The 71745-nt window shown below is 47.3% G+C and overlaps 2 protein-coding genes across 4 annotated transcripts in view; one reads left to right on the top strand and one right to left on the bottom strand.

Annotated features, from left to right (window-relative positions):
* Nucleotides 1-13028, top strand: part of LOC127525816 (uncharacterized) — a 13498-nt gene extending 470 nt beyond the window's left edge. Inside the window, exons 2-14 of the mRNA XM_051920542.1 lie at nt 1660-1764; nt 2049-2243; nt 2318-2464; nt 2873-3001; nt 4886-5010; nt 7160-7382; nt 7602-7749; nt 7829-7995; nt 8430-8610; nt 8688-8796; nt 9659-9779; nt 12314-12410; nt 12507-13028. Of these exons, the coding sequence (XP_051776502.1) occupies nt 1660-1764; nt 2049-2243; nt 2318-2464; nt 2873-3001; nt 4886-5010; nt 7160-7382; nt 7602-7749; nt 7829-7995; nt 8430-8610; nt 8688-8796; nt 9659-9779; nt 12314-12410; nt 12507-12904 (2145 nt within the window). The 3' untranslated portion in view covers nt 12905-13028. The remainder of the gene's footprint in view (nt 1-1659; nt 1765-2048; nt 2244-2317; nt 2465-2872; nt 3002-4885; nt 5011-7159; nt 7383-7601; nt 7750-7828; nt 7996-8429; nt 8611-8687; nt 8797-9658; nt 9780-12313; nt 12411-12506) is intronic.
* A 2360-nt stretch (nt 13029-15388) lies between these two features.
* Nucleotides 15389-63135, bottom strand: LOC114667807 (ral guanine nucleotide dissociation stimulator-like 1). 3 transcript variants are annotated; one of them, XM_051920543.1, is made up of 18 exons: nt 55179-55353; nt 54954-55142; nt 50101-50384; nt 45976-46041; nt 45696-45865; nt 41773-41906; nt 41301-41519; nt 37596-37699; nt 35131-35215; nt 32320-32391; nt 30853-30939; nt 30005-30037; nt 27396-27517; nt 25774-25869; nt 21835-21967; nt 19714-19935; nt 18544-18658; nt 15389-16578 (listed from the first exon to the last, which is right to left on the bottom strand). In XM_051920543.1, exons 2-18 carry the CDS (start codon nt 55014-55016, stop codon nt 16409-16411), a joined length of 2175 nt encoding a protein of 724 aa, XP_051776503.1. In that variant the 5' UTR covers nt 55017-55142; nt 55179-55353; the 3' UTR covers nt 15389-16408. The 3 variants fall into 3 exon arrangements, with proteins under 3 accessions (XP_051776503.1, XP_028679113.1, XP_028679114.1); XM_028823280.2 differs by lacking the exons at nt 54954-55142; nt 55179-55353 and adding an exon at nt 62886-63135; XM_028823281.2 differs by having other exon boundaries at nt 54954-55353.
* Between the last annotated feature and the right edge of the window lie 8610 nt (nt 63136-71745).

Here is a 71745-nt window from a genome sequence, read left to right as displayed (position 1 = left end):
TTGCTGTCTGTTTTTCACACCCGCTTCTCCTTCGTCTTTCTTTATTCTCCAAAGTGCTAAGGTTCTTCAAACTGTCCTTCCTCCTCAGTGTTTACTCCATTTCTTCTTCTTCATCTTTATTTTCTCGCCCTGCTCATTTACCTGTATGCCATCCTTCATCTCTTTGGCCCCCATTTCCTGTCAGCCCCTCAAACTCCTCCTCCTCCTCCTCCTCAGTGACGTCCTTCATATTCTCCATGGTTTTCATTATTATGGTGCAGTCCTCCTTCACTTCAGACCAGCGCCCCAGGCCTTCATTTCATCTCGATGTCATCACATTGATCAGGCCATTGGCGATGAGTCTTCTTGTTGTCTTCACTCATGACACGTCTCATGTCATCGGTTCTTCTTGCTTTTTCCTCTTCAGATTGTCCTTTTCTCCATTCTTCTTCATCACCATAGACCTTAATAATTTCTTCCAAATGCTCCTCGTCTTCATGTTGTCCTCAATCTCTGTCCATATTAATTCTCTGGACCCACAGAGCCTTTGCTTCTATTGCAACCTTTTGGTTTTCCCAGATTCGTCTTTGACTGTTTCACTCTGTCTCTAGTGTTCTTCATCATATACTGCATCTCTGAAGGTAGGGCTGTCCCTAAGATGTCCTCTCTACAATTTGGGGTCTTCTTGCTGTCCTCCATTCACTGTCCCATTACCGCAGTCTACTCTGTGCCTTCTGTACCCATGGGAGTTCTCATTGTCACCTCTCTGAACTGGTCCTTGTATTGTCCTCCTGTGACAATGGCCCTTGTCGTTGTCTTCTGTCACCTCGGGTCTTCTCTCTCTTCGTCTCTATTTGTCCTCTCACTGTGTTCTGTCACTTCACCCTCTCTCTCTCTCTCTGCCCTCTAGGAGTCCTCTGCCTCAATGGTCCTTCTCATGGTCTTTTGTAACAGTGGGTCCTCCCACTGCCCTGTGTGTCTAGGGGTCCTCGCACCGTCCTCTGTATTTTAGTTTTGAGCTCACTCACTGTCACTGTGTTGATGGCGTCTCACACTTTAGGGGTCCTCTCTTTGACTGGTGGCCGTCAGGTCAGGTTGGGGAGCCTGCACTGGTACAGCACACTGCTGCACCCACCACATGACGAAACCACTCAGGATGCCGGTTGGCAGCCCTCCAGGAAGACACGCGGTCCTGTCTCTCCTTTCGGAATTGACCCTCTGTCTGCCGCAGGCAGGTGTTATGTGGGGGTCCCCTTGGCCTGGTCCAGCTGATCCTTCAAATGGATCACCCTCGGGTAATCGTGCCACATGGCCGTAGTGCCGTAACTAGCGCCCCCTCACAATGCAGTTCATGTGCCTCATGCGGGACTCCCGTCAGCAACCCAAAGTCAACCCGGCGGTACCCATGGACCCTCTGAAGAGAGAACAGATATCAATGTGGCTGTCGGTTTATCGTTATCCCACCCTTCCTCATTTACCGTAGGCTTTGGTCATCTTTCTGTTTCACTTGACCTCCTCTCCAATGCTGTGGATCCTCACCTACTTCCTCACCCCATCCCATCATCTAGAAGATGCCAAATCATCTTCTTTTTCATCTTCTTTATCGTCATCATCATGGCCAGATTTTTTCTTTTTCTTCATCTTCTTCATCATGATCATGATGTTTGTTGTTCTCCTCAGCCCCTGAGACAGATCAATGCCTTTGTTCATGGTGCCGCCTGTCAGCTTTGGACAATCCGCAGCCTCTGTAGGACCATCTGCCATCTTCTCTCTCGTCAGACTAAGGTGAGTTGCTCTAAGATGCCCACCTTGGCTCTTCTCTAATTTAATTATTGATAAGGAGGCATATTTGCTGGAAAGCCCCACAATGACCTGAGCCAAGGGTTTCACCAGCCTTGGTGCCACTCTGCCATAGCTCAGGGGCTTCATGTGGTGCCTGAGTTTGTGCCGTCCCAGGTGGGTTTGGTGGTCACTTCAGAGACCGGACTCTGGCTCCATTGGGTCAAGAGCTTCCTTACGCACTCCAGTTCTTACCCCATCAGTTCCACGTGTGCCTCTCTGATCCACAGGGTGGCAGTAAAGAGGCCTGTCTGGTGCTGGCAGCGAGGCTAAAGACCCTGATGCAGGCCTTCCTCAGCCAGGCCCATGAGGGGGTCTCCAGCGACTTCCACGTTATGACCCGAGTCCTGAATTGCTCTCTGGACGCTCTGTTGGCTGACTTGAATTCCAGTTCCTCCTTGAGCTCTGTGGACAAATGGACACAGGTGAGCCCCTGGTTGCCCTTTTCATCACGTCGATGCCCCCAGGTCACTGAAATGCTCTCTTCTTCTCCCCACAGTGGTGGGCTTACAGTGAAGCACTGGGTTCTCAGCTCATGGCTGACACCTTCCCGTGGGTCCCCATCCTCACTGACCTGAAAAGGATTGCTGACCAGAGGATGAAGAAGCCCAGACGTGATCGGACCACGGTGAGCAGACCACTGCTGGTGAGCGACTTCCATTTCCAGCCGTCCTGAGCTCCTCAGACTTGACGGCATCCACACAGGCGAGGACCGATTGGCAACTGCAGAACATTCGTTTTTAATCAGCTCTTCCACTAATGGCGGCTCTCTATTTGCCAGCATGCCATGTTAATAATTGCCTTCTGATGATGATGATGATGATGATGCTGGTGATGATGAAGCATTCCCAGTCGGCAGGACCCCTGAGGCTCAAGTGCCACAACTTTGGGAAAACTTAGAAGTGTTTCTGTTTCAGCTGAGCCAGGGTGCACTGCAAACATACAGGTCCCCGTGATGCCAACATGGCATGGCAAGAAATGAACAGCTCAATGCCCACCTGCCTGGCTCTGCACCACTAAATCTGTTTTTTTTTCTTGTTTCTCTAACAAGCAGGCCCTCCCAGACCAGCGGCTCGTATCCGAGGACCTCCTTTACGGACAGATGCCTGTTTATAACTTGGGGGAGACGGCGGGCGAAAGGCAAAGCGGAGGAGAAGTTGGTCTCGATGCCAAGTTCACTCAGGTGGGCACCTCGCTTTCTTCCCTGGAGGAGTCACCCCGCTCCCCCCACCCCACTCCCCCTTACCCGGGGTTTTCTCTTCTCTTGTCTTCTCATAAACTTTCAATGCACTGTAATGAGGGTCTCGGACACATCGGGGCCACTGGCCAGAAGGTGGCGCTCTGCCATAGACGTGCAGGCTGTGCTTTTACACTCTCGAGATCACAAGTGGACTGAGGGACCCCCACACTGACATGTGACCACCCATGTGACACACACCTGTGCACCGTGACGACGACAACAACGATGGCGTTTATTTGTAAGAACAGGAGCATAACCCCAAAGCCGAGGCTGGCATTGCATGGGCTGCTGCTTCTTAGCTGGCACTGGCATGATGGCACCCTGATTGGTTTTAATTTTTTAAATGAGTCCCGGGGCTTGAAAAAGAATTTTTCGGATTCCAATGGTCACTTTCTTTTAGTTTCTGTCTCAATGCGTTTACTTATGTTACTACATTTTCTGTTTGTTAGGAACTGAAAGAAATTCCTGCGTTTGTCCCGAAGTCCATGAGATGAAATGCATTTGACGCCTCGATGGCGAAGCACAAGTCAAAGTCGATCGGAAAACGCGAATGCGCCCTTAGTTTGGTGTTTATAATGCGAAGCGTCGTGGATTCGGAGTAAATCTCTGTCCCACATTTAAAGGGTCACACTGAAGACACAAAGCGTGGTGACGTCACAAACGGCGGTCCATGGCAAGCGGGACGGGAATAACAACACAGTGGCACCCCATTGCAAAAACCAGATAATGTCGCAGCACCGTGAATTAATGAATCGTTCTAATTCAAGGAAACCACACAGAAACGTTCGAGAGAACAAGCAACTCGTATTCCCTCGTAAAAAGTTTTATCTGAAGAAGGGAAAAAAATTCTGGACGTTAACAATTAAAAAGTCATAAAAGTCTCACAATATCCCCAAAATGGCTACTAGAGGGGGAAGTACCATCAAACCCTGGCCAGTCACAAAGATGGCAATGAAGGACCTTTAGAGGTAAAAGCTTTACTTCTCTGCAGCACAGAAATGGGGGCACAAGGCGCGGAAGGCAAGGCCACCCCAAAAATAAACACAGTCCAGATCCGCAACATCTAAAGAAAGGCGGACGGAGAGAAAGGTCACCAAAATCCAGTAAATCCCAAAAGTATCAAAAGAGTGCATCCACAATGAACCGCAAGGGACTCTGGGTTGTCCCCACCTTTCTAGGCCCTGACAGTGGGGTGGGAAGGGGGGGGGGGGGGGGGGGTATTTGGAAAAACAGAATCCAGATAATCAACAAAGTTAACAGAAAAGAAAAGGAACATAAATGAGAGTAGGGGATGCCAGCCAGGTGGGTAACCCATCCTGAAATGGGACAGTCCAGCGCCAGCTTGTCTTGCTTGCATTTTGGGCCTTTTTTTTTTGTTGTTGATGGTTGCTATGCAGTTGCTAGGTAAGCTCGACCAGAAGCACTCGGCGCGTGACGTCGGCAGACCCGCGGTTTGAAGGGTCGCGTCCCGCACCTCAAGGTGGTCCAAGGTCGGGGATTCAGCCTGAAGCTCGAGTGTTTAGTTCTGATGCTTTGGATTTCTGCCTGCGCTTTTCACTCTTCACCTCGGCTCTGGTTACATGAAGTTTGGATTTGCGATCCTCTCGCTCCGTTTCCTGACTCCCCTTCTGGGTTTTGTTCAGTAGACCCTTGGACCTCCGCTGACCACCCTTTGCTTGTATGCCTCAGATTTATTCTGTTTTCCCGATTGCAGTCCTTTAAGTCGCCTGCCATCTCACGCACTTCAGAGTTTGTGTGTGTGTGCCTTTGAGATTGCGCCCCTGCCCCCCCATCTTATTATCTTTTGTTTCCCCCCCCACACTCCAGTATCTGGTGGACTGCCAACTGGACCAGCACTGGCTCAGCTGCTTACAAGACATCCTGGGTGCCAACCCTCTGCCCGCCAACCCCTACCCACGAGTGGTCAATGAGTTCAGAAGGGCAGCAGTCAGGTGAGTCCTGGGAGGTGAGGGACGCGCTAATGGTGGGCCAGACCAGTCATCCCAGTTTTCCTTTTTTTGCACCTTCTGATGATGTTTATGGGCTGTTCTTGCACCCCTGGATTTCTTTTGCTGCTCTAATGATGATGATGATGATGATGATGGAGTCATCTTGTTTGTCTCCCTTGAGGATGCTGCTGTTTTACTCCGTTCTCCACAGGCTGTTTATGTCAATGCACTCCCACACCCAAGGGGGCGGACATGGAAATTAGAAGCTGGTGGCATCTGAGGTCCCCTACCACACTGGAACTCAAGACCAAGAGTACAGAGTAGAGGAGAAAGGGGGCACCGGTGGAGACCCTCCAGGGTTGGTCCTTGGCCCCTCACCTCTTCTGGTTTACATTAATGCCACTGAGTCTGCTGTAGTTAGGAAATTTGTGAAAGTCGCAGATGACACTGAAATTGGAGGGACGGCAGACACCGAGGAGGACGTTGGACCAGGGTGGGCTTCAGAAGGGGACGAGCATCTTAGAAAAGTGGAAAGTGCTACACGAGGGGGGAAAAGGAGCGTCATTTATAAGTGCAGGGTGGGAGACACCAAGCCACTGGAAGGACTTAGGGGTCTATGCTGACAAAATATTCTCATCATCTGAGCTAAAAATGAAATGCCAGCCAATAGTCTAAAAACTGTCAACCAGAAATCGACCGTAGGGGGCACTAGAGAGACCACAACTGAAGGATTGCGCGCAGGTCTGGTCACCGTGACATAAGACAGACGTAGCTGTGCAGTGGGGGGCAACAAGGGGCACCCCGGGACTGGAGGCCATGTCCTACTGTGACAGCCTGGGAGAATGAAACCTGATTGGTCTTGAGCAGAGGACACGTGGGGGGGAGCCTCATCCAGGTCTTCAAAATAACAAGACCTGCGTGTCCAAAAAACACTTCCAAACATGGCCACTAGAGGTCTTTGTAAATTAAAAGATTTATTCTTCACAAAACTGCTTGTGTCGGCGTGAAGCTCTGCAGGAACAGAAAAGGAAATCCAAAGCAAAAATACAGAAATCGAGAAATCCGTCAAACCAACACAGCAAACGCATTCAAAATGAAGCACCAGGAACTGCAGGAGACCCTCCAGATTTATAGGGTGGAGGGCAACTCCTGGCGGTGGTTGGCAGGTGGCCCCGCCTCTAAGGGAACCCCCCTCCAAAAAATACATGAAACAGAACCCTGGCAGCTGACCTACATAAAGAAAATCAAAAACAAAGAATAAGGCGCATAATAAACGAAAGTAACATCAATAAAAGACTTAAAAACGAATTGGAACCCCAGCCAGGGAGGAACTCTTGACACAAAGACAAAGGCCTCCTCCATCGAGAAGATCCAGCAGAATTCTTTCAATCTTAAAGGTGAATTGTGTACTTACTGACACCTAGTGGAGATCAAGGGGAAGTGCATGTAGGACTGAAGCCAGGAAGCACTTCTTGACACAAAGCATTGTGGGAAAACAAGTAAACAGCTGAGTCAGGGAGATGAAGAAGAAACCTTAAGAACCTTTAAGAAGAGTCTGGGTGAGATATTAGGACAGCTTAGCTATTCGCTAATGAAACAAGGTGGATGATTGAATGGTCTCCTCTTGTTTGTCAAATTATGTTCTTTGTAAGCCATTGCACACACACACACACTTCTCGTGTCCTTCTGCGAATCCCATGACTCCCAACACAAACTTCTTACAACAACATCTCAAGGGAAGCCTGCTGTGGGAGAAGTGCAGTTCAGGCCTCAGTCACCAGAGGGCGCCCTTCTCCACTATACAGTACAGAGAACTTTATTTGTCCCCAGAGGGAAATTTAGCACAATAAATAGAAAAATCAGAAACCAGAAGAAAAACCTTAAAAAATGCAGAGCTTGTGGCCCTCACATCTTATTGTTCAGAGCCCACCTGATTTGTAAGCCCCCTGCCCAAAAATGCACATCCTGGTGCCCCCTAATGGACAGACTTGTTTTTTCACAACCATAGGACCTGCCAATATACACACATGACACAGCCTGCCCAGGGGTACCACATGTCCATCACTAATGTGACTTTGGTTCATCTCTAATCTTTATTTATTTATTCTTTTGGATTCCTGGTCTCTTTCTTCTGTATCCCTGGACCCCCCAGAATGGACTTGTGGGGTGAGCCCAACAGCCATCTCTTGCATCGCATCTTGCCAAGCCAGCCCACCCTGTGTGAGCGGGGTCATTGCATTTACCGATGTCCTGGAGGTGAGGGCTTTGGCTTGGAGAGTGCCACCAGAGCCACCCACCCTGAGCTGCTTGCCAAGGTGCTCCGCAGACTGCAGCTTCTGGAAAGCCCTCCACCGCAGGCGGCCGGTGGTCTACAGGTACGTCCAGCAGGAGTCTAGACGCACGTTAAATAATGTGAATGTGCCATACTGTGTGCCGCCACCACCTGAAGGACAGAAAGTATCACACATTCTCTGAAGCCACCCAAATATAAAAATGACAATGTCCCAGTTGACTGGGCATGAAAGTGCCAGGAGGTAGAAAGTGTTTGACTCGATGCTTTGGTGGTCTTTGTCTTCTTGCTGCTCTCGACTCAGGTCACCACGAGTTTGGCTCTGCACGCCCCGGCGTCCTGGCTTGGCACTCTCACTCCGTTCCTCTGCTCCCTGGAAGTGACCGAATTCTGCTACATCACAGCACCTCCTGGCTGTCTTCCTGAGGTACTGCAGGCCTATGCCAAGACTGGTAAGCAGTTCCCCCTCAATCGAGGCCGAGCGCGGGTTCACCGGGTGATGGGAGTGTGACGTTATATGCTTCTCTGCAGTGCACCACCAACTGTGTGAGCTCGGGCGCAGGTCCAGCTTTGCCCCATGTGGAGTCTTCTTTGGCAGCAACGAAAGGTGGACGCTGGATAAGGTCATCAGCTTCCCCTTTGCCTTTGGTGAGGACTTCATTCAGGCCATGCAGGCCGGGCAGGAGGTCTACCTCAAGGTAATTCTACTGGGGGGGTGCTCTGCTTTGTAAGACCCGTCATGTCCTGTCCCCTGTGGTCATCTCAGTTGATGGCCGGTTTGAGGCTGTTGTGAAGTTTGGCTCTGTAAGTGAAGGTTGCCCCTCAAAGACAATGCAGGCCACCATTTTTGGGGTCATGAGAAAGCTCATTGGATAGTCAGGGGCCTTGTGAAGACCTGAGTTTGAGATGATCCATGAATACAGAACCCTGTAGAGGCAAACAAATACCCTGGGAAGACCTGAGACCCCCAAAATCTGTGAGTCACAGACCACCGAGACATTCACTTTTGAACCCATTTTGACACAAAAGCAACCTGAGAAGACTTGGCCCCTCCAAAGCCTGAGCATTGGGACAGGTGGGCTTTAGGTCTGAGAGCTCTAGATCTCCTCCCTTTGCTGTTTTTCCCCCCCAGGTACTCCTGGTCCCCTCTCAGCCAGACTGGAGGTTTGTCCCCCTGGTGAAGCATTTTGTCTTGTACTATATGAACCCCGGGACACATGACTGGCTCTGTTTTCCTCGGCATGAGCCCACCACGGTCTACCAAGTTTTGTTCCAAACCCTTGAAGAGGCGGTCTTCCACATCAGGACGGCGGGTACGTAACCCAGACATAAGAAAGTCACCCTGCACTTCTGCTTCCAGGAAGTTCACTGCGCTTGTTTTGTCCTCCAGGGCCACCAGGTGACCCTTTCAGCTGCGCCAACCTGCAGGTGCTGACCACCCACCTCGATCCACAGATACAGCAAAACCTGAAGAGAGGAGACCTCCTGCCGGCATACAGGTAACTGGGCGGGAGGTGTGGAAATAGCCAGGGGCTTCACGGGACAACATTTCCAGATGGGTAGAGGGGTGTAGGATGCCAGTTCACCAAAGGAGCCGATTAATGATAAACAGCAAAGGTTGAGCGAGTGAACATCAAGGAGTTGATGAGGCGGATGAATCACACATCCAGAAGCTCCTCTGGTCACGGGTGTTTGGTCCTACGTTGGCCCCCATTCCACCTGTCCCGTCCACAACTGCTGTTAAGCCCACAGACATATGACACTCGCCCACCCCTGCCCGATGGACACTGCCAAGACAAAAGGCTTCAGTCTGCTGCTGAAGGTTCTCTGTCTGTCCAACGGGTGGCATCTTTTTGCGTTTCTTCATCATAGTTTGGCTGTTCTACTGATGCACCCCCCACCCCGCCACCCCCCCAGTTTAAACTTCCATTGGCCTTCCAATTGATACCAAGATGGTCTCTCCAACGAGGACCACCTCACACATGCCAAACATAGCTAGCACAATCCATTTAAACGTCACGTCAAACAAGACCTTCCCATTGGCTCGATGTAACCGCACAGCCTGATGGGATTTGTAGTTCTTTACCTGGAAGAACTGCCACAAGGGGATGTCTGTGGGGCCTGTTCAGGGGTGTGCATCCTGACCAACCAGTAGGACATCCCCAGGTCCTCCTAATGTAGGGTTGGCATGGCCCGCAGAAGTATATCAGATGTGCATTTTTTACAAAAATAATAATATAGTGCCTTTCAGATCTACCGCTTCCAGCAAAAAAAAAAAAATGTATTTTTATATTCTTTTATGGTGTAGATGATGATGGAGGCAGGTCACAAAGCTTGACCTCTCTCTGTCCTCCCTAACAGACTCCTGGCCCTCCGAGGTCTGACCACCCAGGAGGACGGCTGCCTGCCCACCTGCTGGAGGATGCTGCACAGCATGTCGGCTCAGCTGGAATACCTGAGGGGCCTCAGTTCCACTCTGCAGGTCAGTGACGGCCATGTTAGGTGATGAGGACTTCAGACCACCGTTGAGCTGTGCAGATGTGACAGGCTTGTGAGCCTCCGTTGGATAAATGGGCTTAAGAAGGGGTGGGTGCAAGATGTTTTTTTGGGGGGGGGGGTTTGGGGGGAGTGGGAGAGAAGGGAACGAGGATCAGAGGACATTTGGTGGGTCCTTCTCTCAACTTATAATAGATAATAAAGGCCCGTTTGATAGAAAGTGTATGAAATCCAAGGACATGTAGTGGGCCCTTCTGAGAATCCCATAATAGATGATGAAAGATAAGCTAGAGTATGTCTATACAATAGAGGCTCTGTGGAATATGAGGATGTTTCCTGGGCTCTTAGGACAATCCCATACAAGACGATGAGTTACAGAGGGTATGTATGATAGAAGGTCTTCAGAATTTGAGGACACGTGTTGGGTCCTTATGACAATCCTGTAATAGATAATGAAGGATGAGCTGGAGAAGGCCTGTTTGATAGGATGTGTATGAAACCCTAGGACGTGTAGTGGGCCCTTCTGAGTATCCCATAATAAGCTTGAGTACGTCTATACAGTGGAAGCTCTGTGGAATATGAGGACATTTGTTGGGCTCTTCAGACAATCCCATAATAGACGATGAAAGATAAGCTAGAGTATGTCTATACAATAGAGACTCTGTGGAATATAAGGACGTTTCCTGGGCTCTTAGGACAATCCCATACAAGATGATGAGTGATGAGTTACAGAGGGTCTGTATGATAGAAGGTCTACAGAATCAGAAGACACCTGGTGGGTCCTTATGACAATCCTATAATAGATAATGAAGGATGAGTTAGAGGAGGTCTGTTTGATGGAACATCTATGGAATCTGAGGACATGTGGTGGGTCCTTCTCACAGCTTATAATAATAATGAAGGATGAGCTGGAGAAAGGCCTGCTTGATAGATAGTGTATGAAATCCAAGGATGTGTAATGGGCCCTTTTGAAAATCCCATAATAGATGATGAAAGATAAGCTAGAGAAGGTCTCTGTTAGAGGTTCTGGGGATTCTGATGACATTTGCTGGGCTTTTGCAACAATCCCATAATAGATAAAAATGGATGAGCAGAAGAAGGCCTAACTGATAGAAGTTGTATTTACTTGTAGTGGGCCCTTATGAGCTCTCCATGCTAGGTGATGAAAGATGAGCCACAGAAAGTTTACAGGATGGACATTCCATGGAATCGCAGGACAATCCCATAATAGACAATGAAGGATGAGCTGGACAAAGTCTACATAACAGAGGATCAGTGGACTCTGAGGACGTTTCCCCAGTGCCTATGACGACCCAATAGTAGATGATAAGGGATGAAAGTCTATTTGATTAAAAGTCTCTGGTATTTGAGGACATGTGGTGAGTGTGTGAAATCTGAGGACATGTAGTGGGCCCTTCTGAGAATCCCATAATAGGCCTGAGTATATCTATGCAACAGAGGCTCTGTGGAATATGAGGACGTTTCCTGGGCTTTTAGGACAATCCCATACTAGACGATGAGTGATGAGTTACAGAAGGTCTGTTTCATAGAAGGTCTACGGAATTTGAGGACACCTGGTGGGTCCTTATGACAATCCTATAATAGATAATGGAGGATGAGTTAGAGGAGGTCTGTTTGATGGAACGTCTATGCAAGCTGAGGACATGTGGTGGGTCCTTATGAGAAGCAAAATAATAGATTACAAAAGATAAGTTAGACAAAGTCTATATGCTAGAGTTTCTGTGGATATTTGCTTGCCTCTTTATGACAATCCTGTAATAGATGATGGAGGTTGAGCTAGGTGAAGTCTATATAGTAAGAGTTTCTGTGGATGTTTTTCCAGTAACAGATGATGAGGGATGAGCTACAGAACATCTGTCTGGTAGAAATTCTCTAGAATTTGAGGACAGTGGTTTCCTTATGACAATCCCATAATAGATAATGGAGGATGAGCTATGGAAGGTTTATTTGATGGAACACCTACGGAATTTGAGGACAGGTAGCAGGACCTCATGAGACCCCTGTAATAGATGATGAAAGATAAGCTAGACAAAGTCTATTGGATGGACTGTGAGGACAGCTGCTGGGCCTTGATCACAATAACATATTAAATGATGGAGAATCAGCTGGAGAGAATCCATTTGATAGAAGTTCTGTAGAATGGGAGAGTATTTAGTGGACCCTTAAAAGACCACCTGAGGACATTTACTTGAACCTTGTGGCACTTCTATCAATAAATGATGAGATGCCAAACATCATAAGGAGCTTCACTGAGGTACAGAGGGTCTCCATGATGGCCAGTGATCACTGCTCTTCCTTTGCCTGATGGTAAGTGAGTCCCTCTACACGTTTTTCTTTTCGGGGGGCTTCCATGAAGATTGACTCCCATGAGGATTTTCAGTAATGACAGAGATAAGCCAATGTATCGATTTGCTCTGAGGTGTCTGAGAAGTGTCTGGTTACAGATTTAGGGGTCTCTGCAGAGGTGACGACGCAACACAGCTTGTTTCTTTTCCACAGGATTACATTGCAATGAACCGAAATTCCAAAGTTGCCAAAAGGAGGGAAGAGGACAGAGATGACAGTGTGACCGCCCTGAAGGATAACATTCATTTCGGTAAGACATTCGAGGTGACAGCTCAGCCCTGGGACACGTGGGGCTCATGAAAAGAGAAAGCCAGGATCAAAAACTGTCCTTATTCAATTTTTACAGATGCCATGTTGGCCGGTTATAGGGACATCCTGAAGACGACGCTGGAGAATCCCTGCTGTCTGTCAGCCCCGGGGCTGCGCGAGTCCCTCCTGCAAGGCTGGTCTGTGGACAGAGCTGATGGAAAGATGGAGGCCTGGCCAGTGGATGTGCTGGATGAATGGCTCAAGAACACCTCCTCGGCCTGTCAGGCATTGGCGGATGCCATTGCCTCAGATGTGCACGCGTTGTGTCCGGAGATTGGAGTTCTTCTGGGCAATTTGGAGAGGCCAGTGGTGAGGGCTCGCATCCACACTGCCACGCCACCCAAACTGGAGGCCATGCCCGCTCCAGCTCCAGTCGTGGAAAGTGACAAACCAAAGACCTTCCAGAGTGTCCGCCGAGCTCTGGAAAGCTGGTGAGAGCAGTCAGGCCCTGCCATGTAAGTGCACAACCAGTAGGGGGCTCCCTCTGCGTGACTCACTCTTAGCAAGTCTTGTGGCTCACAGCCTGACGTCATGTTATCATCTCAGATGGTCTTCATGTTATCGTCTCAGATGGTCTTCATTTTTTTGTGGAAACTATGCACGTAATTTGGATTTTTTTCTATCCAGACTATTACTGTATTTTTTACTATATAAATAAAATGTATCGTTTTAATTATTGTTGTTATGTTGGCTTACTCATAGAAGTTATGTTATTGTCATTATTTTTATAAGGCCACCATCACTTCGGGTGTCACTATCTTCTGCTGTATGGTTTTCATGGCGATTTGTGTCCCAAAGGCACTGGGACAGCGCAGCATGTGACATCACTGGAAGGACCATATAAAGGTTGGTGGGCACATCCCTTAAGTGTCTGACGTGAGGATGCAGCCTGCGCTGGTGTTCGATTCTGTTCAGACAAAACCTTTCTTTAATAGCTTTGTGAACTTTGATGACCTTTCATTATCCAAAGTTTTATAGCACTGCGCTCCTTGATATGATAACTGATGTGTCGTCAACAAGCAGAGAAGTCGGGAGTGGAGCGCAGCGCTTGAATAAAAGCAGTGCAATAACCGCGGGAGTCCACCAGGTGGCAGCATTGCACTTGAGCGGCTTTAAGGCGCTCGTGGCTGTCACGCTGAAGTCTTAACATCACAAAGAGGGCGGGTGGCGGGTCCTGCTGAGCTAAGGCTCTCTAGTGACGTTCGCAGTGACCCCTACAATTTTTTATCTTATCGTGCCTGCTTACCTCTGGGGTACAAAGGGCACCCTTGACAGTGTTACTCTATGTGAAAACAGCTGAAGACAATGATTAAAACAGAATGATTTAATATTAAAATAATAATCAATTTTCCCTTTCTACAAGGCCCACTTAATAATAAGCATTAAGGCACTATAATATTATTAACTAGCCTAGTGAAAAACAAACAGGCTTTACCGGAAAGTCCGTCTGTTTTGTTCCCGCCATGCATTTGTGAACGTCCGTTCGCCAGATAGACCTTACCACCATTTTTCTTTTTTCATTGGTCATTCTAGACAATATTTCTCTTTCTTTGTGCTTCTGGTTGCTTTTCCTTGTAAGATATTTGAGCTCCTTTTTGGATGACGTGATGCACGGATGGACAGACGAATGCACGCCACCTTTAGTCGGCCTTTTGATGGAAAGTCCTGCCCTCTTGTGGACGCCGGCCGACATTACACTTGAGCTGCGGCACAGACACCACCAGGACGGACGTTTTATCGCTTTATATATGGAGAGGGAGAGAGATGCGGGTAAGGCGCTGTTATACACGTATATACACACTGTATGTACAGACAGATCTAGAAGTGAGGGGGGGTTGATGTATGATCTAGAAGTGGTGGTGGTGGGGGGGGGGGTATGTAGAAAAAGGTGTAGGTAAGCTGTGAGCTCCTCCCGGTGACGGTTAGGTGATTCCAGCCGAGAGCATCTGAGTGCGACTGCCAACACGTGGAATGCTGGTCACACGTGACAGTAAGAATGCCACATGTAATGGCCGCACTTTACAGTACAGTGTCACAGTGGCGTAGCTCGAGTTCGTGCCGGGCGGGGCGGGGCTTAATTTTGCCGCCCTCCTACATATCAGAATGTGTTAACATATTTAAATAGAAAATTAAAATGACGTATAGAGAAAAATGAAGATAGATTTATTCATATATAGAAAAACAGCAATAATTATTCACATATAATTATAAGCCTCAACTAGACAAGAATATAGCATAGACGCACTGATAAGCCGTGTTATTAGTTTAATTACGCAACAAAAACCAGAAGCAGTGTAGTGTACAAGTGATAGGTGGGGATGTTTATCAGATTGATAACGAAATGAAATTATAAATTGTAAATTAGTTGTTTATCTTCCTAGAAATTCTTATCGTGTTTCTGTTCATTTTTCTTATCGCCTCTTCAATTTCAACTGCTGTGTCTGATGCCGTCACAGAAGGACTGTCTGAAAATTATTTTTGAAGCATTTGTAGATAAAAATCAGCATTTTATTTTTTTCATTCTTGAGTGATATTTTTTTTTTTCAAACCCTGCTGCTTACACATGAATTGTACTGAGCCTTTTGGCCAATAATGCCGCCCCCAAAAATGTGCCCCCCCCCGGGGTGGACCGCCCCCTGGCTATGCCACCATAATGTCATGTGTCAGAGTGGCAGTCTTCTGTTTTCCGTTGGGTGGCCCCTCGCTTGGTCCCCAGTCCACTGTGTTCCATTTTGTACTGCCTGGTCTGAATGGGATGAAGGCACATCAATTTGAAATGAATAGAAGGAGTGGCACCATAGGGGCAGTGCCACAGGATGGCATTCTTTCAGAAGAGTCTCCCTCTGTGCACCCTCAGACATGACTCCTGGTGCGCCTCCCACCATCACCCCCCATAAACGATGAAGTGAGAGCCATTGGCACATCGCATTTTTTAATTTACTTCTGACAGGATTAATTCCAGGTTTCCCACTGGCAGAACATCTGGAGCCATCTGCTGTGCCCAATTGCTGACCCGATATGCCCACGAGCCTCAGTGAAGAGCGCTATACAAAAACAGGCTGAACTGGGTTGAATAAGCCCACCCTAATCAAGAACAAAGAATCAATGCATGAGCACCAAGACCCCAGGGTCCTGAAGAGCAGGGTGTGATCAGTGCCATCCTGCTGCCCAAGTCCATCTGTTCGATGTTGGAGCCCAGACCCTCACACCTGCCAGCACTGTATAATTGTCATTTAGCTTTCATTCAGGGGGCTTTGGAGTAATATCTGTGAAAGGCACTATATACAAAAAGAAGAATTGTAAACCCAACAGCAAGGGTTCAATAGAGCTGCTCTTGGCAGTGCCCACGCCGATGGCAGCACCCATGACGTCCTAAATCGTCCCCACAGACTCAGGACCTCATTGAGGGTAACGGACGTGGAGTGACAAAAAACAAAACGAAGACGAGGCCAGGCAGTCCAAACAGTGGCCATCACCTACTGCCCTATCCATGACTGGCGCATCCTGCCACAGTGTGGGACACCTTTTACGTGGACACGATTCCCACCACTCTACTTTGACCTTGACAGCCCCAGCTGTCTCATTTATTGCCATCTGCAGTGTGTGGACAGAGATGGAGGTGAGCAGCCCTCTTCCTATGCCATCTGCAGCGCCCGTGTGATTTTGGAGACGTGTTTGCCCCTTCAGTGGCAATTCCAGCTGATCTGAAAACTTCACCACACGTTCACTGTGGTGGTGGGCCAGGGGGTTCCATTGTCCAACAGCAGAGCACTCCAGAGGGGCTTCATCTAAGCCCAGCTTCTCCAGTAGATCTTCAGAGGCCTTCGGTCCATCATGGCAGGTTCCTCTGTGTCTCCTCCTCACTCTCCTCATGTAGAAATGAAGCGGCAGACGCTCACAGGAGGATCATCCCATGCCTCCTCCTCCTCCTCCTCCTCCTCACTCTTTTGAGGCAGTGAGCCAAGGGACAAGCCAGCTCTGGTAACTCCGCCCAGTGGAGGGAGAGGGCGGGGCTCTGCTGTCCCGCCCCTTGCAGCGAAGGATGAAGTCGTAGTTGGCAGACGTGCACATGGCGTAGAACACATTGGCCTTGTCAGGGATCACCAGCTCTGAAATGGAACGAATCGAAATTCAATTGGGATTATAATTCAGTTAATGTACAAGCGAGAACAACCCAGGCCACCCCATCCCGAGCTCCGTTATGACTCACCGCAGTGAGGAGACTCAGGGATTAGGTGGACCCATCTTGACCACGAATCCACATTCACACTGAATGGCTTCACTCTGGTTTTCAATTCCCCGACTGCAGGAACTGCTCCAGTGTCACCGATGTCACAAGACACCATTGCTAACGAATTCAGCGGAGTTTCAAAACAGTGCAAAAATCGCAGTGTCCCCTTAAGTGTCATGGGTGAGACTTCGACTCGACTCGATCACTAAGATGGTGTAGCACCCTAAGAGCAGCAGATCTTTTGATTGATTGATTGATTAGGCTGAGTGGAAGCCAAACCAATCAGTGTGTCCCATTTTAGGAGGACATTTCAGATCACTTTACTGGTTTGATTCCTTTAAATTACTCGGTCAAGTTAATCATTTAATCTCATTCGTTTCATTGATCAACACAATATGGGGCTGGCGTCAATTAAACATTCCTGGTCAGTTCCCTTTGAATAAATCATAATTATATAATCGTATAATTTATATATCTATTGTATTAAATATTAGCCATGATAATTATTCATATCATACACAATTATCCTCCATCACAGCATAAAGCCACGACAACACTGTGACAATCCATAATTAAAATAAGACCATGACTGAGAGTCATTAAGTGAATAAGAATCGTGCAACTCATTCTCGGGTAATGACTCGCTTCACGAATCAAACGAAGGAGAAGCGTGACACTCTTGTGTGGGGAACAACTTGGTTCGAGAATCAAAAGAATGAGAATCACACAACTCGTTCTCGGGTAAAAATTCAGTGTGAAAAATGGAAAGAAGGAGAACGCTGCGCCTCGTTTTGGTAGCAAATCAGTTTCAGGGTTAAATGAACAAGAAGCATAAGCCTCATTCTCAGGTAACAATTCAGTTTGAGAATCAAATACATGAGAATCGCGTCCTTCATTCTCGGGCAATGATTCAGTTTGAAGATCAAAAAGGTGATAATCATGTACCTCGTTCTCGGGCAGCACTTCAGTTTAAGAGTCAAATGAACAAAGACCATGCACCTCGTTCTTGGGTAATGATTCAGTTGGAGAATCAAAAGAACAGGAATCGTGTACCTTGTTTTTGGGTTTCAAAAATTAAGACACAAAATGATCGTGTATCTCGTTCTCAGGTAAGGATTCCCTTTAAGAATCAGCTGAACAAGAAGCGTGGGCCTCGTTTTTGGATCACGATTTAGTGAGCAGATCAAATGATCAAGAATCCTGCACCTCATCCCTGAATAACAATTCAGTTTGAAAACCGTGCACCTCATTCTCAGGTAACAGTTCAGTTCACAAATCAAACAAACAAGAATCGAACACCTCCCCTCGTTGTCGTGCAATGAGTCAGTTCACAAATCCAACAAACAGGAAACTTACTCCTTGCTTGTGGGTAACAATTCATTTAGAAAATCCAGAGAACAGGAATCGTGTGCCTCGTTCTTGGGTAACATTTCAGTTTAAGAGTCAAATGAACAAAAATCATCCACCTCGTTCTTGGGTAATGATTCAGTTTGATTCAAACGAATGAAAGTCATGGGCCTCGTTCTTGGGTCACAATTTGGTGAGCAGATCAAATGATCGAGAATCCTGCACCTCATTCTCGGGTAACAATTTAGTTTGAAAACCGTGCACCTCATTCTCAGGTAATGGTTCAGTTCACAAATCAGACAAACAAGAATCGGGCACCTCACCTCGTTTTCGTGCAATGAGTTAGTTCACGAATCCATTGAAAAATGAATCACGCTCCTTGCTCTCGGGTAACAATTCAGTTAGAGTATCCAGAGAATGGGAATCGTGTGCCTCGTTCTCGGGTAATATACTAATATTTATAACAGTCTCAGACTGGCAAAGTGCTCCGGCTTACCTCTGCCTTCACCAATAACCTGGCACAACTGGAAGTCCTCAAGGCGCGTGCTCTCGACGTTGTGCTTCTCCAGGGCCCTCTGGATCACTTGTGCGGTTTTGTCCTGGCTTGTCAACTAAAAAAGAAGAACAAAGAAAGGAGGTCAGCGGATTTGTATATCTGAAGTCACCACAGCACTAGTTGTGCCCACCCGATTCCCATCATTTTTATCCCACCATGGATATCTGATGTGCTATTGATGTGACAAAAGTAATTTGTGACAATTTTTCTTTAATGGACATTTCGATATTTTTGCTACATAGGCCCCCCTCGATGCCCACTGTTTTCTTTTTCCTCGGCCATGACAACAAACATAAATACTGCATGTCTGGAGACTAATGTTTCTAGGTATGATAGTTCTTCTCACTACTTCTGCTCTATAGCCCCACCCAGCCCTCTGCCACTCAAATACATAGCCCCACCCACACACCTAGCCCCACCCAGTCTTCTGCATTACCAACAGCCCATCTCCTCGACCTCATAACTCACGCGGTATGAAGTTAGGATGAATGTGTTCTGAGCCTTGTCAGGTCAGGAAGGCCAAAGCCTCCAGATCACACGTAATAATATTATTATTAATACTACATTTTATTTATATAGTGCCTTTCCCACACTCAAGGTCTCCTCATGGATCCTGCTGCCGGAGAATGTCAGCATGTCACATGGTGCTTGGCACATGCAAGTGACAGTTTCCCTGGACTCTCTAAACGCCCGAATTAAAATGCTGCACAGCTCCACCTGGTGGACATGCCCATCACGACATGGTGGTGTGCCAGCTTTTTAAACTTTCCTCAGCTAGTTTCCTCATCAGGCATTCCTCAAAACTGTAAAAATAGTCTGCTATTATTCTTATATTTTTATGTGCTATTATTAATTGACCAATTACTACACCTCTGATGTGCACTGGTGTTCCACAATTCCAAAACCAGAGGTAACATTACTCTCTCTTTAATGTAAGGCCTGCTCGTCACTGTACTGTTTGCTTTACTCCTGGGTGCTCATATGTGACAAATAAAAAAATCTTGAAGTCTTCCCTACCTTGTGCTCGGGAGGTCGTGCCCGCTTAATGCCACCCGCCCCTGCTTCAGACCAAAGCCACAAGACTGCAGGCCACACTTGTCACCAACCTACCAGAATGCTCTTGTAGAGGTTGCCGTTGTCCCAGCCCATGCTGATGCGGACGATGCAGGAGTCATCGATTTGCTGGTTGTAGACGGGAAGGGAGCTGCTGGATGAGGAACGCTGCTTGTCTTCCAGCTTAGCACTCACTGGCGAGAGGCTGGGCGAGGGTCCCGGTGACTCCGGGCCAACAAAGACATCATCAGAGCCCTCCTGGCAGGGGGAGTCCAGAAGCTGTGGAGGACAAAGAGGCAGAAGAGAAGGAATGAGGAAGGAAGGCGGTGAGTCACTGGGTCGCCCACTGCCAGACAAGACAGCCGGGCACAGCTGCCCAGTATTAATCACAATGGCGCAGCATCCTCCTTTGAGTCCGTCATTCTTAAAGTAATGACAAGTGAGGAGGCCGACAAAGGAGATGCCATCCGGAGAGGTCACCCTGTCACCAGCAACACTGAGGGTATTCATGCCAGCCACTTCCTTAATTAGTCACCAGCTACGGCTACTAATGGCACAGACTTTTAGCTTTAGGGTCGTTTTTAATTTAATTAAAACTAACTGGCTCCAAAATCCCTGAGTGACTTAAAGTTGGTTCTTTACTTACTGGTTAGGACTAAAAGCTTTTTATCATTTCTCTTATTTAGGACTCCAACCCTAGCCATTTAGAAGAACACGTGTGCTGTCCTGACTCGCCAGAAGGTGGCGCTCAGGCCGAGATCAGCACACACATCCTGGGAAAGGCGGAATGTTTTGGACACGCTGGACAGCGACGGTCTCGTATAAAGACGCCGATCTGACAGCGGTAACAAAGCTCCATTTATCCAGAGAAGACGTCGGGCGAAATGAAAGTGTTGGTAACGTGACGTGTAAAGTGCAGCGGTGCGACGATTTGAGGGCATCACAACCCAGCATCTCTCGCATTCTGCGTCGGACTCTTACGACGGCTTGAGGTGGTGCGCCGATTATTTTTTTCCCCATCACTCCACGTGAGGCCACTTTAAGGCAAACTGCTTTCATGAAAATCATCACAGGCACGTAACGATCGTCACCCCGATCCCAAACGATCTCTCGGGGGTCGACCCACGGGTGCTCATGGATACAAACTGGCAGAATAAATGGGCGGGGCCGGACGGGTGATTGACAGGTACACCGAGCCCTCCATTCCACGCCATTCACATTACACCTTACAAGCTCAGGAAGGTTCAAGTAGGCAGGCGGAGAGTCCTGGGGAATTTTCTAGAAATCGAGCCTCACAGGAGATAAGAGGGGACATCATGGAGTGGGGCGCAAACTAAAAAACACACAACAACCACCGTCCATGAGGTCAATGAAGTGTAATGGATACGTAGGAGCGTAAGGAAGGCAGTTTGAAAACGACACAATAACCACAATGGATAGAAGCCGACGCGCCTGCTTGTGGTGGCTTATGGGTATTTTGAAGACGCCCAGTGAAGTGTGCTCCCGTTAGTCCCCTCAAAGCCAAGGTCACATGAACACGCGGGATGGCACAGTTGGTGAAGGGGGTGAAAGCCGCTGAAATTCACTCGAGGACGTTGGCTCAGTACAGAAGTGAGGACAGCAGGATGAGATGAAAACTTCATGAAGGGGCAGAAAGGTTTAAAGCGGGAAGAACGAGTGTAACAAACCACTGGGGCGCGGTCTGGTTGAACATCCACATCTGTAAAGTTTGTGCAAGGTGGGCTCCCAAACAGCTGACCGATCTGCACAAGATGGCGTCACTTCGGCTTCACTCGCTCTGCCAAATGAGATCTCACACCGCGGCACGTTGTTCCTTAATGGTGCCACCCTGTGTGTTCATTTGAGTTTGGCTTAAAGTAGACGAACGGCAGAGCGATGAGCGGTGCGTCTTCAAATTACCCAGAAGCCACCACGAATGAATCGTGTTGTGTCAGCTTCTATCCTCTGCGGTTACCACGTGATTTTCAAGTTGGCTTTACTGCTCGATTCCCTGTCGTAAAAGGTCAACTTTACTGAAATGTTGGAACGACGGCACCTTTGACCTTTACACTCCAACGTCGTGTAGTCGGCCCCCATGGACCTCACGTCAACTCCCTGTCACTACACCGCTGAAAACGGCAGCAAATACAGAGACACCAACCACACGGCCGGACGTACCTTCTCGTTTTTTCTGACAGGTGACTGGGGTGCAGACACGTCCTCGACTTCAGACCCGCTGGAACCCGACAAGGAGATGCTGACCTGGTCAAGGACCACCCTGGAGGCGGAGCCCTCTGATCCCATAATGAGCCTGGCAGAGAAGAGACAAGGGAGAGGATTACGGCACCGCTGGCCCCTCAGAGCTTCAGTCCACACTAACACAGACACATCTGAACATTCCAGTTTGTCATCCACACTGACGTGACAAACTTCAGAACGTGTATCCGTTTTGGCCTTCCGACCACACAATGCCCTCCACGTGTCTGTTATTATGTACTTCTACTCCTTGGTCTTTGTGGCTGAAGCCCCAGGAGGCAGGACCATCCTGATGTCCCCACTCCCGCGCCCCTCTCTTTCTGTCTCTCTCTCTCTGGCTTTTTAAGTCCACCGAGAAGGTCCAGGAGCCCGAGATCACTTCATCCATCCTGGAGCTCTGTGAATATTGTGATTTCTGTCTGGATTTTTCTTGGATTCCGCTTCCTGGATGGTCTTATCTGGACTTGTTCACCATAAGACTGTCTTTTACGGTGACTCCGTCCGCCTTTTTTTCAGCTCAGTACACCATTTTTGACAAGAAATCCTCCACTTATAAAGATCCTTTTTTGTTTAGAAGCCAGAGGTTGACGGTTATCCCTCCCCTTTTTGACATTTTGTGTTGTTTTGCCAGCTCCCCAGATTTTGGGGCCTGCTCTGGCTGAAGCCAGCAGGTGGTATTTGGGGCCTGCCTGCGTTAAGGTGAGCCTCTTCTGGGCAAGTTAGTGAGGATCCTGGCCTGCTTCTTGGCACAATTTTTGGAAGGCCTCACACCCCTTGGGTTTTGTGAAGATTTCACTTTCATGACAGCCCTGGTTGCCCATCTGTAGGAAGAACCTGGCAATAATCAGTTAAGAAATGCAGAAATGGTGGCACCCAATACAGGATGGTCCAGTGATGTGTAAGATGGTGAAAATGTACCAACCACCTTGGATTCTGAATGAGAGAGAAAGCCTACAGGGATGAGAAAATAAAGACTTCAGACAGCAAAAGGAGAAGGAAATCGGGAGCAGATCCCCCTATAAAGTGACTGGGGGGTGGGGGGATACGGACCCACAACAGGCAATTCACAAGCGAGGGGCAGCAGAATTAACTCCGAGGCCCCCCTGACTCCTTTAATCCCATCCGAAATTCAGGCTGCCATCCCGTCCCACCACAGACAATCGACACTCAATCTGAGCTCACTGTATGCCCAAACAGGACTTGCTGACACAGCGGAGGACGGTTCTGCCACCCTGGTGTGTGTCCTGCCTCGTGTCCGACGCTGCCTGGGTTGGTTCTGACCCCCCATTAATTAAACGTTTTTGACAGATAAATGAGAAACCTCAGCTTCGCTGCTCCCGCCTCGCCCTCCAAAGCCCCCCCAGATCAGCTGCTCAGCCCGCCTGTTGCCAAGAAAGAGTCGGGAATGACGCACAAGGCAGGCTGGCGATTACAAGCCGAGACTCTTGAGGCCCTTGGTGGTGACTTTAAAAGCAGAAAGAGGTCAGCATGTAAAAAAACAAACATCTGAGTCCACCCCCCCCATACCCCTCACCCATTTCTCAGGCGAGATGCCCTCCATTTGACATGCCCGCGTACACACAGGAGTTTACTTTGGCACGTTCTTCTACTGCAGCGCACCTGAGAGGCTCTCCTGGTCACCCCAGACACTCCTGCCAGGGCCGTTGTGCCAGCCTATGTGGTGCACCTTGCAGAGCGCCAGGGTATCAAGCTTAATGTTGATCACATGTAGGTGTGAAGGCAGGGCTGGATCAACCAACTGGGAAATCTGGGGGGAAAGTAGGGGCACCAGTTCCTGGGGGGGAGAGACACGGGCACCAATAAAGCTTTGGACGTCACAATGGCTTCAAAACCTGTTCTGAGGTTCATGGAAGTTCCAGTAATGAAGGCACAGAGCCCGGTCTGACTAACAACTGACACATACTGACCCCAACAGTGGAGGTGAAGCCCCTCAGCTGAAGACAGATTTGGAGGACCACCAAAGGTCCCTCTAAGGCCTGTGGCCTGCTGTGTGCTCAGTTGTGCATGAAGAAGATGATGATGATGATGATGATGCATTGAATTTAGAGCTTTTCAAGACACTCAAATTGCTTTACATGGTGGGCTTAGATGGGGTTGGACTCTTCAACAGCCACCAATGAGCAGCAACCCACCTGGACAATACGATGGCAGCCATTTTGCACCAATACACTCACCACACATTGGCTGTTAGGTGGAGAAGTGGGGAGTTAGATGATAATAGTAGTAGAATTAATAACTCTTTACATTTATATAGCGCCTTTCTCACTACTCAAAGTGCTTTAGTGAGTGCGCAGCCACTTCAGCCACCACTAAATGTGCAGCATTTCACCCGAGTGATGCAACAGCAGCCATTGTGCTCCAGGACGCTCCTCACCACAGATGAGGTGTTAGGTGGTGAAGGGGTGAGAGAGAGAGCGCCAATTAGAGACAGGGGGTGATTAGGGGGTCTGAATGACCAGGCCGTGGTGGGCAGTTTAGCCTGCTACTCTTTATGAAGGATGCCCAGGGATCTTCTTTGACCACAGAGAGTCAAAACAACAGCACCATGTTTATAACACAGTGTCCCAGTCACTGCACTGGGGGCATTGGGAGCCACACACAGACCACCATGAGGTAAGGGTCCCCTGTTGGCCTCACCAACACCTCTTCCAGTAGCAACCCAAGCTGTACCTAGATGGTCTACCATCCAAGCACTGGCCGGGCCTGAACGTGCTTAGCTGCAGGTGGGTGACCCCCTGTGAAGTGCAGGTGGGACGGCGACTGGCGGGTTACCTTTCAATTGCACCTTTAAGGCTGCTTTGCAAAACTAAGCAATACGAGACATCAGGAGAGCATGAACTGAAGTTTGTACCTCATTGGTAGTTGGAGACGGACGACTCGACGGGTGGATTACGTGACGCGGGTAACGCGAGATTCCTTCACGGATGTTCTTGATGTTAGTTGCTGTTGTCCACCATCGGTCACCACAGACCTCCATTTTCTTCATTCTGCATAAACGCGTTTCCTCGGCCGTCACTACAAACGTCACACCGTAGTCACATATTCAAATACAAGTTAATGAAGAGGATATTCGGGTGACACATTCCTTTAAGTCCCTTATGTCTCTACTGGCTCCCGAGACACCCACGTTCTGTTCAACCTGCAGTGATGGCAGAAATGGCCAGGACAGCTTGGGGTGGCCGTTTTTCTCCCGTGGTGGGACGTTGAGCGTTTGTGTGCCCCCTCACACTTAGCGACTCGCCCAGTTGGCAAACACTTTGTGATTTTACAGGTGTCACTTATTGTGTGGTGGGACTCTACAGTGACACTGTGAAGAACAATGGGACATTGTACTGCATCTGTTGATTTTTATTTCTGCCCCGGCCCTAGCCACACCCTCTCTCTGGATATTGCCAGGTGGCTCTTGATGTCACTTCCTCCTTGTCTGTCCAGCCCCGCCCCTTCAGGCTCTTTCAAAGCGGTCAGCGCCATTGTTGGACCTGCTTCTCCAGAGGATGGTAACCTCACCTCATGAACTCAAAGAGCAGTCCTCCGCCTAACAAGCATCACAAACAATTCCATTTTGATCGACAATTCTTTTGGTTTTTTTTTCCTTCTAGACATAAAATGGGGTCTTCCTCTGGGACCCCAACTCTTTTGGTGTCCCCAGGGTTATTGTTCATAGTAGATAGGATCTGAGATTTTGACTTCAGTTGGACCTGCAGAAGTGAACAATGGTGGCAATGCTAGAATTCACAGCGGGGGTCTCTGCTGCCCTCTTACATGATGTGAAGTTCTAACAGCAGCAGATTGGGGAGAAGCAGGAGGTGGAAGGAAACGGCGGCGGCGGGGGTCTCTTACCCACTAAGCTTCTTCACCAGCTTCCTGTGGCTCCAGAGCCGGGGGGATCCTGGGCAGGGGTCTAGCGGAGGCTCCACCTCCCGAGACAACTCATGGCTGTAGGAGTAAAAGGAAGGAGATTAGGTCAGCGCACTTCATTCTGGACCCCCGCCATACGTCCACTTCATTCTGGACCCCCGCCATACGTCCACTTCATTCTGGATCCCCGTCCACTTTTTCCACTGGGATTGAGCGGATCTCTGGTTTATCCCTCAGTCTCCCTAACTGCACCACTAAACCTGCTGAGAGCTCTGCTGTATTCCCAAAGGGAGGTGACAATGGTTGGGGGGGGGGGGTTGGGGGGTCCAGATGACTCATTTGGCAGCTTGCCACTCTGAGAAAGGCCCCGCCAGACCCTCCACTTTTTTGGAACTCTGCCACAGTGTTAAGGTCAGGTCTGCTGATGCTGCTTTTGGGCAAAGACTGTGGGAACTCGAGGAGATCTGGGTGGGCCGGGCAGCACCCACTGGCCAGCCTGGCCTGTTAATCCTCCTCCTTCACCATGAGGATATCAAGCAGCCTGCTGAATACTTCTAAAGGAAGCTGGTGGGCTCTTTATTAACCACCTTCCCCTCACCATCATCCCATCCCATGATTAGCCCTTCTGTCCCTAGTGTCACATCTGATATCGTCACTTGAGTGATGTCCCTGTCCAGCCTGCCCAGAGTCCACTTCTACCCCAACATGAACTTCATCTCTTTAAATTCTCTTAATGGGACAAGCTGCCAAATGAGTGGGGGTGACACAGACGTGACACCAGACAGGCCAGGATACACACAAGAGTAATCCAGAGTGAGGACTGTAAGTATGGACAGGAACCACTAGGGGGCAATAAACTTAACTATTCTGTGGTCCAACTAAAGAGAGGTGTGGGCCTGCCGAGCTCCTCCAGCCCTACAGGTGGCTGCACCAAAACCTCCCAGAGAGGACAGCCTGCCATCACAACCGTCATTGGGTTCAGTTGTTCTTCAGGGAGCCTTCACACTTAATGGACATTTGGCGGGCTGCAAGGTCAACCCAGAGTGACCCTAAACCTCAGGGATTCCTCCACTATGGAGTCGGGATGGGAGCTGCTGTATTGGCGGGACGTCCGATCCTGCATTTGGAAGGTGGCTGAGCCAATCCACTCAGTCGGCCATGGACCGGCCTGTGGTTTGAATAGGAGAATTCGAGATTTGTGGATTATTCCTCCAGTTTTCAGAAGAATATAAATTGACAATGCAGTTACCTTTAAATTAGGTGGGCCGGATGTGCTGGAGTGAGAGAGAAAAACGTGAACCCCCCCCCCCGACACAAGTGAGATGGTGGGTGGAAGCATAGTCACATAGGTGTCTATAGGGGTGCCAGGCGGCATGCAGTCCAACTGGTCGGCAGAGGTATCACCACATGACTGTGTCCCCCAGGGAGGAAACTGGACACTTGGGGGTTGGGGGGGCTTACATTTAAGAAGGGTCCTTATGCACCGTCATGTGTAAGGCTTTAGTGTTCTGGGTCAGAATGGAGTAAGGATAACCACAGCAGGGGCATCACTGGGTGATCAGTTTAGAAATGAGGGGATGTCCCGGTCAGCCCCCCCCACTTACCTTTCCTGTTCTGACAGCATCCTGTAGCTCTGCAGCCAGACGGCGATTTCAGGATGGAGGCTCAGCTCATACCGGCAGCAGGCCACCTGCAGTTGTTTGATCCATGACAAGATCTCAAACTCCTGAGGAGGAAATTAAACCCCAGTAAGAAGAAGCCAACGCAGCAGCAGCAGGGGTCTCCTTCCTCAGATGTCACCCCAGACTCTCCTAACTGCTCCTTGCCTGACCATGCCAGTCCATCTGAGTGCCACTAAGCTGCCAGCCATGAGTGATCTACACTTGTGTTCATGTTCTTGTTCATTGATCTGATGGTTTTATCCAAAAGGGCTTACAAATCACCACAGCACAGTACAGTCCTATGACGTGAGCCCTGGTGGGTTTCTCAGTTTTATATTGTGCCTTTCCTGGTGAATACCAACCTGATATGCTTTTACAAAACACAACTCTCATTTCTATATTTGTGTAGTGTGAGCCTAAAAAAAAGTTTCATTCCCTGATCACAAACACAGTCCATGGACAATCATAGGCTGTGCATTACACCGCCTCAGCCACTAGGGGGCTCAAACTTTTTACATGGTGCCTTTTCATTGGGCCCTGCAGGGCTTCATTTGTTTTACACTTGTGGAGGATCGGACTCCGAGAATCGCCCCAGGAATTGATGGTGAATGATGACCTGTGTGAGAGTTTATATAGCGCCTTTTTCAAAAAGCAACATCACAGTGTGCTTAGCAGACACATTACAGTTCTTTTCCAACCAATTAAGTGACTCACTTAATGATCACATAAGAAGTCGGGAAAGGAACAAGCTGGCAATCAACTGAAAAGTCCATTGATTTTTATGGTGCGCCCTTCACTGAGCACTTTAACTCCATGCTTTACAGTCCTTTGCCATTGTGTTTGTAGGCTAACTATTTGCAGAGCAGCTGTCCATTGATAGTCATCTTCATCGAGCGTGGTAATCATATATTTTGTACTTCATCATTTTAGCCACTAGGGGGCCATCTTGCTGAAGAACAAGCATCATATGGCACCTTTCAAATTATAGCACTCTTCACTGAGCACCGAAGTCTTATTCTTGACAGAGAGCTAGACAGGCATTAATTTTGGTATAGTAGGTGGGATAACAGACAGACAGATTGTTATCCTGCCTACTATACCAAAATATACCAAAATATCTAACAGATAGAAATTTTGATAAAGTAGGCAGGATAACAAACATAGATAAATAGATATTTTGGTATAGTAGGCAGGATAACAAACAGATATTTTGGTATAGTAGGCAGGATAACAAACATAGATAGAAATTTTGGTATAGTAGGCAGGATAACAAACATAGATAGAAATTTTGGTATAGTAGGCAGGATAACAAACAGATAGAAATTTTGGTATAGTAGGCAGGATAACAAACAGATATTTTGGTATAGTAGGCAGGATAACAAACAGATAGAAATTTTGGTATAGTAGGCAGGATAACAAACATAGATAAATAGATATTTTGGTATAGTAGGCAGAATAACAAACAGATAGAAATTTTGGTATAGTAGGCAGGATAACAAACAGATAGATATTTTGGTATAGTAGGCAGGATAACAAACAGATAGAAATTTTGGTATAGTAGGCAGGATAACAAACATAGATAAATAGATATTTTGGTATAGTAGGCAGAATAACAAACAGATAGAAATTTTGGTATAGTAGGCAGGATAACAAACAGATAGAAATTTTGGTATAGTAGGCAGGATAACAAACAGATAGAAATTTTGGTATAGTAGGCAGGATAACAAACAGATAGATATTTTGGTATAGTAGGCAGGATAACAAACAGATAGATAGATAGATAGATAGATAGATAGATAGATAGATAGATAGATAGATAGATAGATAGATAGATAGATAGATAGATATTGGTGAAATTATGTCATTGCCTCACCACTACTGCTCATCCTACATATAGACAAATATTATATAGCACCTCTCCATTTATAGCACCCTTCACCAAGCACAGTAATTAAAGGCTTCACAGTTTATCGTCTTAACCACTAGGGGGCTCCTCCTACTTATGAACTAACTTTTCTTATATAGCGCCTTTCCATTTATAGCTACTAGTTGGGACAATGATGAGTGAAATGACTCCCTCATGTCACCGCACATCATTTCCTACATAGTGTCTTTCACTGGAAAGCCGTGCCCATAGTTTTTTTACAGGCTCATTGCTCTCGACTCCATATTCTATGCTGTGAGGATTATTAATCAGTGAGGATCACGTGTTCAGAGGCGGGGATGAACTTGACAACTCAGTGACTTACAGTTCATCTGTTCGGCCACTAGGGGGCTGTGTTGCTTTGTGCTGTGGTGGTCTCCAGGCCACAGGTGTTTGAACACACACCATCTTAACCCCCTGAGCCACTAGCCGCCTGGTCCCCCCCCCCCCCCTAATTGGGTGCTCTCACAGGCCTCATCACCATTTTGTCTCAGATTTCTGATATTTCAAATGCTGTTCTTAATGAAGTGAAACTTTAAAGAATGAATTTAACGGCCCACCCGTCCACCCGCCAAGCTTTTGTGTAAAAAAAAAATAAATAACAACAAGTGGGAGAAAATGCTCTCACCCGTCTCCGCTTCTCAAAATTGATTAGTCCTCCCTGAAATGAAAAAAAACAAAATGGAATAAATGGGTTAAAATGCAACAAGTGAAGCTGTGGGGGTCCTGACCTGAAAGCAATGAAGAGGCAGTGGTTGGGCTTCGGGTGTCCACAGTGGATGAAGTGACATAAAAGTGAGGATCAGAATTAGAATTCGGGGTGAAGTCTGTCGGAGTCTCAAATCCGCCCTCACAGTGGCTGTGCACTTCACGGCTACAAAGCCGACTGCATTAGGCTGGAACATCGGCAATGGAGGGGCGCTGCTGGGTGACCTGCTCAGACTACTCAGGGTTACCTCCAGAAGGGCCCAGAAGGTCAGCTGCACCATCAAACCATTTGTCCCCAATGGTAGATGGAGTAGCGTAGTACGCGGTGTGGCAAGACGTTTCAGACGTTTGGCAGTTGAGTAGTTCCACGCCCTAATGGTGGCGCCGGAGAGTGAAGGCACGTTTGTGTCAATTTGTACACACAGGTAAGAATTTCACTCTACTGGCCACTCCAGTGACCCTATAAGACTATGATATAGCGCCTTTCACATCTATTGATCTATGATATAGCGCCATTCATATCGGTCCACCACTAATGACGGTGCCGGAGTGTGGAGGCATGTCACGTGTAAATTAACACACACTGTGCACAGGAGAATGAAGACCCTCCAAAGAGTCAAGAACCACCAGAGAGGATAGACACCAGGAGAGTCACATCACCTCAGTGACAATGATAGAGGATGAAAAGACCACTCACTAGGATTAAGATCCAAGAAAGACCCTTCAGGAGGTCTCAGCTAACCAAAAGGGGTGACAAGGAAAGCTCACCTCCAGTGTGTCGGGCAGAGCCGTGTCCAGCATGGTCAGTATCGTCAGGTAGGTGCCCAGGTAGGGGACAGTCCCTGCGCAGGGGTCCTGAAGCAGTAGAGACAAAAAAACAATTGTTTAGACAATGACGACAAGAGGGGGTGGTTGGGTGGTAGGTGGTCTGCCATAAAGTCAACCAAAGAACAAAGCCAATAAATACTCAGGACCAGCAGACCCTCCAAGGCCTGGTGTTTTACAAAACATCTCAAGTCCACCCATTCATCTGAACTTCGGTGTTCATTTTTTACTGCCATTTGATTTTTTTTTGAGGCTGTAAAAATATTAAGATGGCAGCAAGAGGTCAACATTCTGTAGGACCCAAGCCTGGTCGGGCAGCCCCTCGATTGGAAGATCAACTGACACAACAAATCTACCAAACATGAACATCTATGAGAATCTGGGGGTCAAACTCCACACCCACCACAATCGGGTGGGCGATCTGAAGTGAGGACCCTAGAGCTGGGAGACCACCGTGACACCCCATTTGTTAAAGATCTACTTAAAATGTCCATTACCTCTCTGCTGGCGGCCATTGTGAATCATTCATATATAAAACACACAATGTCCGTCTTTCTAATTCTTTTCAATGAACTGATTTGCAAGTCTTTGGGGACATCAGAGGAAAAGCAAAGGAAAGCCCACACAGAAGTGGGGAGCATGGGGGCACTCCACACGGATGGCACCCACATGCAGGATTTGATCCCAGACTGTCGATCTGTGGGGCTTCGGTACCACTGCTGTGTCCACGCTGAGGGGGGCTGGTTGTGCCCAGTCAGCCGGCTCAAACTAGTCAGTGCACTGGGGGCAATTACTTTTTCAGACAGTGCCAGTTGACGCCAGTTAATTTTGTTCATTATGTACATTACATAAGTTCTACCAAAAAAAAAAAGTGTTTTGTTCATTCTGGTGCCCCTCATCTCATCTTGGACTTTGTCTGATGACCTGAAAACATTCAGCATCAAAAAGTTGCATTAAAAGGGGGCAAATACTTTTTCACAGCATCATTTATTGCATCACGTTCTGTAATGGACACATCCTGTGGTAATGCTAAATCTGATCACCTAAATATCAAGAATAACTGAATTAATAAGAATTGGTGCCGTAAGTGGTGGGCACCATAAGTGATGGGCACCAATTGATTTTGCTTACTGTGAAAGGCGCTATATAAACAAATAGGAAAAAAAAGTCAGCTGGCAGATGTTATTGGACGACTGAGAGCCGAGGCCTCAGTGTGGTCCAGGAGGGATGTGTGGGTGAAGCACCTCAGGGTCGAGTCCATCACCTCTGGATGCCATCTGCTCAACTACGCACGCTGATGGGACAGTGACGTCACTGCCTGGGAAACACCAGACCGGTCCGTCATCCGATGATTCATACATGTTGGTCTTCTGGGAAACCTTGGAAGGCAAAACTTATGAGGAGACGTACCGCCTGCTGGCACAAGGAGCTGCGCTTGGGACATTTGGAGTTGGCGTCGCACTCGCTCTGGGAGTCGGGGTCCTGCAAAACAGCAGCAGCATTCATTGAGTTGTTGGCAGCCTGAGGTAATAAAATCAGTGCAACATCCTATGTGCCCACCCACCCCCTACAGCCCCCACCCAATGGTTAGCCCCTTTGTCAAGTCATCCATGAGAGCAGGGCATTTCATGCCTCCCTGGTGGGCACCAACCCTCCTCCTCACAGGTCAGTGAAATAAGGGGCACATGGCATTCATCTCACTCTTAGACTCCCGTGTGACTGAAATCCTCCTGGTGGAAAAAGGGCATCAGGTGCCCATCACATATCTCTTCAACCCATCTGAATCCCATTCAGATTAAAAAAAATGGGCATGAGATGTGCACCGGTCACCTTCAAATCATTTTTTTTTTTAAATTTGTGGCACAGAGCTCTTGGAATTACCAGGTGCCCACCTATGCTTTTGCTGTTCATGCTGGAAAAAAATGGGCACAAAGCACCTGGGTGTTTGCTTCAAGTATCGGCTGTCTACTTTTACTATTAGAGTTATGGAGCACCAGTGCCCACCTGGCATGAGAATGCACTTGTGCCATTGTTAATTATTGAACTGCAGAGCACGCAGTTAAAGAAAAAGTGCCCACAATGGCAATGCCAGTCGGTTTTAATGGCACTCAGCATGCAACATCACCTTGTCTTGGCTTCACGTGCCTTGTGTGGCACAACCTGGCGATTCAGCTTTTTCTTAAAGACAGGCACGGATGAGGCAACTGTACAAGACAAAGTCCTCACTCGAGGATGGGCTTGTGTGGAATTTGAACCTTGACATTTTGAAAAAGGCAGCAAATAACCTGCACAACCTGCTGACCCACTGCGCTGCCCATGGCCGAGCTGCGCCCACCTCCTGAAGGGTTACATTTTAACAACTAAGCGCCCGCTCTGCTCACGTCTGCAGATAATCTGCAAGTGCAAATCTCTGGATCTGTTAGCACTAAAGAAATCAAAATAATCTTATTACGCCACCTGTGCCAGCTCCCTTATCGCTTGCTATCTTTACGCACGCAAGTGGAAAAAAAAAAACTCCCAAGGCTCATTCACCTGAGGCTTGTGGCGCCCCCTAGTGGGCTGTGGTGTCCCAGGAGAGAGACAGTATAATAGAACATGACACTCATCTGTACGTTTGGTACTTTAACCTATTACTTGCTTTGGGACAGGTTCCCCCTGGCAAGGCGCTATATAAAGAGTGACTCAACAGCAGGCATGCCCAATTCTTTCCCCCCCCCCCCCCAAAGAAACTACACTAAGGATTGGCAAAATGCTGAAACTCACCTGCCATTCCAGCTGCCCTAACGTCTAACAGAACCAGTCAAATTCTGCCACTGCAGGACAAGATGGAGCAACAGGGGCAGGTGGGCCGCTCAAAAAGGGGGGAGAAAGGGAAAGGCAATCAACCTGGGCAGGTGATGGCACATTTCATTCTGCCATCTCCTATGCTTGCTTCTTCCCAGTCAAAGCCGCAGACAGCCAGGACCCAACTCTCTGTGGGAGGACGGAGTGCCCGCAGGGGGCGCCACTCCTTTACAAGGATTATGGGGTCACTCTCGTCACGTCTATCGTCACAGAACAGTGACACGGATCGCACACAGAATCGAATTGTGGCCTGGCTGGCTGTTTCTGCACAGGCTGAAAAGTCAATGGAGCCGAGAAGAGCAAAGCGTGTTACTAGGTGGGCTTTTGATGGCCAGTTTGAAAAGCTAAGCCCCTTTAAGCTGATACATATGCTGAGTGTTGGGGTAGCGTTGCGCTTCTTGGCTCCAGTCCCCCAGGTCCACCAGACCCGGGTATCTGTGGGGTTTTCTCTGCGTCTTCTGGTTCTCCTCTTCACCCTAATTAACCTGACTGGGGACAATAAATTGGCCCAAAGCGGGCATCTCATTTAGGGGGTCATTCCTATTATTGCCTCATATGCCCAGTCTTCTGGGTTCAAATGCCCATGTGGACTTTGCATGTTGATTGGCGACAGGTGGGTGTGTGCCCGAGCGGGTACTGACATGGATGGGCATCTTACTTGGGGTTGGTTCCTGCCTTGCCAGGATAGGCTCAGCCTCTCAACCCTGTAGATATGCACTGCCCTGTGCCTACTGCTGCCAGACAGACTCCAGCCCCCCATAAAGAGCACGGGGTCAATAAATGGAGGGACGGGTGCCCGTCATTTACTTTCCAGCCCTCTTCCTCATTTTTTTCCCCCCCTGTGAGACAGCAGGTGGGCTTCAGCAGCGATAACTGGCACCCCCATAAACATAAGACCACATAACTGCTGTATTCGTTAATGCAGAGAACCGGTGGGGAGCGGACTCACAGACTGATAAGGTGGTCTCGCCAGAAGACCCCTGCACGCACATTCAAAGGTAAAGACGTCGTCCTGCTAGGGAAGCAAAATGAGTCATTTGGCCACTAATAATCCAGGGGGGGCGCTGCTTACCCCTTCAGGCCAAAAGGCAGCAAATGCCAAAGTGTTGAGTCTGCTGGCATGACAGACATGCCACACGGCTCCACGAGCCTGTCTCAATCACACACACCCCCCCCCCCCCCCCCCCCCAGCTGCCCATCAACTTTGTGGAGCTGTCACCTCGCGTGTCACCTCAGAGCTGCACGTGATTCTTTGATATCAGCAGAAATAAAACAAACTCGCAGATATTCGGTATTAACACCCGTGGGTCATCGTCAGCGCCCCATTCAGTCCCGGGTGCCCTCGCCCTAAAATCACACAAGTGACCGACTTCTTACCTTGAGCAGGGCATCCTTGCTGGTCAGTGGGCAGTTCTCGTCGTCAAAAAACTTGGAGAGCTGGTCCAACGTCACCAGGCTGTCTCTGAAACAGGGAGAGGGCCATGAAATCAAACACTGGGGGGGCACCACAAGGAGATACACACACCAGGCCATCCATCATTGTGGAGGGTCAAAGGAGTGGACAGGGGGCCATTCTGTCATGGGGGTCTGTCACATGGGGGGGGGCAAGTGCCAACTCCAACTCTGCACAGACAGTGAGGGGGTCGTCATCGTCACCATGGGTTAGGCTGACAGGTCACAGAGAGATCACATAATACAGTGGGCTTACGAAGGATTGAGACCCCGTCACTTTGTGCACACACTTTTATATCTTTAATGGATAAATTTGCCATTTTCTTTAACAATCTGCACTCAGTAAGCCATAAGGACAAAGTGACAACGAGGTTATATAGCGCCTTGATCAAACCAGAGGTCGCTGTATTTACCATTGATGAGAGGACAGTAAGACAAACAACCAACAGTAAAGTAATAATAGCAGAGCTAAGCAAACCACAAAATACAACTTTCTAGAAAGTTCTGACACTTAAGAGACTGTCGGGCAGGAGTGCCAACTGCTTCCACGCCACACTGGCCTCATTCTGAATAATGACATTAGTGAAGCCATCAGCAAAACGTGACATTCTGTCAAAGAGCTGCATAATGTTAAATAGTTTATTAAAATAAAAGTTATGTGGCCTTCTGTAACATTGCATAGCTTGAAAATATGAAGAATAAAATGATTAGGAATTTCAAGATACTACAACTTAGTTATAATGGACACTTCTATACATCATATATAATGTCACATTGTCACCTGTCCATCTGCACACAACTGCTCCTCACTGTAAAACAAGTAAGGGGCAGGGACAGATGTCAGACTCCTCCCATATTCAGTAATCCACCCCTAGCTGCAGAAGATATGATTGGGCAGGGTCAAATGTGGGTGTGGTCAAACGTCAGACTCCGCCCATATTCAATAATCCTCCCCTAGCTGCAGAAAATATTGTGGGGTGGGGACAGATGTCAGACTCCTCCCATATTCAGTAATCCTCCCCTAGCTGCAGAAGATATGATTGGGCAGGGACAAATGTGGGTGTGGTCAGATGTCAGACTCCGCCCATATTCAATAATCCTCCCCTAGCTGCAGAAAATATTGTGGGGTGGGGACAGATGTCAGACTCCTCCCATATTCAACAATCCTCCCCTAGCTGCAGAAGATATGATTGGGCAGGGACATATGTGGGTGTGGTCGAATGTCAGACTCCTCCCATATTCAGTAATTCTCCCTTAGCAGCAGCAGATATGATGGGATGGAGACAGATGTGGGCGGTGTCGGGGGGGAGGCTCATATTTAGTAATCCACCCCTAGCTGCAGACCATCTAATGGGGCGAGGACAGATGTAGGGTGCAAGGGGGGGTGGAGTCAGATGGGCACAGAGCAGAGACAAAGCCAGCCGGACACATGTGGTGATTATTAGCTTTTGATTGTATCTGATTTTACATTAGACAAGTCAGTTTATTAAACGTACGCTTTCTGATTTTATGGTCACCGTCACTGTAAGCTACCAGTTTGGCTGACAGGTCAAGCGCAGAGGAAGCTGGAGAAAAACGAGGCGTGGTGCCAACTCAAGGGCCACTAAACACTTGTGCCCTTCGATGAAGATGACAGCTCGCTGCATGGCTGCCCTTTTTATTTTCCACTTTCCCTTTGGCAAACCTGCTGAGGCTCTCTTCAGGCGTTTGCTTGACGTCTTGAAACAGCAAGCATTGGAACAGTGCCCCCCCCCCCCCAAACCTGGCACCCTGCCAGCTCACTGTGTACTTTGCCCTGTTTGCATTCTGCTTTACAGGTAGGTGGGTGGCTGAGTGCTGCAGCGTTCTAAATTCAAGCATGAGCCCACTTAATCCAGTTCAGATTCTGCCCAGGATGCCAACCTGTCTGACAAGCCCACACTGTTAACACAGTGCCAGCTTAGAAAGAAAAAAATGAGCAACCCGAGGAAAATCCCAACAGCCACGGTGAGAACATAAAAAACTTCATAAAGATGGAGAGCTTGAACCCAGGAGAATGGAACTGTGAGGCACCAGCGCTAACCACTGTGCCACCCGACACACTCAACGAGACCGGCAATAAAAGAGAAAAAAGAGCAAACACGTCGAGTCCGCCGTGCCCAGAGTCCGTACCTTCAAGGTGTTACTTTGGTAGGGGCTGCTGCTCATATTTAGACTCCGATTTTGGGATCGTCCATCTCCCGCCCCGTGTCTCCTTTCTGTCCCTCAGAACACACCCCCTTGTACTGTCCCACACACACACACACACACACACACACAAACAGATGCCATCTTTGCTTTTGAAGAGGCGATCCCACCTCTGACACCAATACAGTAACTAAATGCTGCCCCCCCCCCCTTTAAAGATTTACCTGCTGACTGCCGCCCAGGTCCTCTTGAGCCGATAGACGGGGTTCGACTGAAGAGCGGACAGGATGGCCCTCAGCGAGGTGAAGTTTCTCAGCAGCATGCATTCCTGAAAGACACCAGCAATGAAGACGTTCAGCCCCCTGGGGTTTGTCAGGTCACAGGGTCCCATTTGAACGCACACTCCAGGAGGCCAGGCGAGCAGGGCCGGGCACCTATCCCTGTAGCTGCCAGTTGACCCTGGTTAATGCTGGCATAATGCTATGGCACGTCACATTCCAAAAAAGTTTCCATGCCTTCATTATCAAACAGGGGGGCAGCTGCGCTAAACGGGAAGCTCAAGTGCCATTTTATTGCCACAGTTCTGAGGACACCTGCAAGTCGTGAATGTAAAGCTCTGCCTCTACTCAATGGCTGCCTGGTGCCCCATAACAAGGCAAATGGCAAACAAAAATACAAAGTCACTTGTTAAGCCTACAGGGTCATAACGTCTTGTGCAAATGTGACATAGAAAATGTAAAAAGTCGTGTGCTTAAGATGGCATTCTTACTGTGGGGTGGGGTGGGGAAAACACGGGACCTTCCAACAGCTGATAAATAGAATTAGTAAGGACAATGATGGTGGCATAAGAGTAGACTTTGACCCACTCTCAGGTGCCATCTGCACACCCTAATAGGTGGCGGGTTGTAATTTTCACAGTTGCCAGGTGTCCTGAATTTGACCTTCCAACACAGAAGCTCCGCCTACAAGCTGATTAGATTAGATAAGCAGCCAATGGCAGCGCTCGACTTTATGGTCTGCATGTCATGATTTCTGATGGACGACAGGATCACACAGCGAGGAGTTCAGCGACGCTGGCGCACTCGAGGCCTAATTGTGCAGAGCTTTACGCCAACCCAGCCAGACTGGCATTCGATTATGTGACACGTGAATACCAGGCCATCGTGCAATCCGGAGGACCACCAACACCCCCACCCTGCCCCTCCCCATCACCACCACCCTGAGTTCACATCCCACTGCTGCTGGCCAGCTGATGTTGTGACTTGCTTTGCTTTGAAAGTTTCTTCCGTTTTTACCGAATGTTTTGCGCTTTTCAAAAACAGTTTTTTTAACAAAGCGATCTCCATCCGAACAAGTGGGCTCACCTCGTTTACGAAAGTAATCGCCGCCCGCAGCAACACAACGGAGACACAAAGATGTCCTCGTGTTGTCTTGAATTGGTGGTTGTTAGAAGCTTTTGCTCGGTTTCCTCCACTCGTCTTTTGGCCCGAGTGTTGGGCAATCCCACCGCTGACACCAATACAGCAAGGAGATCGATGGAGATCACGTGCTGCTGGCCAGCTGATTTTTGTGACTTGCCTTAATTTGAAAATTTCTTCTGTCTTTACATCATGACAAAAAACTATTTTTCTAAAGAATTTTTAAGCAAAAACGATCTCCGTCCAAACAGGCGTCCTCACATCGTTAATGAAAGTATCTCCTCCCACAATAACGCGACCAAAAAAGTGCATGTGATAAGTGTATAAACTGCCTTGTGTTGTAGTAAATTCACGATTATGTTGATGGTTTCGCTCGGTTTTCTCAACTCTTCCATTGTCTCGAGTGTTCGCCTTTCTCCTCTTCAGTAAAATCGACTCTGGTAACGGCCGCTGCTCGCTTTTAGACCCTGATTTTGGGATCAGCTGTCTCCTGCCCGGTCTGTCTATCAGAACACACACCTCATTTTTGCTCTCCCCCTTTCTGGGTTGTGAAGGGCTATCCCACCTCTAACACCAATACAGTATGTGACTCCTGTACCCCCTCACCCCTTCTTCATGGATTTACCGGTGGAGATCACGTCCTGCTGCTGCTGCTGGGCAGCAGATCTTCTCACTTGCTTTACTTTGAAAATTTCTTCCGTCTTTACCAAATTGTTTTTTCAAAAAACGTTTTCTGAAGGGTTTTTAAACAAAAACGATCTCCGACCTGACTAACACGACCAAAAAATGTATATGAGAAGCACAGAAACTGCCTCGTGTTGTAGTAAATTCACGATTATGTTGATGGTTTCGCTCGGTTTTCTCGACTCTTCCTTTGTCTCGAGTGTTCACCTTTCTCCTCTTCAGTAAAATCGACTCTGGTAATGGCCGCTGCTCGCTTTTAGACCCCGATTTTGGGATCGGCCGTCTCCTGCCCTGCCTGTCTATCAGAACACACACACCATTTTTGCTCTCCCCCTTTCTGGGTTGTGAAGGGCTATCCCACCGCTGACACCAATACAGTATGTGACTCCTGTAGCCCCTCACCCCTTCTTATGGATTAAGCGGCGCAGATCACGTCCTACTGCTGGTCAGCTGATTTTTGCGACTTGCCTTAATTTGAAAATTTCTTCTGTCTTTACATCATGTTTCTTAACGTACAAAAACTTTTTTTTCTAAAGTATTTTTAAACAAAAACGATCTCCGTCCAAACAGGCGTCCTCACATCGTTAATGAAAGTATCTCCTCCCACAATAATGCGACCAAAAAAGTGCATACAATAAGCGCATAAACTGCCTCGTGTTGTAGTAAATTCACGATTCTGTTGATGGTTTCGCTCGGTTTTCTCGACTCTTCCTTTGTCTCGAGTGTTCGCTTTTCTCCTCTTCAGTAAAATCGACTCTGGTAACGGCCACTGTTCGCTTTTAGATCCCGATTTTGGGATCAGCCATCTCCTGCCCTGCCTGCCTATCAGAACACACACACCATTGTTGCTCTCCCCCTTTCTGGGTTGTGAAGGGCTATCCCACCGCTGACACCAATACAGTATGTGACTCCTGTACCCCCTCACCCCTTCTTCATGGATTAACCGGCGGAGATCACGTCCTGCTGATGTGTCACTTGCCTTACTTTGGAAATTAGGAAAAACATTTGGCAAAGACAGAAGAAATTATCAAACATTTTCCTAAAGGGATTTTAAAATAAAACCAATCTCCGTCCACACTAGCGTTCTCACGTTGTTCATGAGAGTATCTCAGCCCACACTCACTAGCACAACCGAAATATGACATCTGACGTAGCCGCTCGCCTACACTGGGCACTCGCACACAATGGCGAAAAAAAAATCCCTGAAAGGACAGGGCTGCAGGATTCACGGAGATCTGCAAACCGATTCTTCTTTTTGCACATGCATGCAGCGTTCACACCGCACAGAACACAATGCAGACGCAGTGCAGGTGAGCAGCTCCTCTGTGTGTCTGCCATGTTGGAATTTGGTTTGCTTCCGCAACGGGTGACCATTCAGGGAATGAGACGTTGTAATGGGCAGGATCCAATCAGGGAAGGGTCACATGACTAGCACTAACCAATCAGAGCCTGCGTTTTCACCCACCCACACTGCAACGCTGGGGTCTATGGCTCTGGAGGGCGTTTTGAAGAGTCATTTTTTTTTGGGGTTAAAAATACTGAGGTAGAGTGAATGAAAGGCAAAAACGGGGGGCCGACGTTTGAGTTCTGAAACGAGAAAGGAGAGCTGCGGACTGTAGACTTCACGTGTTGGTTTGATCCCCCAGCTTCTGACTTCGCCCATCTCGGTCTTTGCATTTGCTTCATCTTCTGGGCGTTCCCTCGTGGGACGTTTGTTTCAAGATGGCCATAACTGGTTCACCCTACGCCTTAGGTCCACGTTAAGGGTACCGCACGTCCAAATTTTCCCCCCTTTATTTTGCCATCCCCCATTCCTCCATATCTGACCTGTGCCACTTGGATCCACTTCTCGACTATTCTGGCCCGGCAGAGGGGGCGCAGGTTCCCGGGATCGCTCAGCAGCGTGCCGATGACACAGTTGGTGACGCGGTTGAACTGCTGAATGGTTGCCTTGATGGTGGGCGCCCGATGTTTCTTCTCTTTCTTGTCCCGCTGGGACCACACGCAGCCCAGGCACTGGAAAGGATGCACTTTGGCAAAGAGGTCCTTTGGAAAAAGAAGGAGAAACGGGATGCGATTACAAGACGGCTGGAGAAGCTGAACCTCCTTTCTTAATGAAGAAGTCTCCTGGTTGGGGTGGCGAGTGGCGTCGACAATTTGCACCCCAAGTAAAACTGCAGCCTTCCCCTCCTGCAATGGAGATGAAGCCAACAGAAATGGCCGATTGACCCCAACGGTGGGACGTCTCTCAGCAGCACGTGCCCACCGTGAACGAGTTCAAGCAGATGGCCTCACTTACAGCATCCATGATGGTGAACTGCTCCGCGATGTCCCGAGAAGGGAGAGACAGGATGTCCGGCCGCTCCGAGGAGTTGCACACGTCCACCTCATCTGCACCCACCTTGAAGGAGATGGCCTCTGTCCGGCAACAATCTGAGGGGCAGAAAAGACCCAATGAATAAAAGGAGCTCATGGAGGAAAAGCCCACTGCATGGTGGACCTTAGATGTACTTTTAAGGAAAGAGTAGAAAGATGGACCAGAAGATCAAAAGTGGGCAACAAATCAATGGTCAGAAGTCAGCTGTAGACAGGAAGCTCACAGCAAATGTAAAGCAACAAAACCAAAAAACAGAGCAGGAAAATCAGAAATCTGGTGGTTAGTAAAAACATCCGGCGCCGCCGCGAGTGGCAGCCTTTTCAGCAGCTCCGTGTATGACTGTATATGTATGTGTACTTTTCTACTTTCATTTTTCTATTTTTATTTATTGATCACTCCTATTACTTTATTTTATGTGGATTCCTTCCCTGGACACACTTACTTTTACAACGTGGGCATGGATTTTTACACGCCGAGACTCGCATATTCAAGTACTCAACTTCGAGCGCTGAGAACAAATGCCAGTGCCGGTGTGGTTCCATATTTACCTGACGAGGTAAGAAGGCGGTATCGTGGCAGCAGAACCGGCAGTAAGCTAAAAATGAAGCGGCTTGCGAGAAAGTGGCGTTTCAAGCCTTCGGTGCCTTCTGTGATTCTGGGGAATGTGAACTCAATCTCAAATAAGATCGACGAACTGGCTGCGCTGGTGAAAAATGTCAGGACCTACAGAGAATGCAGTTTGTTGTGTTTCTGCGAAACCTGGCTAAATAACACCATCCCAGATGCCAACGTGGAGCTACCCGGGTTTAGCACAGTTAGAGCGGACAGAGACGCAAGTACCTGTGGGAAGCACAAAGGAGGAGGACTCGCTCTCTATGTTAATACACGGTGGTGTCACTCTGGACATGTTAACGTCAAAATCTCCACTTGCTGCAGGGATATCGAACTGTTGGCCGTAAGTTTACGTCCCTACTACTTGCCCAGAGAGTTTGGACATGTCATTGTTGTCATCGTGTATATCCCTCCTTGGGCAGACGTGGAGTCAGCGAGTGACATCATCCATTCCGCTGTTGCTAAGTTACAAACGCAGCACCCTGAGGCGCTTGTGCTAATCGCTGGAGACTTTAACCATGTGATGCTGGACAAAACATTACCTGCATTCTCCCAGTATGTGGACTGTAACACCAGGGGAAATAAGACTATTGACTTACTGTATGCAAACGTTAAAGACGCATACAGCGCCACCCCGCTGCCTGCGCTTGGGAAAGGAGATCATAACCTGGTTCTGCTTCAGCCTCACTATAAACCAAAAGTTAGAGTCCTACCTGTAACCACACGATCATTCAGGAAGTGGACCCCGGAGGCTGAGAATACTCTGAGAGAACTTTTTGGAACTACAGACTGGGATATCCTGCAGGGATCACATAGTGAGAACATTGAGGAAGTTGTTGACTGCACTACTGACTACATCAACTTCTGTATGGACATTGTAGTTCCAGTAAGAACTGTACGCTGCTATGCTAACAACAAGCCATGGATTACAAGTGACATCAAGGGCCTTTTGAACCAGAAGAAAAGGGCTTTTAAAAACGGTGATCAGCATGAGCTCAAGCGCGTGCAGAAGGAACTCCGAGTCCAGCTCAGGGCGGCGAAGGAGCAGTACAGGAGAAAGCTGGAGCAGAAGTTGCAGAATAACAGCATGAAGGAAGTGTGGGATGGGATGAAGATCATCACTGGCTGCAGCTCGAAGCGGGGTACCACCATTGAGAGAGACGTGAAGAGAGCAAACCAAATGAACAACTTCTTTAACAGGTTTGACCACCCTGACCCACTCTCACTCTCACCTCGGAGTATTGCACCCTCCACACATCCTTCTGCTGATACCAGCATAGGAAAGACATCCCCACCCATAATTACAGCAGCGCAAGTGAGCAGAGAGCTGAGGAGACTTCGTGCCAGCAAAGCAGCGGGTCCAGATGGAGTATCGCCACGACTGCTGAAGGTCTGTGCATCGGAGCTGGGGGGTCCTCTACAGCGCATCTTCAACCTGAGCCTGGAACAGGGGAAAGTCCCGAGGCTTTGGAAAACATCTTGTATCACCCCAATCCCAAAGGTATCACGTCCTAGTGAGCTGAATGACTTTCGGCCTGTTGCTCTGACATCACATGTGATGAAGACCATGGAGAGGCTGCTGCTTCACCACCTTAGGCCACAGGTTCAACACGCCCTTGACCCTCTGCAGTTTGCATATCAGGAGAAGGTGGGAGCAGAGGATGCCATCATCTATATGCTACACCGATCCCTCTCTCACTTGGACAGAGGCAGTGGTGCTGTAAGAATTATGTTTCTAGACTTCTCTAGCGCCTTCAACACAATCCAACCTCTGCTCCTTAGGGACAAGCTGACAGAGATGGGATTAGATTCATACCTAGTGGCATGGATCATGGACTATCTTAAAGACAGACCTCAGTATGTGCGTCTTGGGAACTGCACGTCTGACATTGTGGTCAGCAACACAGGAGCACCACAGGGGACTGTACTTTCTCCGGTCCTGTTCAGCCTATATACATCGGACTTCCAATACAACTCGGAGTCCTGCCATGTGCAAAAGTTCGCTGATGACACTGCTATCGTGGGCTGCATCAGGAATGGGCTGGAGGAGGAGTATAGGGACCTAATCAATGACTTTGTTAAATGGTGCGACTCAAACCACCTACACCTGAACACCAGCAAAACCAAAGAGCTGGTGGTGGATTTTAGGAGGCCCAGACCCCTCATAGACCCAGTGATCATCAAAGGTGACTGTGTGCAGATGGTGCAGACCTATAAATATCTGGGAGTGCAGCTGGATGATAAATTAGACTGGACTGCCAATACTGATGCGCTGTGCAAGAAAGGACAGAGCCGGTTATACTACCTTAGAAGGCTGGCGTCCTTCAACATCTGTAATAAGATGCTGCAGATGTTCTATCAGACAGTTGTGGCGAGCGCCCTCTTCTACGCAGTGGTGTGCTGGGGAGGCAGCATTAAGAGGAAAGACGCCTCACGCCTGGACAAACTGGTGAGGAAGGCAAGCTCTATTGTTGGCATGGAGCTGGACAGTTTAACATCTGTGGCAGAGCGAAGGGCGCTCAGCAGGCTCCTATCAATCATGGAGAATCCACTGCATCCACTTAATAGTATCATCTCCAGACAGAAGAGCAGCTTCAGTGACAGACTGCTGTCACTGTCCTGCTCCACTGACAGATTGAGGAGATCGTTTCTCCCCCAAACTATGCGACTCTTTAATTCCACCCAGAGGGGTAAACGTTAACATTCAACATTATACAAAGTTATTGTCTGTTTTTCTGTTTTTCACCTGCATTGTTATCATTCTTTAATTTAATATTATTTATTGTATCAGTATGCTGCTGCTAAAGAATGTGAATTTCCCATTGGGATTAATAAAGTATCTATCTATCTATCTATCTATCTCTATCTAGTATCTGTTTTTGTCCCATCCATCTCCTGGTCCGGTCTTATTGTTCTCCCAGTCAAAGGCGACATATTCTGGGCCGCTGTTATGATCTGCTGGGCTCCATGAAAACTGGCCTGCAGACCACTCAGTCGACATACAGTAGGTGGGACCCCAGAACTAATGACAGGTGCCATAATTGGTAGGGATTTGTCTCCACCCAATTTCTGACATTCGTCGCCAATCAGTTTTTGTCGATGCTGCACAAAGACCTACAGAACGGGGGCAGCTAATGGTGGTCACCTCAGAATGTCCCCTTCCTCCCATTCCCACCATGGAGCCCAGACCATCTGCAGCCCGATGACACGGCTGTCACCGGTGTGTCTCCTACCGTCCTGACGGAATCGCTGCAGCACTGCCTCGGCCTGCAGGGTCACCTCTCTGTACCGGGGGTCCTGGCGCAGGTAGGCACAAAGGGCCTGCAGGCAGGCGTGACTGGGGGGGTCGTGGAAGTCTTCCCTGTACTCATCCAGCCACAGCTTGAGCAGGCGCTTCAGAGTCCTGGGATGGGGAAAAAAAAACACATGAGGGACTCGGGAAGGTGGCAGCCATAAGGACTGTGACAAGCTTTCAAGGCCACTGAGGGGGGGCTCAGCCATCCACTCACCCACCTGTCCGATTCTCCAGAGTCTGTCCAAAGGCCGTTTTCTTCTCCGTTCACGCCAACCCTGGAGTCCCTGCAGAAGAACAGAGGAAGAGATCTGCTTAATGTCTCTTCAAGCTGCCCGAGAGGGTCGGGCAAAAGAAAAAGTAATGCCAGCCAAACGAGAATTGTCCCAGTGCAGTGGACTCAACGTCCCCCTCGGCCCGTCTTACCACCTTACGCAGCTCAGGATGTGGAGGAAGAGTCGAAGAACTCAGGGGTGTTTGGGAGGACATGGGTGGGCCGTGGTGCGGTTTAGTGGGCGTCACGGTTCAAACTCCAAACCCCAGACTGATTAAGCAAAACCCGTAAACGAGGCTGCCAAGCAGAATCAGCGACATGAAGACGACTCAGAAACAGAGAAGGTCGCCAAGCGAGAAGAGGCGAAGCCAAACAAGGACATGACAGAACCTCTAAAGGCTGAGGAACAAAACGCATTTACTGATCGTGTGAGAAGGGCATTGGTGGCGTGACGCCCAACACCTTTTCACAGGGTGCTGCTCCGATTAGAAGAACTGTCATGAGACCTGGGGGTCAGAATGTGGTCACCATCACTGCCGAGTCCCATTAGAGGAGACCCATATGGTTCGGCCATCCCGTTGCCTTGTGGTCTTTTTGAATGTTGCGTTTTTCCTTCTCCATTCGTTTGTCTTTATACAGATTCCTTTGGTTGCCCTATTTTGCACAAGCCAGGGGTTAACAGTTATCCCCTCCCTTTGAGAGCATTTGAATTATTTTTTGCAGGGCATCACTAATAATTTTTTTATTTTAACTTTGGAAGCCAAATTCCCATTTGGTCCACTGTAGGTTGAAGCCAGCCTGTAGGAGAACCACCTCAGGCTGCTTTGTGCTTCGATTTTTAAGGCCCGGCACCTTCCGCCATTTTACGTGATGCTGAATTCAAAACAACTGAAGGGGTTGGACGTCAAATAGGGCATCCAGCCTTTAAAAAACTCGGCTCCAGTACCCCTGGGTGATGAACGGCAATGATGAGAACTGCGAAGTGCAGCCGAGGTGGAGCCCACAGCAAGTACCCGGCGGGCACCTCAATGCCCTTCTGCTGCGACTGCGATGGAAGGAACAAAACCATCGAATGATTTATGTAAGAATGAGGAGGGGGAAAGAACAGAAGAAACAGGCAAGCAGAGAGTCGCAGACGCGTAACAAACAAAGCCAAGGGACAGGAGTCATCCGGAGTAGCGAGAGGGTCAGAAGAGAACACACGCGAATCATAGAGAGGAGAAAAACGACAATCAAAACAACCGCATGCCAAGAGAAAATCCACAACTTCGGATGCTCAGGGAGTGTGTGGTGCCGACCCTTATACCGTCACAGAATTAAAGCAGAGACCAGAAGAAGAAGAAACGCAGGTCGGTGCAGAAGCTGAAACCGTTAAACTGAAAAGGAATCCGCGCAAAAAAAACAAAACCCTAACCACGCAAAGCCGTAGCCAGGAACAAACCGGAAACACGATCACAAACTTAACACTCGGAGGTGTTTGTCCCGATCTCCGATTACCCAGAATGCCCGGCATCGAAACCTTTTATACCGGTACATCGGTGGTACATAAAAATTGTCTTCCACCATTTTGTGCATTCTGCTTGACCGGGTTTCCAAGCTGTTGCTAGGTAAGGTCAGCAGGAAGCATGTGACCCGTGACATCATTGGAGGTGTAAAGATCGGCGTCAGGCACTTCCTGGTTGTCCAAGTTTGTGGATAATTCAAAGAAAAAAAATAAATAAAACTCAAGCACCTCTGGATTTGTTTTTCCCGGATATCCTGGCTACAAATCCTCTTCCACTTTGGCGCAGGTTACTCCTAAGCTTTGCCGATTTCTGACCATTCGATTTTGGGGTAACGTCTTTGGCGTCTTTCAGAGATTCATTCGATTCTCTGGTGTCCACCTTCGTCTCCCAAACTGAATTTGACTGCGGTCAGTAACAGCCCCCCCCCCCCCCCCAATGTCATCTGTGATCTTCTCATGCGCCTGTTGCTCCTCTCATCTGCCCACACTATGCCCTTCTCATGATATGCCACCCCTGGGCCCCATGATCTACTCACAATAATGGACAGAACCGTCTTGATGATCCCGCCATGTTGGTCACGGTCTAATCATGTCGATATCCCACTATCCACATTCTCCCCATGATCTAGAAATGTTTCATTCCATCATCAATCCCAGTGACCCTCGTGTTACACAATCACGATCTGACCTCATCACTCATATGATGCACCCTTTGATTTTTCACAATCTTATTTTGATGATCTCACATATCAGCAGCATGGATTTCCCCACATTGTGCCACCGAACATGCCCTGTTCTTCTCATGTGTCGGAACCAGGGGGTGCACAGCTCCCCAAAGCCCTGACACAACAGACACCAGGAACCAAATTCAGCACAACGCACGGTTACTCAGCTGTGGGAAATGCTTCCGTCTGGTTTCCCACCCATGCAGCACAGCACCATAAGCACACCGACTGCAAAGTCTTTCTTCATTTCTCTCTCTTCTACGTCTTGTCCACCTCCACTCCTCCTTCTGTAAGCTTTGTCACACACCCCCCCCCACCCCGACTCTGAATGGAGTGAGGCGGCCCCCTTTTACAGAGCAGCTGGAAATGCTCCAGGTGTTCCACAGTCTCCTTCTGGGTGTGGCAGTAGCCATATGGGGGGGGGGGGGGCTCACCTGTTCATCATGTACCCCCTGCAGGTGGGCATGGGCCCCAGCAGGGCTGAGTTTCCATGATCTACCAGGGAGGCTGCCCTCTATCATCCCGGGGGAGGTACTGCCTTGTGCCAGCTCCTTCCCTTATGCCCATTATACATGTTACAGTAACACATTTCCTATAATTTACCTGAATTAATCAGCTACACCCCCCCCCCAAATTATCCATGCCATCCCCTTGTTCTCCTGATTGGTCCACATTGTTCATATGATCTAACTGTGGTTTTCTAATGATCAGCGGCTTCGGTAAACCTTTTCATATTTATCTCGAGATCTGGCCAATGTAATAAACGTCACGGAGCGACTCTTCATTTGAGCAGGAGACCAAGTGGAGTCAAAACCATAACCAGGGGTCAAAACAATCAAATGAACAAAACAGAAGATGAGAAACAGTAATTGTATTACGACTGGGGGTCCCAAAGCACATAAGCACTTCCAAAAATGCCCACTAGAGGGGGAAATCCCATCAAAAACCCTGGCCAATTGCAAAAAGCACCACATAGAATCTTTATAAGATAAAAGATTTGTGAGCACAAAAGTGCTCTGTAAGCACATAAAGCGGCAAAAAGGAGTTGTCAGCAAAGGGTCCCAACACACAACCTAATGACAAACAAACAAACAGCAAAACGGGCAAAACTCAAACTCAAAGCACAACTAACACTCGCCAAAAGCCCCCAAGTGCATTGGGAATGAGCCGCCAACAACTGTGGCAGACCCTCCCGATTTATAGGGTGGAGGGAGGGACTTGGTGGTAATTGGCAGGTGGGCCCGCCTCTTGGGTCACCACCCCCAAAACACATTAAAAATGACACAAACAAACAAACGAGTAAATAAAGGTAACATTAACATAAAACGAGACAGCCGAGGGAGGAATCCCAGGTGCAAGCAAGAAACGGAGCGGGAGGCTCAGAAACCAAAAAGTCGCGGCACCAAAGTCAAGACGCCAGAGAGAAGGGGCAGCAAATTCACCGCTGGGGAGTCCGTTAACAAACCAGAATTACTGCAGGCTGGGACTTGTAGGCTGAATATACAATCTTGGACCACTGGGAGGAGCACAGCGCTGACCTTTGCATTTGTGACCTGGTGACGTCACACGTCACCCACTTCCTGTCAACTGAGCCAAGCAACAGCATAGCGGCCGTCCACAAAAAGCCTCAAAATGGCGGTGCCGGTGCCCATAACAAAATAAAAATTAAATTAACAAAAATAGTCAATGCGCATCCAAAACCCCCTAAGCGATGTCCAAATTATTTTGAGAGTCCCAGAAGCCATTTAGAACAATTAAGAAGAAGTAATTCAGGACAGGCAGACCACCGTCACTCCTCGTGTATCGTCCCTCGATCCGAGACCCCCTGAGAAGAGCAAGTCACCTGTCCAGCAGCAGTTCCAGAACGGTCTTGGTGTCCGTGAAGGCCTGATACATCGAGAGGAAAACGCGAGTAAATGTGGGGTCCGCGCTGGGCTCTAGAAGGTGGGCCACCAATTTGTCCAGCGTGCCAGCCTTTAAGGTCCTTTCCTTAGTGGTCCTGTACTGGACAAAGCCACAGTCACAGGACGAGTCGGCGGTCTGGGAGGGCTTGACGGGTATTCGTCTAAGGGTGATGCTGTAGACGGCGTCATCCTCTACCTCCTCACCCCACTCCTGAACGGGATTCTGGAAAAAAAAGCAAGAAGAGGAAGAGGAGTCATCATCATCACTGGATAAAGCAAACAGGGCAAAGCATCTTTGGGGTCTTCATATTCTCATTTATTAAAAGCGATTGCTGAAACGGCAGACTTTCCGTACGGGGTCACAAAAAATCACCCAGAAAAGTGACGTGACGTGACATCCTTTACATCTATCTGTGCGTTATATAGTGCCTTTCACTTCTAAAATCATAGGCCACCAAATAGTCATACCCATGTATCTATAAATTATATAGTGCCTTTCATATATAACATCCATTGATTATATAGCGCCTCACACTGACTCGACTGCACCTTTAATTTCATTGTTCCTTTGTAAAAGTGACAATGACAATAAAGATCTATCTATCTATATAGCGCCTTTCCTACACAGTAAACCTGCCAGAGTTAAATTGACACTTAGTGTTTAAAGGGGGTCTCCCTCTCCATCTGCACACCAGACTGGCAATTTTGCTGGGTACCTATCAGTCTATCTATCATATAGTGCCTTTCATTTCTGTTATACAGTGCCATTCACGTCCTCCTGTCTCTCATATAGCGCCTTTCCTGTCCATCTGTCTAAACACTGGTGCGGCTACACGCCTGTGGGACAGCATGGCTGACGGCGGCTCAGTGCTTTACCTCACAGCTGCAGAGCAGGCGCTGGCCCAGCCGCTCCGTAAGACTCCCGGGTGGAGGCCTGCGTCCTTCAGAGGACACGCGGCGCTTCATGTGCTGTTTTGAACACAAGCAAACCCCCACCGGTGGGCACGCCGGCGCTCGGCCGCGCTGTTTACACAAACCGCAAGTCAAAATACGAGACTTTCATTCCAGAGCTCGGCCTGCCTGACAAACACCAAGAAAACGCAACGCCTCAGGGAAATGGAGCCCTGGCTGAGGATATGGAGAAAGGGGGCAAGAGTTTGGGTGCTCAGACCAAGACTGGCCAAGTCGACCTGCCAGACGGTCCTTCTGGGCTGTGAACCATCAGCGTGGAGGACGAGCAGAATCAGGAGATAATAATCATAATAATAATTCTTTGCATTTGTTTAGCACTTTCCTCACTACTCAGAGCGCTCAGCAATTGCAGGTTAAGGGCCCAGCAGAGCAGAGTCCCTATTGGCATTTACGGGACTCGAACTGGCAACCTTCTGAATGCCAGTGCAGATCCCTAACCTCAGAGCCACCACTCCGCCTAAAGATGGCTGCCTACATGAGGGTGACCGCTTCAAACTGAGACCACCTTACAGTGAAAGGGATGGGGGGCACAACATCAGTAGACATACAGGAAAATGAAGACGACAGATCACAGCTTCCAAAGTAGAGAAAATGAAGATAAAGGGACAGGAGATCTGCAGGGCGGCTTTGACCTGGAAACTCCATCAAGATTGACAAACGTGAAAGGCGCAGTACAACAGACAGACATGAAAGGTACTATATAATAGAGAGACATGAAAGGCGGGCAGCACGATGGCGCAGTGGTAGTGCTGCTGCCTCGCAGTTAGGAGACCCGGGTTCACTTCCCGGGTCTTCCCTGCGTGGAGTTTGCATGTTCTCCCCATGTCTGCATGGGTTTCCTCCCACGGTCCAAAGACATGCAGGTTAGGTGGGTGTGTTTGTGTGTGTCCTGCGGTGGGTTGGCACCCTGCCTGGGATTGGTTCCTGCCTTGTGCCCTGTGTTGGCTGGGATTGGCTCCAGCAGACCCCCGTGACCCTGTGTTCAGATTCAGCGGGTTGAAAAATGGATGGATGGATATGAAAGGCACTATATAACAGACATATATGAAATGTGCAATACAATAGACAGATATGAAAGGCACTATATAACAGACCTATATGAAATGTGCAATACAATAGACAGATATGAAAGGCACTATATAACAGACCTATATGAAATGTGCAATACAGTAGACAGATATGAAAGGCACTATATAACAGACCTATATGAAATGTGCAATACAATAGACAGATATGAAAGGCACTATATAACAGACCTATATGAAATGTGCAATACAGTAGACAGATATGAAAGGCACTATATAACAGACCTATATGAAATGTGCAATACAATAGACAGATATGAAAGGCACTATATAACAGACCTATATGAAATGTGCAATACAATAGACAGATATGAAAGGCACTATATAACAGACCTATATGAAATGTGCAATACAATAGACAGATATGAAAGGCACTATATAACAGACCTATATGAAATGTGCAATACAATAGACAGATATGAAAGGCACTATATAACAGACATATATGAAATGTCCAATACAATAGACAGACTGTCTGACCATTCTTCAGGCTATAAAATGTCACAGCCCGAGCCTCAGCAAAATCCTCCGTGTAGCGCCAATGAGAGTCCTGTAGTCATCTCTAAGAAGCTCAGACAGACAGACGTCCTCGGTGCCACATTAGATATAGTGCCTTTACTTTCAATCTACCAATCTATCTACCCGTCTAATTTTTTTGTAGGATTCATGAAAGTGTCTGCTCTCCACGACCTCCACTATGTGTCCAGGGTGTTTGGATTCATTAGCAGAGCTCAGGATATAAAGTGACCAAGATGCTTAATGCCTGGGCTGATCTGTTGAAGTGGTGGGCACATCTTTGGCTCTTTGCCTTCCGTACTTCCATTGAAGTTTCTTAGGCATACAAACGATGGTTTAAACAAAGTCCTGACACCTGCAAGACTGCCAAGTTCCACAAGTTACTAAAAACGGAAACCCAACAACATAAGCGAGACTCTCAAATTCGAGGGTCACTGAGCCATTCCCAGCAGAAACAGACCAGAAGGGCAGGAATCAGTCCTACACCTGATGCCAGCCCACCACAACACAGCAAGGAAATGAAACTCCCCGCACCTGCAAGTTTTAATTTATCTAAAGAAACTTCATTCATGTCTCCCCCTCAGTCAGTCACATTTTAAAATGAATTTTAACCCCCCAATCGCTCCAAAAGGCTCACTGGGCAGCTCTAGGTGGGCTCAGCAGCACCAAGAACCACACCAAAGTCCTGTCTGTGGGGGGACTCGCATTTGGAGAAGTCTGCTGGCTAACTTGGAACAAGCACACACTCGAGACCTCAAGGGAATCATGGAAGCATCCAGAGAAAAAAATATTTAAGGAAAACACAAAGAGGACACGCAGAGTCCAAACCGAGAGTAGGCAGGGGCCGCGCCTTGGAGAAAACAGTGAGCTGACAGAGAGTAGAAAAGGCGCTATATAACAAATAGATACATGGAAATGAAAGGCTACTGATACATAGATATTTTAGCGTAGTTGGCAGGATTAGATTGATAGATGCTATACAATAGAAAGAGCAGCTGTGAAATACACTACGTAACTGAGAGACAGATCAATAGCCAGATATGAAAGGCACTATATAATAGATAAGAAATGTGCTATATCATAAACAGTAGTTGTGAAATGCACATACGAGATAGATAAACTAGAAAGGTGCTATATAAATTGATAGATGTGTACGGCACTATACAACAGATAGATGTGAAAGGCGCTATATAATAGATTGATAGGTATAAAAGACGAAAATTAAAGGTAAGACAGATTTTGAAGGTGCTGCATAAATTGGTGTCACCATTCGATTCTTATGAAAGCCTTTCCATCCATCTCTTCGTTTACCAACCCAGTTTAGAGTCGCAGCAGAAATGAATGAGAACAGCAATCGCTGCACTGCAGCAGAATGAAAATGAAACGACTTTGCGATGACCAAATGAACTTCTCGTCCATGTACTGTAGAACCTTCAAAAACAACCCAGGGCGTTATCTGCAGGTCTAGACGGAGCACAAAACAGACACAACTCCGCAGTCATTGTCGCACACATCGGTCAGAGTGCCAGCCTTTCTCTGGCCCGCTTCATCCAAAGATTCGGGGTCTTGGGACCCTACAGTAGGGCATCGGACACGAGGCAGGTGCCTACTCCGGACGGAGCGCCAGTTTAGAATCGCTAATAAAAGTAATTTAATGTAAACCATCGAGGCTGACGGACATGGGGAGCAGACCCCTGGCCGCCCACGCGCCCTTTTTTTTATCTTTTGGTATTTTTCCCGATTGTTCGTCCTGTTTGTTTTCCCCATTGTGTCCTTTTTTTTTTTTTTCAATTCGTGGATGTTTTCGTATCCCCGCCGTCCTCGCGGTCTTATCGCAGCTCCTTCGTCCTCCGCGCTTCCCTTTGGAAACGTAAACAGCGCTCGTCGGCGGCGGCGGCGGCGGCGGCTCTCGTAGGTCAACACGGACTTTTTGTCTTAGCTGTCGTAAGCCTCTGTAATTAAATGAAGGGCTTAAAAGTTTTAAACAGAGCCCGATAGAAAGACAGAACGCAAAAAAATGCTGTGCAAACATTGTAGTGTGGGAAACGGTTACCAGTCTACGAGCCAAAGCAAAACTTTCTTTGCCACGGCCATTTGCCCTGCTCCGTGCTCTCCTTATTAACACATTCAGAGGCTGATTGGACTGTTTTCCTAATTAGTGCCGACAGCCCCCCAAATGGGTCAGCACACCCCCTCCACAATACGGTGCACCACCTCACCATTGTGATTTCTTTGCCCATCCTCGTTGGTTTGGACTGGCCGTGTCCGGACGGCGCGTTCATTCCTCACAGTGCCAGGCACATCGCTCAGTGGAGCTCCTCGTGTCCGCTACTTATTGATCCCGAAAGCCTCATGAAGAGACCGGGAGATCAGCAGGTGGTCGGGAAGTCACAACGCTCCAGTGTGCTCTTCTGTGAAAGCTCCCGGTTTTTCCAGGTTGTCACAATCCCACACTCCGGTTTAATCCAGAATGCACGCCGCAGCCCCTTTAGGAAGTCCCTGTCAGTGTCCAGTTACAGGGGGTCCTCCTGACACGTTAATCGCGCGCTCTCCCCTCTCCTGCTGTCAAGTTATGAGAGCCGCGGCGACGGGACGGGAGGGCTCACCTGCCCGCATGCATATTCATGAAGGGGCGGGCGCATACGGAAGGGCGTGGCCAGCGCGAACGGACTCGTCCCTTTACGTCACGATGAGTCATTCACAAGCGAGCTGCATTCCGATGTGATTCTAAATTGTCCCTAGTGTGTGCTTGGTGTGTGGGTGTGTGCCCTGCGATGGGCTGGCGAGGGTTTGTTTCCTGCCTTGCGCCCTGTGTTGGTTGGGATTGGCTCCAGCACACCCTCGTGACCCTGTAGTTAGGATATAGCGGATTGGATAATGGATGGATGGATGGATGGATGGATGGAGTTGATGTTTTGGAGCTCAGAAGAGAGTCTGTGTGGAGCCTGCATGTTCTCCTGATGCTGGTACTTAAAGTCATGGGCCGCTTTAGCCTGGCCAAGCTCCATATGCCAAGACCTTAAGAAATGGTCTAAAAAAATGAAATCAGAAAATGGATGGAAGAGATGAAGAAGTGAAGGAAGGACCGAAGATGAGAACATATGGACAACGAGCATCTTTGGCGTTATTGGGGTCCGCATTTCCGACGACTTTGTGCAAAGGCACTAAAAAGGCGTCAACTGTATGCTGTTAGGACCTTCTCAGTCTGCTGTATGTCCCACCAGGCCCCCAGTGGGTGAGAAAGGGTCCTAACCTGAGAAGGTCTCTGGCCCCCCTGCCATAATGGGTATTAAGATAAGCAAACGATGAAAAGCGACCTATGATAAGGGCACACCATCACTGGCAGTGCCAGACTCAGGGGCAGCTTTTAGCTGAAAGAAAAGTGTGACCACCAAAGATGACGTGCTTGAATATTTCTTGTATCGGACATCAGATGTTTTATTAAAATGCCCGATGCTGGCACCAGTTGGAGTAACGCATGCAACTAGATAGATAGATAGATAGATAGATAGATAGATAGATAGATAGATAGATAGATAGATAGTTTAATTTCTCCTTGGGATTAATAAAGTAATAATAAACTAAGAGGTGCCCGGTAATTGGTGACATCAATCCATCCATTTTCTGAACCCACCTACCCAGGACATGCTCATGGCAATGCTGGAGAAGGAATTGGGGGCAAGGCAGGAATGCCACCTGGACAGGACACCAGCACCTCACAGGGCAAACAAACACATGTCGGGGGGCAAGTTAGTACCACTAGTCAACCGAACCTGCCTGTCCTTGCACCATGGAAGGAAATGCACATGGACACAAGGAGAACATGCAAACTCCCGAACCCACAACATGAATTCCAGTCTTCTAGTTGTGATGCCCACAGATGGCAGGGTGAGAACAACGTGAATCTGTGGACCCTACCTGCCTTGTGTCACCAGTCGGGGTTATCTTGGCACACTTTTAATGCCAAGCAATTGTCACCTGAATGCCACGGACTTTCCGAGTGCAGCCCTTCATGGTCACAAGTGACTCCTCCTTTAATGGCTCCTTCCAGTAATGATGTGTTGGCGGACCACCAGGGAAGGACTAGGGGAGAGAAGACTTTCAAGACTGGCAGAGGGAAGCCCCCCTTGGCTTCCAATGACACCACAGGTTATAAGCATGGAAGCTCAAACCTGCTGGGGCCCGTGCCCACCACCAGGGGGCGCCTGGGCACTTGCAGGGCCCCTTATGGGAGCACTTGTGCCACACCCGGAAGTGCTGCCAGAAGAAGCTCATTGGGCACCTGGACTCCTTCTGGGTACCCTATAAAAAGGGGGCACCAGTTGCCAGCACTCAATGGCCTGAGTCGGGAGGAAGAGGATGAAGCTCGTGAGGAAGAGTAGAGGTGGAAGGACTGGCTGAGAGAAGGGGCTGTGAATTGTCTGTGTACTGTGCAGTGGGGCCACCTGTAAATAAACTGTGTGGCAAATAGTGCCCTGCCCATCTGTGTCAGGGTGAGGGTGGGTGTACGCGCCCTGCAGTGTCACACATGTCACCAAGCAAATTGGCTTCATGAACGTCACCTCGAGCTCAGTGTTCTTCGGGGGCCTCCAGAGTCACCAGACTTGAGCTCACTAGGGCACCTTTGGGGGATTCTCAGCATGAATCTGTAGCTGGCAAATTGGCACAAAGTGTGTGATGCCAACGTGCCAGTGTGGACCAGAGCTGCATGGGAAAGGCGCTATATAAATTAAACACATTATTATTATTATGTTGATTATTAATCTCAAAGGAATCGATGCCATGAAGAGCGGGGGCTGTTTGGCGGAGGTCCTGCCCAGTGCTGGTATGGTGGTCCCGAGAAGCATTTGCTCAGCGAGTGTAGGTCCGCCGTTTCTACCTGTGATCGAGCGAATGAAGACTTTCCTTCAGCAGTTCTCGTCACCCAAGGATTTCTTGCCAGGTTTTCCATTTTTAAACAATTCCGACTTTCAGTTTTCTGCCCGCAGATTCATCGTGACGCTCAGCTTTTCCTCGAGATGACAGACGTTCTCTCCCGGCTCATCACAAGCCCCTCTCTGATGGCCCACCAGTGCTCTCTAATGGGGTCACCGGAGGGGTCCTGCATGCCACCTGCCAAGTGCGGCTTCTTCTGCGGCTGCTGCCAATTAGAGCGTGATCCGCGGCGTGGTGGGCTGAGAGAGGGGGCACAAACAATTCATTAGCGCTAATGAACGTCCGCGGCGCCTCTGCCCATCCTGCACGGACAGCCATTCAGATCTCAGTTCTCACCACAATGACCGCTAACTCAGACACAAGTGAGCCTTCCAGAAACTTCTGTTACGACTCTCATTAACAACGAAAACAAAAGAAAAATCCAGCAGCCGATGATCAAAACCTGCTGTGCCAGAATAAAAAAAAAAAAGAAATGTGGCACAACATTTTATTCAAGGAAAGGCGGGTTGGCACTTCAGGGGTCCGCATGTCTGATGACTTTGTGCTGTTAGGACCTTCTCAGTCTGCTGTATGTCCCACCAGGCCCCTACTGGAGGAGAAAGGGTCCTAACCTGGGAAGGTCTCTGATCCTCCCTGCCATAATGGACATTCAGATGGGCAGACAAAGAAAAGCAACCTATGATAAGGGGCACCAACACTGGCAGTGCCAGATTCAGGGGCAGCTTTTAGCTGGAGACCACCCAAAATGATGCCCTTGAATATTTCTTGTATCCGACATCAGATGTTTTATTAAAATGCCCGATGTTGGCACCAGCTGGAGCGATGCATGCAGCTAAGAGGTGCCCGGTAATTGGTGGCATCAATCCATCCATTTTCTGAACCCACCTACCCAGGACAGGCTCATGGCAACGCTGGAGCAGGCATCAGGTGCAAGACAGGACGCCAGCACATGGCAGGGTGAACACACACACACATCGGGGGCAAGTTAGTACTACCAATCAACCGAACCTGCCTGTCCTGGGACCATGGAAGGAAATGCACATGGACACAAGGAGAACATGCAAACTCCCGAACTCACAATGAGAATGCCAGTCTTCTAGTTGTGAGGCCCACAAATGGCGGGGTCAGAACAGTGTGAATCCGTGGACCCTGCCTATCTTGTGTCACCAGTAGGGGTTATCTTGGCACACTTTTTAATGCCAAGCAATCGTCACCTGAATACCACGGACTATCTGTGTGCAGCCCTTCATGGCCACAACTGACCTCTCCTTTGATGGCTCCTTCCAGCATGACGAGAACAGGCAAACTCCCAAACCCATAACGTGAATTCCAGTCTTCTTGTTGTGAGGCAGCTGTGTCATTGTGCCCCCCTAAAGACATGTGAACTTCAGATATGAACTTGAACTTGTAAAACCAAATGGTCGTTCATTTTAAGTTTCTCCATCTGCTCTCCAAGACACATAAAAGTAATAAAATAATAAATGGATATTCTCTGGATATTGTCTCTTACTGCCCCCTGGTGGTGAATTTGATGATAATCACTGCTGTCTCATTGCGTAAACCTGAACATGGAGAAAAATTTAGGACAGAGTTAATTAACTAACTAACTACTTAAATAAATGGTGGCTCTGAGGCTGAGGATCTGCACTGGCGAATCCCGTAAATGCCAATTGGGACTCCGCTCTGTTGGGCCCTTAACCTGCAATTGCTGAGCGCCGTGAGAAAAGCGCTATATAAATGCAAAGAATTATTATTATGAAATGTTGGCAGTAAATACATAACAATAAAAGATGTGACCAGTAATAATTGAATATGTTTTAAAATACAAATTTAATTAGTTCTTCACGTATCTAATTCCATGACACGCACGGCAACATGCAATACACCCCGAAATTCAACCTGTCATTGTCACCCGTCAAAGCTGAGAGGGCGGGCCTTAGCGAGCACTGTCTTTTGATTGGCGAATCTTCAGCAGGGCGTGCCTACATTTTCGGCCCCATAGACGGCAGGCGCTTCAGACGCCGACTCAGCGAAAATTTTGAGCATCTTGAATTAAAGTAGAAGCTTCGTGCCGCCCCGTTCTCGGACATCCATCCATCCATTTTCCAACCCGTTGAATCCGAACACAGGGTCACGGGGGTCTGTTGGAGCCAATCCCAGGGCACGAACCAATCCCAGGCAGGGTGCCAACCCACAGCAGGAACAATTTAGAATCGCCAATCCACCTAACCTGCATGTCTTTGGACTGTGAGAAGAAACCCACGCAGACACGGGAAGAACATGCAGACTCCACGCAGGGAGGACCCGGGAGCGAATCCGGGTCTCCTAACTGCGAGGCAGCAGCGCTACCCACTGCGCCACCCTCGTTCTCGGACACATTTTGTTAATTTCTTTTTATATTGTTGAATCGTTAGTGAGGCGCGTGGCGAAAGCTCAGTGCAAGAAAATGCAAGAAAAAAGCTGTTCAGAAAGTACATCCATCCATCCATTTTCCAACCCGCTGAATCCGAACACAGGGTCACGGGGGTCTGCTGGAGCCAATCCCAGCGCACAAGGCAGGAACCAATCCCGGGCAGGGTGCCAACCCACCGCAGGACACACACAAACACACCCACGGGCCAATTTAGAATCGCCAATCCACCTAACCAGCATGTCTTTGGACTGTGGGAGGAAACCGGAGCGACCAGAGGAAACCCACGCAGACACGGGGAGAACATGCAAACTCCACGCAGGGAGTCTCCCAACTGCGAGGCAGCAGCACTACCCAATGCGCCACCGTTCCGCCCTCAGAAAGCACATTTTCATTAAAAGTTAATCTTATTTATCGTGGTGCCAGCGAATGGAGACGCGTGGATTGTTGGTCAGACATGTAAGGTGGAATTTCAGTGGGCTCTGTGCACTTAACATTATAACGAGTGTAAATCCTAATAACAAGAGATGATGACCTCCTCAGCACGAGCAAATGAAACGCTAAATAAAATGAATATGTGCGTCTGTAAAGAATTAGACTGTAGTACTCAATGAAAAGCGCTATAAATGGAAAGGTGCTATAAAAGAACGATTTTTCCTAAGGTTGGTCATCCGTGATTAAGGCAATGAGTTATAAAGAACTGGAATACAGAGTGAAGGTGCTATATAAATAAAGTGTGTTCAGAAGTATCTGTTATATAGTGCCTTTCATATTTATATATATATACTGTATATATGATTGAAAATAGTTTACTGTCAAATATTGCATTATTTTCAACCATTCCATTATCTGCTTCTCGCAATTGAAAGAGGGCACCGTGGCGGACGTTAGCCGACTTGCTGACCAGCCACAAGCGTTACCTGGTAGGTAACCACCCATACAATCAGATTGTGATTCAGACTTCGAATGCCGTGAACATATGGATATTAAATAGTGTCTCTATCTAACTCAATGCCATTCTCAAGCCCGTGGTGGGCTGGAGCCTATCCTAGCAGCACAGGGCACAAGGCAGGAAGAAACCCTCGACATGACACCAATCCCGTGTAAAGCCTCATCGGTCTATTATATAGTGCCTTTCATATCTGTCTATGTGCATTTAACATCTCACATATCTATTTATCTAGTACATAGTGAATTTCATATCTATTTCTTATAAAGAGTCTTTCTTGTACATACCGTAACTATTATGTGGTGCCTTTCACATCTCTGTTACCTTTAGAATGGGGGCATCACTTTTCAAAGTTAAGGCACAGGCTTCAGAATCCCCACAATCATCCACATTATGGATGACGAAGGACATTTTGGTAAGTCAAGGGTGCACACTTTGGACCCTCCCATGCCCCCCCCCCCCCCCCCCCCAATTCCCCGAAGTCTACTAATATAATAATACTGATTGCTGTATACGGACACCAAGGTGCACCGTTGATGAAACTCCAGATCTTTCTGAAACACTTCCCCAAAGTTCAGCACTACGGACACCGAGGGGTTCCATTTTGACCACTCAAGGGGCACATGCACCAGACACCGAGGGCAACCTTGCCCAGCCTAGGACTCCATATGGGCTTTAATCAGCACCGAGTACTCTTTATATCTGTTTCTCAAACCCACCCACTACATTTCACCATTTGTGCACAAGGCAAGAATCTGCCATGGCCGGAGCACCAAGTCCATCCAGCTTCACCTGCACGAGGACTCTGCACATCTTCACACCTCTGACACCAGTCAGGACTACTTCGGTCAGGCCACACGCACACTGGGAGAACACTGGCGTGGGGTTTAAACCAGCAGCCTCCTGATTAAGTCTGGCCAGAAGTGTAAAGAAAAAAGCAGGACTGCCAGGGGTCTCATGCCAGTGAACGGGCACACAAAGACTCCAAATGAATTGGTCGATTCAGCATTCTTTATATAGAAATCTCCGTCTTTAATTTCTGCAGTGTCAGTATCAAGATGCGCCATTAAGATACTGGATTAGTGCGAAGACAACATGGAACTGCAAGCGGAGCGTGACGGACACGTGAAACCTGCAAACCAAACTTACAATGAAGGAGCAATCTGAGGACTTGAAGAGCCCGAGTGATGCCTGACAGCAGGAAAAGAAACGACAGGCGCATCTTGCAGCCCAGAAAAGCGCACTAAGAATCCATTAAGGACAAGAAATGCGGACTGTGACCCAGCGCAGGATGTGGCACCTCAATGCGCTGTTGAGTCCTACAGAAGATGGCCGTTATGTGACACTGGCGATGGCAATGGCGTATCACCAGTCCGGAGCTCGAATCTAAGGGAAGGCTAAGTGACAGACCTCGGGGTCACACGGCGACAAATGACGTCGGCCGAAGGAAACAGCAACTTGAACTCAAGAAGCTTGGATTTCACCTTCAGGAGTCCGCAAGTGAAGATTTACGTGCACTCCGCCGACGATTCCACAATTTCAATCAGTCCATCTATTATATAGTGCCTTTCCTATCTATCTATCTATCTATCTATCTATCTATCTATCTATCTATCTATCTATCTATCTATCTATCTATCTATCTATCTATCTATCTATCTATGCCCATTCACTGCATTTCAGCACTGACCACAAGGTAATGAACGACCATGAATGAGCTCCACGTATATTCAGCCTCATTTACACAAGGGATCTCCTCTGCGCCGAAATAAAATGCTGCATCGGCGGTCGATAAGGTCCATGGCTTAAGCGATCGTTGGTCCTGCCTATACCATCATCATAGAGACCTTTGCTTACCTGATGCTCCTCTTCGGCTCTTCGATACCTGAAGCTCCTCAAGAAGACCCTCGACTCCAAATTCAGCTCCAGACTCAGACTTCGGCGTATATCGCGTACCAACGATCGGTTCCCTTCAAACATGTCGGCCCACTGGACCCCCTAAGCCCCCAAACTTGCGGTTTTTTTTTCACGCGGTTAAGAACCGCATCGTCTGGCCAGTGATCTCCGTCGGTCCTGTGACTGACCAAAGCGCAACTTCACTTTGTAATAAACTGTAAATGAATGACTCGGAAGATCTTTACAAATACGAGGGGCGTGACTTCATTGTACTTGTCCCAGTTTAGGTGGGAAATCAACACCCCCCCCCCCCCCCCCCCCAAAAAAAAAGGAAGGGTTGGCACGAGTAACAGCAGCGACTCTCGCACTGCTAGGGGCCTGAGTTTGTGTGGACGTTAGGAGAAGAAAAATGAAGTGAAGTGTTAGAAATCGGGAAAGACGAGCACGGAAAAAAAATCTCAATGAGCTCCAATTGTGCTGAAGTAAGTCTTCAGAGGGCGGAGTAGCGACGTAAAAATGTAGCTGGTCGTGTGGTGTCCTGTCTACAAATGACTGGAGATAAAGAAGAGAACAAAGACGCTCTTAAGTGGGCGTGTCCTCGTTAGTTTATTTGCATGCGAAGCGGCGCGTTGATGTCCTGATTGGAGATAAAGAGTAAAGGCGCTATAAGATAGATAGATAGATAGATAGATAGATAGATAGATAGATAGATAGATAGATAGATAGATAGATTTGAAAGGCACTATATAATAATAATAGATAGATAGATAGATAGATAGATAGATAGATAGATAGATAGATAGATAGATAGATAGATTTGAAAGGCACTATATAATAATAATAGATAGATAGATAGATAGATAGATAGATAGATAGATAGATAGATAGATAGATAGATAGATAGATTTGAAAGGCACTATATAATAATAATAGATAGATAGATAGATAGATAGATAGATAGATAGATAGATAGATAGATAGATAGATAGATAGATAGATAGATAGATTTGAAAGGCACTATATAATAATAATAGATAGATAGATAGATAGATAGATAGATAGATAGATAGATAGATAGATAGATAGATAGATAGATAGATAGATTTGAAAGGCACTATATAATAATAATAGATAGATAGATAGATAGATAGATAGATAGATAGATAGATAGATAGATAGATAGATAGATAGATAGATAGATAGATAGATTTGAAAGGCACTATATAATAATAATAGATAGATAGATAGATAGATAGATAGATAGATAGATAGATAGATAGATAGATAGATAGATAGATAGATAGATTTGAAAGGCACTATATAATAATAGATAGATAGATAGATAGATAGATAGATAGATAGATAGATAGATAGATAGATAGATAGATAGATATGAAAGGCACTATATAATAATAATAATAATAGATAGATAGATAGATAGATAGATAGATAGATAGATAGATAGATAGATAGATAGATAGATAGATAGATAGATAGATTTGAAAGGCACTGTATAATAATAGATAGATAGATAGATAGATAGATAGATAGATAGATAGATAGATAGATAGATAGATAGATATGAAAAGCACTATATAATAATAATAATGATAGATAGATAGATAGATAGATAGATAGATAGATAGATAGATAGATAGATAGATAGATAGATAGATAGATTTGAAAGGCACTATATAATAATAGATAGATAGATAGATAGATAGATAGATAGATAGATAGATATGAAAGGCACTATATAATAATAATAGATAGATAGATAGATAGATAGATAGATAGATAGATAGATAGATAGATAGATAGATTTGAAAGGCACTATATAATAATAGATAGATAGATAGATAGATAGATAGATAGATAGATAGATAGATAGATAGATAGATAGATAGATAGATAGATATGAAAAGCACTATATAATAATAATAATGATAGATAGATAGATAGATAGATAGATAGATAGATAGATAGATAGATAGATAGATAGATAGATAGATAGATAGATAGATTTGAAAGGCACTATATAATAATAGATAGATAGATAGATAGATAGATAGATAGATAGATAGATAGATAGATAGATAGATAGATAGATAGATAGATAGATAGATAGATCGTTATCATTCCCACACAGACCAACGCTGCACTTGGATATTTGTTAGGTGTTATTATTACGTCACGTGGCACTTTATCCAGTCGTCATCAGTGCCTGTTCCTACCCTGGCAGCCTTAAGTCAAAGACAGTACCCGACCCTGGACGGGGCGCCAGTCAAATTGAATGCGTGTCATTTTATCTTTTCTGGCTCTGTAGAGTTACTTGTATGGTTCCTCCAGGATTGCTTGACCAAGAGCCCCTTTATTCTAGGAGTCTTTCTTTGTGTAAGTAATTGTGTTTCTGAGCTTTGTAAAGGTTTAATTTTGTGGACTAAACAGCCATGTTTAATGTCTAGTAGGTGACCCAGCAGGATGAAGAGAACCTGAACTGAGCCTGTGGTACTGATAAAGTCAGGGCCCTCTTAACATATGGGCACAATGGGCACTGGCAAAGAGGGGGCTCCAGTGCACTACTTTACCTGGGGGGGTTATGACGCTGTTAAGACGGCCCTGGTAAAGTGAGACTCCTTTTAAAGTCAGTAATTCACTGGGGTTTCACAAGTCTGTTGTCTATTTATGGTGCCTGTTGTGGATGTAAATAAATAAACAATTCTTTCTAGAACCTTCCTGTGGACATTTTTGTTCTGAAGGACCACTTTGGCCCCCTCATTTTTTACTTACATGCTGTACACACTTGCTGGCTTTTCCTTCTTGTCTGTTAGTGCCGTTGTTAGTCATTACCTGCTTGTACTTCGTCTTCTTACGGCTGTGCCCGTGACGGGTGAAGTTATTTAGTTACCGACTAAAAAAAAAAAAAAAACTAAAGGTCAGGACGGAGGTAAAGAATCGAGGGGTAATTATTGACTCTGACCTCAGCTTTAAATCACATATTAATCAGACTACTAGGACAGCATTTTTTCACTTAAGAAATATAACAAACGTTAGACCTCTTATATAAAACTTTGCAAGATGCTGAGAAATGAGTCCACGCTTCTGTTTTTAGCTGACTACACTACTGTAACGCACTCCTCTCAGGACCCCCCAATAAAGACATCAATCGATTACAACGAGTGCAGAATGGAGCTGCTAGAATCTTAACTCGGAAAAGAAAATCCGAGCAGATCACCCCAGTCTGAGCGTCACTACACTGGTTACTGGTTCCTTTTAGAATTGAGTTTTAAAATCCTGCTGATGGTTTACAAAGCCTTCAATGATCTCAGGCCGTCCTGCCTGTCACCTTACACTCCAAATCACAACCTCAGATCTTCAATGAGGTTCTGCTTGGAATTCCAAGAGATAAAAATAAAAGAAGTGGTGAGGCGGCCATCTGCTGTGATGTGCCTCAAATTAGCGATGGCTGACCGACAGAAACTCGCCAGGCTGATACGGTGGAGCACTTTAAAAAACTGAAAAGAACTCATCACGTTAAGATGGCTTCTCAGAGCTTCATTTTAGTGTAACCCTGATATTCTGTGTATGCAGAATTTAATACTCACTTTTCTCATATCTCTGCAATCCGCACTAAGCCCTACTGTCTCTGCTGTTCTTTTTCTGGTTTCCTGCTATGGTGATCTGTGCCCCCCACCACCTGATCAGGGCACCATTGATGGATTGAGGGTCAGAGGTCCACATGACCATCATCATCATCATCTTAATTCCTCCACGTGAAGCCTGAAAGCCATGAGGACTGATTGACATCATTGATGTTAAGGGGTCTGGGTGGTCTCGTGGCCCCTGCAGATTTTTTTTTTTGGCCATCAGACTTTTCTTTTATTCTATGCTAATGAGTTTTTCCTAATTTTATTTTTATATTTTGTCTTTTTTCTCTTTAGTCATCCTGTCAAGCACTTTGAGCTCATCATTTATATGAAAATGTGCTCTGGAATTAAACGTTATTGTTGTTGACTGTGGCGTGAGAGAGCGTCAGCGTGTTTATTTATGAAATGAACCCCCCGACTGCCTTCCTTTATATTAGCGAATGATTTTGTCCTTATGTGTTTATGAACAAAATGAAAGAAAACAAAATCACAACTGACAATGCGAGCCCACGGTGTCCGCTTCGTGTCATCCTATTTTTTGGACTTCAGCCTTCCTCTGCCATCATCTGTTATTGGGATGTCCTCAGATGCCATTGATCCTCTGTCATGTAGACTTTGTCCAGCTCATCCTTCATCATCTATTATGGGATTGTCCTGTGATTCCATGAAATGTCTGTCCTGTACACTTACTGGGGCTCGTCTTTCATCACCTATCATGGAGAACTCATAAGGGCCCACTACAAGTAAATACAACTTCTATCAGTTCAGCTCATCCTTCATCATCTATTATGGGATTGTCCTGTGATTCCATGGAATGTCTGTCCTGTACACTTACTGGGTTTCGTCTTTCATCACCTATCGTAACGGCCCACTACAGGTCCATACAACTTCTATCAGTAATACCTTCTTCAGCTCATCCATTCTTATCTATTATGGAATTGTCACAAAAGCCCAGCAAACATCATCAGAGTCCCCAGAACCTCTTAACATAGAGACTTTCTCCAGCTCATCCTTCATTATCTATTATAAGTTGTGAGAAGGACCCACCACATGTCCTCAGATTCCATAGACGTTCCATCAAACAGACCTCCTCTAACTCATCCTCCATTTTCTATTATAGGATTGTCATAAGGATCCACCAGATGTCCTCTGGTTCTGTAGACCTTCTATCAAACAGACCCTCTGTAACTCATCACTTATCATCTAGTATGGGATTGTCCTAAGAGCCCAGGAAACGTCCTCATATTCCACAGAGCCTCTATTGTATAGACATACTCAAGCTTATTATGGGATTCTCACTAGGGCCCACTACACGTCCTCAGATTCCACTGATCCTCTGTTATGTAAACTTTGTCCAGCTCACCCTTCATCGTCTATTATGGGATTGTCCTGAGATTCCATGGAATGTCCATCCTGTAAACTTTCTATGGCTCGTCTTTCATCGCCTATCATGGAGAGCTCATAAGGGCCCATTACAAGAAAATACAACTTCTATCAGTTAGGCTTTCTTCAGCTCATCTATTCTTATCTTTTATGGGATTGTCACAAAAGCCCAGCAAATGTCATCAGAGTCTCCAGAACCTCTACCACAGAGACTTTCTCTAGCTTATCTTTCATCATCTATTATGGGATTTTCAAAAGGGCCCACAACACGTCCTCGGGTTTCATACACTTTCTATCAAACAGGCCTTCTCCAGCTCATCCTTCATTATCTATTATAAGTTGTGAGAAGGACCCACCACATGTTCTCAGATTCTATAGACGTTCCATCAAACAGACCTCCTCTAACTCATCCTCCATTATCTATTATAGGCTTGTCATAAGGACCCACCAGGTGTCTTCTGTTTCTGTAGACATTCTATCATACAGACCCTCTGTAACTCATCACTCATTGTCTAGTATGGGATTGTCCTAAGAGCCCAGGAAACATCCTCATATTCCACAGAGCTTCCACTGTATAGACATACTCAAGCTTATTATGGGATAATCAGAAGGGCTCGCTACACGTCCTAGGGTTTCATACACATCCTATCAAACAGGCCTTCTCCAGCTCACCCTCCATTATCTATTATAGGATTGTCATAAGGACCCACAAGGTGTCTTCAAATTCTGTAGACCTTCTATCATACAGACCCTCTGTAACTCATCACTCAGTGTCTTGTATGGGATTGTCCTAAGATCCCAGGAGACGTCCTCATCAGGGGTTGCCAAGTCCGGTCCTGGAGGACCAATGTGGCTGCAGGTTTTCATTCTGACCCTTTATCTTGAACGAGTGCCCTGTTTGTGCTGCTAATTAACTTCTTGTGAATTCATTTTCATTGAATTGTTGTTTAAGATTTGTTCCCCTGATTGTTCCGCTGAATTGCTTCATTTCTTTCCTTAAATGGCACCCAAAGAGAAATGAAACGTGAAGTGAGGGAGCCAACAGAAGATCACCTAAGTCAGGGCCTTAAACTCCAACCAGTTTCAACACCAAGCGGTTGCTTAATTAGGTGTAGAGTCTCGTCGTTAATTAAACTCGTTCTTTAATCCCATGGCTTGTTGCTGCTCTCATGGTGCATTAGCAGACATTTCTGTAATTGTTGATTTTCTCTTTTCTGTTAAAATGTTTTGGGGTCCTGAGACCTTCATCTTTCTTTCCTTTCAGATATTGTAAGATGGACACCAGTTGTTTTGGCTCATTTTGCATCTTTTGTTCACCTTAGACAATTTCTTGTATTAGGAATTTGTTAGTTTTCGCATACCCCTTTGGATCAGAGGACCCCTGGAGCAACTACAGGTTGAGGGTCTTTGGCAGTGACGGAGATTTGAACCAGCAACCTTCTAGATACCAGCGCAGATCCTTAGCCTCAGAGTCGCCACTCCACCCGAGATTTAGGAAAGGAAAAAGTTAAGGGGTCTGAGTCTTCAATAGCAAGTCAATTAAAATGAATTCACTTGCTTGATTTGCTTTCAATCCTATTTTTGTAAAAACTGATCTCTCTGTATGGAATGTTGTGCGATTAAAATAAAATCCATAAAATTTAACAAAAAAATTAAAATGAATTCAAAAGACGTTTATTAGCAGCTAAAACAGATCACTTATTAAGAAAAGGGTTCGAATAAGAAACCTGCAGCCACGGTGGCCCTCCAGGACCGGAGTTGGGGACTGCTGGTCTAAACTGGAGTGAGCACCTCCTACTGGATTAGACTTTTACTTGCCTTTCAGTGGGTCTGCTGCATGTGCGACTTAATAAAACCACAAAGACACTCAGAAGTGTGTATGTGTGTGTGTGTGTGTATTATATATAATCTAATATTTCTGAGACGGTATAAACAAGGACTTGAGGGGTCTTCATGGACCTTCAAGTCTCGACCCAGTGAGCAGATGGACGGGCCTGCTGGGCTGAACGGCTTTTTCTCGTCACCGTCATTCTAACGTCCTTTCCTTCCTAAAAAGATTTTTCTTCGCTTGAGTTTTGCCCCTCGGTGTGAGTGCCCACCCGTGCCGCCGACGCGGTCAGCCCCAAACACAGCGGCTCAGTCAGTGGCCAGTGACGGCTCCTCGACTGAACAGCCTATGAGGGAGGACAGCAGACAGAAAGGCAGGGAGGGCTTCACTCCCTCACAGAGGCTCTCCTGTAAGTTCATCAGGGATGTAGCAGGAATTTTGCAACATTTCTGCTTCACAGAAGTCGGCTTGTGAAAAGCGGTCCAGACTGGAAGTGTGATTAAGACGCTCTGTTGCTCCATACTGAAAGATAATCATCCGCGGACACATCGTACATCGGACTGCCGCGTCACAGCCAGCATGGTGAAGCTGAAAAGGGCAGAGCGGGTGTCAACCATTGCGGCAGATTAGCCACGCGGGAGCCGTCTCCATATTCAGTGTCAGTGGTGGGGGTTTGGATGATAAGACCACCCTGTCCATCACCAAGTAGAGCCACCCAGACCCCAGCACTCACCCACTCACACTTAGGCAATACTTCAAGTTCACTAACCAAAGCAGCCCGAGTCACGCAGTACGTCAGGCTGGGAGGAAACACATAAACTCCCACAGAGAGAAGGAACCTCAGCCGAGGGTCCAAACTGGGCCAGAAATGCCACATCCTCACGTCACAGTTTCAAAGAGATCGGAATGCTGGGGTCTGCCCTGCCATGCAGGGGTGCCCTGAGGGTCCACGTGCGCCAATCAATTCAGTTATCCACAGGCGGGCACCAATCAGGTTCGAGAAACATCTCAAGCCAGCCGCGGAGCGCAAGCAGGAGACTCGCGGTGACGAGAAAGTTCAGTTTCTGATTTTTAACAAATTTGCAAAACTTTCAGATAATAAGTTTCGAATTTAGGCGGAGTGGTGGCTCTGAGGCCAGGGATCTGCACTGGCAATCGGAAGGCTGCTGGTTCGAATTCCGTAAAATGCCAAAAAGGGACTCTGCTCTGTTGGGCCCTTGAGCGAGGCTCTCAACCTACAATTGCTAAGCACTTTGAGTAGTGAGAAAAGCGCAATATAAATGCAAAGAATTATTATTAATTATGGGTTACTGACTTGTGGAATTCAACGATGCAGTTTCTACTTAAAGTTTCTAAGTAAATTAAAGTAAACTTGAGTAAGTAAATTCGAAGTAACGTAAAGTAAATTCGACATGGCAGTTTCTACTTAAAAATGTGACTGCAATGCACGAACTTTTAAGTTAAATCAAAATGCTAACTTGTGAACGTTTTGTAATACTCAAACAAAAACTAGAAGAATAATTATTAATGAAACACTGAGAAGAGAATTAACTCAATGCATTTAGTAGACTCCGTTAAATGTATTAATTCTATTTAATTAATAATAATAATACTGTAATAATAATACATGTGCAGATCATTACTCAACACCCAGTACATGTCTCTCTTGGGTGGATTACAAATTCAGTTCAAATTCTATTGAAAGAAGACGAATGGCTTTTATTAATAATTCTTTGCATTTATATAGCGCTTTTCTTATTCTCGACTACACCTTCTGCGTTATCTTAACAATTAAAAAGCTACGTAGGACTGGATAAGAAGAGAAAGCTGCTTTTGCGATGCTGGGTGTATTAAAATAAAAGCAACGTGAATCAACTCCACAAACTCCACAGCGCCTGACATCAGAAGTTTCCTTCCAGCAGTACAAAGGTGCGGGTGGTAACATGACGTCAACGGAAGGGGC

Source organism: Erpetoichthys calabaricus, chromosome 17 (assembly GCF_900747795.2).
Source record: "Erpetoichthys calabaricus chromosome 17, fErpCal1.3, whole genome shotgun sequence".
NCBI classification, from domain to species: domain Eukaryota; kingdom Metazoa; phylum Chordata; class Cladistia; order Polypteriformes; family Polypteridae; genus Erpetoichthys; species Erpetoichthys calabaricus.
Note: the sequence above shows the minus strand (reverse complement) of the source record. Positions and strands in the feature narration are given on the sequence as shown.

What these genes read in the sequence shown, in the direction of transcription:
- LOC114667807 (XM_028823280.2), bottom strand. Translation starts at nt 63,008, where the DNA reads ATGTTTGAAGGGAACCGATCGTTGGTACGCGATATACGCCGAAGTCTG. An exon ending in AGTGGATCCAAGTGGCACAG is followed by an intron (nt 37,700 to 41,300) that starts GTCAGATATGGA and finishes GGTGTCTTTCAG; the next exon opens with GAATGCATGCTGCTGAGAAA. An exon ending in ATTTTGAGAAGCGGAGACGG is followed by an intron (nt 27,518 to 30,004) that starts GTGAGAGCATTT and finishes TTTCCTCCTCAG; the next exon opens with GAGTTTGAGATCTTGTCATG.